This window comes from Camelina sativa, chromosome 2, assembly GCF_000633955.1.
Source record: "Camelina sativa cultivar DH55 chromosome 2, Cs, whole genome shotgun sequence".
NCBI classification, from domain to species: Eukaryota; Viridiplantae; Streptophyta; class Magnoliopsida; order Brassicales; family Brassicaceae; genus Camelina; species Camelina sativa.
In genome coordinates, this window is record NC_025686.1 from 4,036,584 (window position 1) to 4,103,394 (window position 66,811).

The following is a 66,811-nucleotide window of genomic DNA, read 5'->3' on the forward strand; positions in this document are numbered from 1 at the left end:
TTTTAGCGTTTTGATCGGACAATTTAACAAACCACTATATCACAAACCTAAAAAAAAAAAAATGTAAAACCATCTTTACTATTCGTTCTGTTTCAATATGTTTTAGAGATTTTTCTGTTTCACTCTATTGTTATTTTTTACAGGTTTTTATACAACAAATCAAATTTATTTAGATTTTGTGAACATTATTATTTTGTAGTATCTTTTACCTGGTTGAATTATTCAAATTTTATAATTGAGTTATGTTTTGAATATAGAAAAAGTAAAAAAAAAATTCTAATTTACTCTAATATTCTTAAATCCAAAAACACCTAATAATGAAAAAGGAGGGATCAATATATATAAGTCATGAACGGGAAAGAAAAAAAAAAAAAAAGTACCACAAATCTTTTTGCACCTGAAGTATTCCACACAGTTGTGTGATGGATTGACTTCTACAGTTTACATGTTTATATGGGATCTGATCAGACCTAGGACTCCGATCCATGAAAGTCAACTTTAATGACAACTTTGTCATTACGACCTTAGACCAATTATGGCTCCCGAGTTACTTAATTAATACATGATGATATACTTAATTAGACCAATTATAGTGAACTAATATTAAAATATTTGTAGTCTTGAACTAAATTTGATGTCGGGAATAGATTATATAGTAGCTAATTACAAGCATTGGCAAGAACACAAACGCTTCACTAAGATGGAAAAATGTATGATGCATACCAATTATTTTCATCTTATTATGTTCTTCATCCTGTCCATTTCGTTTGTGTCTATAACATGCGGCGAAACTCATCAAAAGGGTGAAGTAGATAAAGTTTCATCAATGTATGAAGACGTCCATATTGGACTGGTTGTGGACATGAGTTCAATGGAAGGAAAGTTTGTGAGAAATTCAATTTCCATGGCACTTTCTGATTTCTATCATGTCAATAATGGCTATAGAACAAGGGTCTCTGTCTTAACCAGAGACTCTCATGGTGACCCTCTCCAAGCTCTAGCGGCAGGTAAGTCAATACACCTTTGTGTTCTTTTCTGCATTTACCTTTGATGCATGCGTCTTAGATTATTTTCTTTGGAATAACAAGATCATATTAGCTAGTTAGTATCGGTGTGGAGATAGATAAGCCAATGCGGTATTAAAATGTTAAGACCATGATTTGAATCTTGCTAGTGAAAAATCAGTTGAAGTTGACACTGGGATGCCTTATATGGTAATGTAACATGTCCTTCAGACGCTTTGAAATTAGCTTTTTTCGAAGATTTATCTGATTTTCGGTTCAAGTTCACCCGGTTATATAAAAAATGTTAAAGGTTAATTAATTAGGTTGAACAAATGCTGTAAAAAAATTAAAAAATTGAAACAAACAAGATAAATTCAGATCATCAGATAAATTTGAAACAAGCAAACAAAAAGATTTGGCATAATAATATGGTATATAAACCTTAGTTTCAGTATTTGTGTTTTAGTACGACAAAAAATCAAGAAACTATGTGAAAGAGGGTTCTAAGTTGGCATAATAATATATGCCATGCATCAAAGTATATGGGAACTACCACCAAAAAAAAGGATCGAGAAATTTACTTTTCCTATAGAAAATATTAGTTTTATGGGATTTTCATCTCAAACAATTTACTCACGTTACTTATCTATACTAGTATTTTTGCAGCAGTTTTTGCTCAAAAATCTGTTTTGGAAAGTTTTTGCATTTAATGTCATTGAATGCTTATATTCATATCCAAACAAGTTTAGTTAATTTTTTCTACTATCCTTATAACAAAAAAAAAATATATATTTTGAATATCCATATATATAATATTCTATAATTAATATAGATATTTAGAATATTTATTTCATATTAAAAAATTTATTCTCCTATCATCTTTTATTTTTATTTTAAAATTTAAATGTAGTACATCATCATATAATACATAAATTTAATAAAAATGTATATTTTCTGCATATATTGTGATTTGAATTTTTTAAAACGAATATATATTACTCAATTAATATAAAAAGTGTGTGTTCAACATACATATATAATAAATTTACTGTATATAGTAGATTATAGAATTTTAAGAAAATTATAATTTATAACTGATGTATCTAAACTTGATAAAAAAACTTAGAATTATGAATATTTAAACATACTAAAATTTTAAAATAACACAAACGAGTTATATTAAATGACGGGTTATATGACATTACATAATAGAATTGATAATAGTAAAAAAAAATCATTAATATAATATTATAATACGGGTTAAATGTTTATTTTACTATTTTAACAACACCAATATAAAATATATTGAGTCAAACTGATTTAATTAAAATTGTATTAAACAAAAATTATTGTGCGTTATACTACAGAGTATAATCGAGTCATAATCTGAAATTGTTGTGCGGTATAGCACGAGTCATAATCTAAAATTAACAAAAGAGTACATTAACAAAATTAGTATTAAAATAATATCTTAAGAAAAATAGAAAAAAAATTTACTCTGCGGTATACGGCGGGTCATAATGTAGTATATATATATAAGACCAGTCTTAGACGATCTTAATTTAAAATTCTAATTCCCAACACAAAACATGTAATGACCATGAAATCTTGGACATACCATATATACCCTAATTAAGTTTCATATACCTTTAAATAATGTCATATATACGTCAGTTAAGATTTTCGAATATACCACAAAATTAATGGTTTTATAAGTTAAGTAAAACTTACTAAAATCATTTTTTTCTTAAACCTTGTGGTATTTAAACAAAAACAAAAAAGGATGTTGGTGACATTTTAGAAAACACACAAAACCTAATAGTGTTTCATTGCCAAGAGTAATTTTTAATGTGATGTTGCTTAATTGTATGAAATTTGCATCACCTGATGAAAGTGTTCAGTTTTCATTTTGCCTTACTGTTTGGACATGTAACTGTTAAAACAGCCATGGATCTCCTACAAACTGAACAAGTGGAAACACTTGTTGGTGGACAATCGTTGCTTGAAGCAAAAGTTTTGGCAGAACTTGGAGAGAAAGCTAAAGTTCCAGTGATATCTTTCCAAGTGCCTACCTCTTCAACCTTGACCAAATATAGTTACTTTATTCAAGCTACGCATGATACCGACTCTGAGGCAAAGGGCATTACAACATTATTCCGCAATTTTGATTGGGCAACTGTTGTTCTTATCTATGAGGATGATGATGACTGGAGAGAGAGTATGCAACCTTTGGTCGGACATTTCCAACAAAATGCTATTCACATCGAGTACAAGGCTGAAGTTTCTGTCTCATGCAATGAAGAATGTATCGTGAAGCACCTAAGAAAGATAAAGTCATTGGGGATAAGGATTTGCGTTGCGCATGTCTCTGAAAGCATTGCAAATATTATTTTCCCATGTGCTCGGAAATTAGGAATGATGGAAGAAGGGCATGCATGGATTCTTACAGCGAGAAGCATGGATAATTTTCAAGACACAAACTATCTAGCAAATGAGGCAATGGAAGGTGTGATTGGTTTTAAGTCTTATATTCCATTAACTAAGGAGCTTCACAATTTTACTTTGAGATGGAAGAGATCTTTGCTACCCGAAGAAGTTACGAGGATGAGCATTTGTAGCGTATGGGCTCACGATATAGCTTGGAGTCTTGCAAGAGCAGCAGAAGTAGCAAGGGTACATCTGCTTGAGGGAATCTTAGAAAGTACTACTAAACATAAAGGTTTGAGTGGTGACATCAAAATAATGGATAGAAAAATAATCTCATACAAATTTGAGATTATAAATATGATAGGACGAGGTGAAAGAAGTGTAGGATTTTGGAGTTCCGGTAGTTTCGTAACTAAGAATAGAAGAAAAAATTCGTCTTCTACCAATGTACTTGAGACAATAATCTGGCCTGGAGGGTCTACTAGAATTCCGGAAGCCCGTTTGAAGAAAGAGGAGAGCCATAGCAAAAAGAAGAAGCTGAGAGTTTTAGTACCAGCGGGAAACTTCAGACCACAATTATTGGAAGTGAAAACAGATTCAAAAACAGGAGTCACAGCAGCTAGAGGTTACTGCATAGAAGTTTTCGAAACGTCAATTCGACCTTTCAATTATGAACTGGAGTATATACCTTGGCCTGTTGCATTTAACTACCATCACTACAACGAGCTAGCGTATGCAATCTATGACCAGGTAATTAAGATTTATATGTTTGCATTTTCATTCCATCATTAGAGTTATATACATGTATATATATTAATCTTCATTATTTTATTTTTGTTTTGCTACTTCTCTTCCACAGAAACACAAGTATGATGTAGCTGTTGGAGATATCACAATTACTGATAACAGATCTACATATGTAGATTTTACATTACCATTCACTGATATTGGCCTCGCGGTTGTGGCTGCAAAAGACAAAAGCATGTGGATTATATTTAAGCCTATGACACTTAGTCTATGGCTAACAATTGTAGCTTTCTTTATCTTAACCGGGGCTGTAGTTTGGTTAATAGAGCGGCATGATAACACTGACTTCCAAGGCTCTTATGTCCACCAAATCGGAACAATGCTAAGCTTTGGGTTCTCGACCCTTGTCTTTGCTCATCGTAAGTATGAAAAATTAAAATCCGCTTTCTTGATTTTGCCTATTACAAAAACTCTCTAATGTACACTTTTTTTTTTTTTGTGGCATTGTTAATATTATGTAGGGGAGAGGCTAGAACATAGTCTGTCAAGATTTGTGGTCATTGTTTGGATATTTGCGGTGCTTATACTGACCTCAAACTACACTGCGACGTTGACATCAGTGATGACGGTTCAACAAATACAGTTGAAATCTCATGAAAACATCGGCTTCTTTTCTGACTCTATTGCAGCAAAACTGGTTTATGATAATCCTACATTCCAAGGACCGACTTACAAAGGGTTAAAGGCAGCTGATGATTATATAAATGCTTTAAAGAATGGAACAATCTTGTTCATCGTCGATGAAGTTCCATATGTAAAGCTACTTGTTACTAGATACCCCTCACAATTCTACATTGTCAAAACCGAAAGCCTCACCAACGGCTTTGGATTTGTAAAAATAATTTAACCTCCTTTCCTTACATTACATTATTTTGTATATAGCATCATCTCATCCATCTTTCTCTCTCAGGTTTTTCAAAAAGGTTCTCCTTTGGTTCAAAACGTGTCAAGAGAAATCGCAATGCTAAGGAGAACAGAGAAGCTAAAATCCATGGAGAACTGGTGGTTTCGTAGAGACTCTATGTCATCCACAGCGGATAACACGTGTGATCCTCTCTCGGTTTACACATTCCGCGGTTTGTTTATGATCACAGGAGTTTCTTTTGCGTTTGCTCTCGTCGTCTATCTAATCCCATGGAACAGAGAACAAAGGCAAGCAGTGATTAAACATTTCCAACGTTATGTTAATCATCGATTTGGAAGAGCGATTCGTCCTTCACCCACCACGACGGCCTTATGACGAACAAGAGAGAGAGAGAAGAAGAAAGAGAGAGTTTGTTAGGATTGGAAAATACTTTCTTCATTCAATTAATCTGTACATTTTACATGTGAGTTGTATTATATACAAATATCTATTCTGAGTTAACCAGCTAACCAACAAAGTTAACCAACTAATTAATCTAAACCAAGATTAAACCAAGAGCACTCTCAATAGGCCTAGCAAATAGCAATGCAATATAATATCTTGCAGAGCTTCTTCTTTTTTTTTGTGCACCAAAGATTTAATTTATAGAGGAATGATACAAGGAGTAATGAGCATATTCGGACAGAACCCGGATAACAAACTTGAAAGATAAAAACAAGAGCAGACATAAACCAAACATAGAGACACAAGCTTGTCGAAGCTTGATTGGGTACCAGGAGAGATGTCGAACCAGACTACCACGAGCAAGGCCAAGATAACAAGTACATTTGGACCTCTAACCTTTAGAGTTTAGTCTGTAAAAAATTACAAACAATGGTACAAGTTTCAGATTCTCTTATTTTTTACAAGTAGTAGATTATTGGTTGCTTAATACAGTGTATAAATACCAAAATCTATTCTTCTTCTTCTATTAACGATTCATCTACTTCTTGTAAAAGAGAGACACGAGTGAGAGACTCCATTGTTGTAAAAGCTTGATCTTGAGCTGATTCTTCTTCTTTGATAGTGATTTGCCTGGCCCATAGACTTTGTCACATCGACTTAGCTAAACTGGGTAATCATATCCATGTGGTCTTTGTTTTCTTTTCTTGTTTTAAGTTTCATCACAATCTTGTTGTTCATAGCCTCATAGGCGTGAGAGTTGTGAGGTTGAGAGCAAGTTATCATAAAGAACCGAACCCGGATTGTAACAGAGTCATATACCCAATTTCCGAGAAGAAGAAGAAGATGAAAATTGAGTCATACACCATAGTTTTTGGAAATCATTAACTCGCAACTATTTTTCTTGTAACTTGGTGGAGAAGGATTGTATCGTTTGTTTATGTTTTCATCAATGAGAAAGGAATCTTAATTTATTAATTAACCAGAAACACTAAAACAACTTTTTCAAAGATTTGCAAGCTTGAGAAAACAAAGGAAGTCATATCCCATGAAAATGATAATTAATAGTTGATGAAACAACAAAACTAAATAGTGGCTTTTCTATTCCATCAACAATAACAGTGAGCCCAAATAGTCTTCACTACCTCCACAGTAAGATTTGGATGATTAGCGACAAAAACCTTGAACTCACTAGAGGTGGAAATACTTTTCTTATGGTTTTTGATAACAGCCAAGGCAGCATCAGTGAGTGCTTTGTCAAAAGGGATTTGGGCGAGCTCAAGAACTTGAAGAGCATTCAAAGAGTCTATACGTGCTACAAGCTCGTCTCTGCATAAGTCACGTAGATGCGGAATCTCATATTTGTCGGCTGCACGATAGAGTGGCCTAACGTGTTGCTTCGCCTTCTGTGAAAGCTTAGAGCCGCCGTCGCTGTAGATGAACTCAACGAAAGCCTCTAACTCTTTTTGTTTCAGCTCTGAGAATGTGATTGTCTCAAGCATGGACGAAGACTTGCAGTTGTCTGATTCAAACATCTTCTTAAACACCTCAGATCTCGCAGACTATAAAAATTCCACATATATGTCAAGGAAAGAACATTAATACCAAAATCATTCCATGTAATAGCATTTATTGAAATTTTGAACTGAATCAGATAATGACGAAAGGTAAAAAAGGAGTAGTAGTAGAAGAAGAAGTCGCAACCAGAAAAAGCTTATGAGCAGAGATAGCTGCCTCCTCATCACTATCATCACATGCCTTTAGCCGTACATCGCATTGTTGTTCTTTGAAAATCTTCACAATTCCATCAAAGAAAAGCTCTTTGTTTGTTAGTGTCCCCATAGCTATAGCATGTAAACTTGGATTTGATCAGGCTAACGATTGTAGGTTTTAATATATAGAGAGAGCCTAGCTAGATGGTCAAAATTACTCATTACCTTTACTCATTTCGTTTTTTCCAAGACATTTTTTGGAAATGAAAGATACATTTATTGGTAATTTTATTACACAAAACACACCACTTAGAAATTAAGTGGAGTTGGACTCATTATCATCTTTTCATCTCAAAAAAGGTAAATTATCTCTATGTTAGCCGAAGCATTCAACTCGTCTGATTCAGTGATTCCAGCATCATTGACATTTAGAGACCTCTGATCTTGCCGCCTATTCCATTTGCGTTGAAGGAAATAACATTAACGAATAAAAGCATTGTACTCTCAAAAATTAACTTACTCTTACAATCTCTTCTAATTTCTTAGATCTTTATCTTGCCGTTGTATATTACCAACCTTACCTGGTTTAATGTGGTTAAAAAAATTACCATCTCAATCTCAGACCGATTTAATGCATGTAGTAAAAAATAATAATGGCAATAGACGAAGGAGATTTTATTATTCAAGTGTCATCATCATCAGTCATCACAATTCACGACCTACACGTTGACTACTTGTTGGTTTACTTGACTCACAGTAACTTTCTTTACTACAAAAATATTTTACAGCAAAGGCAATCAACAACAAAGTAAGTGAGCCAGTGAGTGAATCTCACATTACCAAAAATACTTTAGGCTTGAGCCCCAAGTTCCAGCATTAAGGTATGATTTCTCGCATCAGATCCCGGTCCCTTAAACTGAATCGGACCTGACAACAAGACAAAGAATGATAGTTAGTTAACCTGGAAAACCATCCAAAATAATGAAATTAATTAGTACTTGATGTATGTGAACAAACCAGGACTAATGTATCGATTCTTCAAAGCCCATTCTTCACGCTGCGACGCAAATTTCTTAAACGGTGCGCCTGAAATTTATCAGAAGCAATGAGTGATAGAGAGAACAAGCGGCCGTAGAGGAAAAAAAAAAAATTAGAGCGAAAGACTTTTACCTTCAAGTTCAACCATAGCTTTCTTGATAACCGGCTTGAATTTTCCTGCAACATAAAAACATATAATGTTGGAACTTATCAAAGATTTCACAATAGTATCGTAACATCGTCTACTCTTCACGGCTTTAATTATATTACCGTGTCTTCTCTCAACATCCATCAATGAAGTCAGTGCAGTACCACCAACTGTCCATTCTTCAACAGGTGCAGCCAAATTTCCAACCTGCAAAAAAAATACAAAGTTGATATAAATAATCTTGAAATAAAGAAACATTTTGTCATATTTTCAAGAAAAGGAAGAAAAATTCTAAACCGATGAGATTAATCCGGTCTTTCCGCTCTGGAGAAGTGATCCAGCACCGTAACCTAATGCGTAACAGTAAGTTGCATCGAAATTCGTAGGCAACCCGCATCTCCCTTCATACCTAAAAAAACACAATCAGAAATAAGATTATGTTGAGACTAGCTAATTAGTAACTAACATATATATACTTAGGCTAAAGTTGTTACCCAAAGAAGTGTGATTTCCCCATGAACTCGCGTTTATATGTACCCGCCTTCTTCTTTTTGTCTAGCTCGGTTTCAACCATTTGTATCAGCATTTTCTCTGTCTCTATTTTAGCCACCTTAAGAGATGCAAAGATAAACCGGTTTTCAGTTATTGGTTTGAATCAGTTATTGGTTAAACCGGGTGATGGTAATTAGAAAACAGACCTGGACATTTCCATGTGGATCTCTTTCAAGCATTAGTTGTTCTTGAATAGTTTGAGGAAGAAACTCAAAAATCTTTAAAGTCTCCTCTTTAAGATTCTTTTTCCATTGGCCTTCTTCATCAACGTTTCCTTCTGCTAAGACTTCGTTTAGTTCGGAAATCAGCTCTTGGACCTGCAAATAATGGATCATAGATGGAGTGAAGAAGCTCACTACACAAACATAGGGAAAAGAACTGGATTGACCATTATTTACCTCAGGGATAAAATCAATGAGACCTTCGGGAACAAGAACGACACCGTAGTTATAACCATTTTCTGCTCTTTTACAGATCACATCAACAATGTTATCCGTAACATTCTTCAACGTTAGCTTCTTCTCGAAAACCTACATATAAATGTTTGGTTATTTCCGGTTCTTAAACCGAAAACTAGGAATGAAGCTTGAGTAACACGAAAAGGTACCTCTTCTCCTATAATGGTAATGTTTGGATGGGTTTGCAAAGCGCATTCAAGTGTAATATGAGACGCAGCACGGCCCATAAGACGTACAACTATAGATAAAATGCAATCGTAAGCTTGTAACAAGATAATTCAATTTGCTAAGAGAAGGTATAAACTTACAGTGATAGTATTTTCCTGTGGAACGTGCATCGATCATAACATTTCCAATCATTTCTGAGTATATCTGCATGAATATAAAACAACCATTGATAAGGTCTTCTAGTAGAAGACATAAGTAAGTAAAAACCATTTTGAAGTTACTTACCTTACAAGCAGTATCAAACCCGAAACTAGTAGGGACTTCTTTGCTTTTCAAATCACCATCTATTGTCTTGGGGCACCCAATAACCCGAGTTTTCATGTTTTTACCTCTGCAAACCAAATGCCGCAAAAATACCAATCACTAAAATGCAATACAGAGAAAAATGAATCTCATTCATCTTTAACAATTTCCAAAAACGTACCTGAAGTGTTCAGCAAGGAGACAAGCATTAGTATTGGAGTCATCTCCACCAATAACCACTAGACCATCTAAGTCCATTTTTGTTACAGTCTCTTCAGCTTGCCGAAACTACAATGTGTACCAAACTGATACTAACTAAGTCCATCGATAAAAGAATCGGTTGAAAGCCACAACATTGACAAAACCTTTTTACCTGTTCTGGAGTTTCAATCTTGTCTCTTCCACTACATATCATATCAAATCCACCCTGCAAAAAATAAAGCACAACAGAAACTATCAAGAATAATTACAAAATGCAAATCTTTAAATACAAAGAGCTACTAGTCCCAACTCTTTATAATCAAAATTTGATTACTCAACAAACCATTCTTTAAAAGACCTTAACAAACTTCTTTCAGTAAACCTACAGTACTCTGTTAAATCAAACTCAATCAAGAGTATCTAAACCGGTAAAAATCAATCCGAACCAAACTAAAACCAAGTCGAAGAGAATCTAAACCGATTAAGATAAAAACCGAACCGAAAAGATAAAAAAAAAAAACAGACTAATAAATTAAACCAAATGATGGTCACTAATTCAGTTTTCTAAGTTTTCATTAACCTCCAAAAACAGAAACCGAAACCAAACAGAACATACAAACCGACAAAAACCTCAAAAGGCACAAAATAACCTGGTTTCTATAAGGGTACACAAACTCAGAAGTAAGCTCAATATATTTCCCCTTCATGATTCCAGCTGGACCGCCACGAAACCCAAACAGACTACTTCCTTTCACATATTCTTGCAAGTAATCTATCCAACCAACAACGAAATTACTTAACTCTCAAAATCTTTTAAAAACCTGAATAAATGAATAAAAAGTTACACAAAGTAACAATGTCTAACCAAAGATTCCACAGATAACATTGTGTCCGCCAGGTGCTTGTCCACCAGACAACACAACACCAATCTTAAGCTTTTGATCCGATTTAACTGCATCAGATTGGTTAGGAACCAATAAAGCTGATGGTTGTCCATATAGATTCGGGAATAATTTCTCAATCTCCTCTGCAACANAAAAAAAAAAAAAAAAAAAAAAATCAAAATTGACTTAAACCAACTAATTTTAACCGGTTTACTCTAGTGATTTCGATTTAGTAATCGAACCTGGGTGTCCGGCGGAGGAACTTAAAGGTCCATCGATGATCTTGAAAGGGTTTTTAAAGACGGAAGGAAGAGGAAGCGCGTGGTCGATACGACTGGCTTGGACTTCGCTGTATACAGAAGTCACACGGCTAGCCGCCCGAGGATTATTCGAGATTCCGGCGATGTAGTCTTTACCGATCAAATCGAGCTGTGATGCCATTTGTGAGTATTTTTTTGGACTCTTGTTCCTAAAAATTCTCTGAATGTCAGAAGTCAGAAGTGTGTGTGTCGGAAACTGTTTGGATAAGTTTCTAAAAGTGGGTGATGAAATTTAATGTACAATATTTCCGGATATTCCAATATGCCAAATTTATGGTTTAAACAAAAAAAAAATCTCGAATTTTATAAAAATATCAAGAACTGCATTTGATTCATTTTCGAAAAAAATTTCGTATCATGGGTTCAAACCGTTCAATGTGTTGTATTTTAGGGATTTAAACTTTAAAGTTTAAAGCATCAAATTCGAATTATATTGGAATTAATTGGTATAATTTTGATTGAAGTTGTGTAATAATTTAAACTTTATCAAAAAAAAAAGTTGTGTGATAATTAGAATAAATGAACAATTTTTCTAGTGTGTTTTGTGTTGAAGAACTGGAGTTGTGAGAAATTGAGACCAAAACATGATTATAATTTTCTTAGTTAATCAGTTTTAGTACTTTTTTTTTTCTTTCTAAAATTAGAGAGGAATGATCACTTTGATTATATTCGTTTTAGAGTCGGCAGGAGCATTGGTCTTTGTTATTGTTATTACTTGTTAGCGACTCGAAAATGAACATAACTTTTGTTTTTTTCTACTGTGTTTTCTGTTGAAGAAACAGAGTTGTGAGAGCTTGAGACAAAACATGATTATAATTATCCAATTAGTTAATAGAAGGAAACGAGTTTAGACCTAATGACAAAAATGGTGAGGGAGATAATCATGAACCCTAGAAAGTATGGACCATAATGGCAACATGTGGTTTAACTGTCAGCTTAACAAGTTGGTAAGGCACTTAGCCACTTACTGACTGTATTTAGATCAAGTAAGCAATTTTTAATTACTTCTCACGTTTTAAAAGTTCTCCCTTTTGAGTTTAACAACTTAATCAAAATGAAAAGTCATATGGATATTGTCACATGACAAAATCCCTAAAAGACCCAATTCTAAAACCTACAAAGACGTAAATCACCACAAAGTGATTCTATCCAGCTGTGTTAACATCTTTTGTGGTTAATCTCCAATTATTGCACACTCTTTTGTTGAATAACACGAGATAACTTATTGTTAAAGACATTAAAAGGCTCCAATCAATATATACAAAGTAACTAGGTAAAAGTAAACCTATGTCTTATCACCTCAAGTTCTAATGATTGTACATTCTTAAATGTGTGTCCGGGGATACCATAAGTGATATACCATTTTCTCGTGGTGGAAGTTTATTTACTCTCTAAGAGCCATTCCACAACGATTTCCATAATTAAAACGCTAAATGGTGGTACAACTTTTTTTTTTTGTACAAACGCAGTGTTTGAAACACTATCGGTTGAGTCCGAGTCCAATTTTTTCTTCTCTTTTTCGACAGCTTCAACTCCAAGACCAACTGTTCTCAATATCTATATAAAATGTTGAATTTTGTGTGTGTGTGTCTGGGTGTATGAAAATACGAAGAATATAAAACTCACCAATAAAAGAATGCTTGATTATAAAATTCCTAAAACATCAAAGCAGAAAATGAGGTATATATACAAGCCAGCAAAGATAAAGCATGTCTTGTCTCCAAGGCAACAACCATACGTTACCTCTTCAGTATTTCTCATGTATATATTTTGTGGAGTATACAAACCCTTTTAGCTAATCTTTACTATATATATACATTTCTCTTGCAAAATGACAACTCTGAACTATTGAAAATCTATCTAAGAATAAAACAAAGTGAAGTTAGAGTTCATCAGTAGCCATGTGAAAACCACAAATAGCTGCTCTTGATCTCTTGTTCTTCTTTGTGTCGTTTTTTTTCATGTTTTTTTAAAAAAATATTTTAATAACTATTAGCTATGTATATTAATTGTGTCAGATTATGTTAAGTATTACATATATCGATCACCTTTTCCACATTACCAAAAACTTTAGAAAATAAAGTTTAGATATACAGTATCATCTTCAACAACAACAAACTAAAGTGGACATGAAGATGGTCTACATCACCATCATAATCAAATTAATCACCCCTATATTCCTAAAACACGACACAAATACATGCATTTAGCTCCCCTTTCTTAATTTTTTTCAGTTATCCTCAATCATACCTAATCTTCTCTATTATTTCCAACTTTTTATTTCATATGAATATATATCTACTCTTCATATATCAATAAACTAAAAAATATTTTCATCAATCATTGTTTTATCAATTGGAAGTAATGAATCATATGTTATATTAATTTGAAATAATGAACCAATCTCACTAAACACACTCTTTTCTTTGATTTTGTATAAAATTTATAAATTCTACAAATAAGATTAAGGGAGGTGTATTCAACTTGATATTTTAGGTGATTTGTATAAAAGTTACAAATCCTATGTTATTCAATCATAGATTTTAAAAAGTATTCTGAAATCCACTGTTATTGAACTGATGATTTAAAAATCTACTTTAAAATCCACTGTTATTCAAAACAGTTTGTGGATTTAGATTTTAATAAGTTTTGGAGGTTCTGGAGGATTTGAGAGGATTCGTTTAGTTAAAAATACAGAAATCCAAATCTCATGGTTTTAGGTAGGATTTGAAAGAATTTTCCCATAAATCATATCAACTTCCCTAAAATCAATCAAAATTCCAAATTTCTTAAATCCCATGAAATCCTCCAAAATCATTGTTTCAATACACCCCCCTAAAATTCAATCGGAAATACCGGATCTTCCAAAGGAAATCTAAATCTTATATACCAAGTGTACAACATTAATTCCATTGCATTTTGAGTAATATAATCGTAGATATTGATTTTAGAGACTTATAAGGGCATCTCCAACCCAACTCTATATTTGCTTTTTAACTCTATTTTAGAGTAAAGTCTAATCCAACCCATCTCTATTTCTACCTCTATAATAGAGATCTCTATTTTTTCCTCTATATATAGAGGAACTCTATTTTTTCCTCTATAATAGAGTTGAACTTTTTTATTTATAAAATGGTCCTTGAACTTTTAACACTTTTATATTTATTATCAATATAAATAAAATATATATTTAAATAGTTTAATACTAATAATTTAATGAAGTGGAGGTTTTGTATTGAACAACACAATACTGAAAGTTTGTCGTAAGATTCAATTCTCATATCAGATATACTATGTTTATTATAGATTCAATAATACACTAATGTTGATGGTTAAGAAAATCTACTATGTTTTATTATTTTATATGATGCAATGTATTTCTTTTAATAAATGTGATATTTAAATAATATTTATGAATGTTAAAAAATTAATTAATATCATAATTTTATGAAAGTTTCACAAATACTAAAATAAATGGGTTAATTTGCAACTTTTATAAGTAAAAGGTATTATTAGTAAAATAGAAAAAGAATCTCTATGGAATATTCTTTTTTTAGAGGAAAAAATAGAGTTATCCATTGGAGCAAAAGTTACATCTATTATAGTTCTCCTATTTTAGAGGTAAAAATAGGGAAAACCATTGGAGATGATAAAAGTTAGTTTTACAAAAATGAATAATGTTGAAGACTTGTTGTTACTCTATAAAATTTTAAAAGAGCCTCTTTTATGGAGTTTTAAAATTGAATTAAGATCAAGACATAATCATGATGAACATGACCCACATTTTTCAATTTTCACATAAAATGATTAAATAATAACTCTCTTTCTTTATTTGGTTTCACAAACATCCCCCATCCTCAGAACCCCCGACTATAATGTGTGACTTAATCGTCAACATGAAAACCACAAACAGAACACAAGAAGAAACAGAGAAAGATAACAAGAAACAGAACAAACAATCACAACACCAAACAAGAGAAGCAAGAATCTGCAGCAAAGCTTTGTGTTGCAGCACCAAAGCAAGACTCAGCATTTCTTCTGCGTCTTCCTCCTCGGTGGAATCAGACAGAAGTTCTAGATTTTCAGACCAACACGGTTCGCTCTCAAGCCTAGCACACTACATGGTTCAGGAGAAGCTAGAGCAGATGATCAGAGAGACACAAGAAGCCACACAACATCAAGCAAAGATTAGGCAAGAAAAGGCGAGAAGAGCAAGAAGAAGAAGCGAGGGTAGCATCGGTAGCACTAAGTTCATTGTCATGATGGCGATGGAGAAGTTTTCTTATGATCCAAGAGAGGACTTCAGAGACTCCATGGTCGAGATGATAGTAGCAAACAAGATCAAAGAAGCAGATGAACTTAGAAGCCTCTTGGAGTACTATCTATCAATGAATCCTCGCGAATACAGGTCTGCCATTCTCGAGATCTTTTACGAAGTTTGTGCTGATTTGTTTCGTAGCTAAAAAGAGAACAAAGATCACTTGTTTCTTTCAAATGTGTGTGTAACATAATTGGTTTGTAACAAAACGGTTTTCTAAGTTAATAAAATAGACCGATTTGTATAACATTCATAAACCAAAAATAACTGAAACTAGAAACTTGAGATTACAGAAGAAAACAGAACTGTGATACAATTTTGCTTTCAATTTCAGTATACCAAAATCTGAACTGATGCTAAAGTGTTTGTTTAGCAAAGCGTTAACCGTACAGTTCAAGTATGTATCAATGTAAATAATATATTGTATTTCTTTAGAGTAACATCCATTATTATAACTCTCCAACAAGGTAATATAACAGTTACAGAACTATTAAACACAGACAAATGGTTCTATACTAGTATTATTATAAATGTTACTATGGATGTGATGTGAGAGTAATGATGATGATTTCAAGGGTTTAAGAGAGAGCTTCCTTCTTTGATGAGCACAAAGAGACTTCCACCATCGCCTCTCGAGATCCTAAGGTCTTTGTCGAGATAAGTTGTGAGCAGCCACGACTGAGTCTTGTCACTAGACAAAGAGAACTTCAATGGTGGTTGGCTTGAGATGGTTCTAGCCACAGACGAAGCCGTGTCTTGGACCGATGTAAGTAACCCTTTAATAGGGCTGAGGTCGATTTTCTGACCAAGAACCTCGACGAATTCAGGGATTTCAATCGAATCCGTTAGCTGAGGAGTTCCAATAACGCCTTGCTCGAACATAATCTACAACAAACAAAAATTACGTTGATGTAAAAAAAATTTGACATGTAAGGATTTAGGTGATGATTGATAGTTACCTGAACACGTTTGGGGCTTCGGATTTCGAACTTAGCGTTGGTGCTAACGGATGTTGTGGAAAACGGACCGGCGAACAGAACAGAGTTCTGAACAGTGAAGGTGTCGGAATCAATGGTTTGTGAGATCTCATCCACTTTAACCAAAGGCTCGATTCTTCGTGAAAGCAATGGGAACATACCCACGAACGATGTGTAGCTTCACGAAAGATAACAGAACAGAACACCATTAAAAGATAAGTTCTTGATTCATAACAAATTCTTGAACTACAAAAATAAGCAAAGACTCCACATTTCCCAAGAAAAAGTTCCAATCTTTAATACCAATCTTCAAAAAAATCATATAAGAATTGTGTACTTACGCGAGAATCCATTTGCCATTGAGGAGAAACAGAGCATCGGTAGGAGCTGGAGTAGGGTTCTTAGACTCGAGCTGGGTGATAAGCTCGCTGATCTCAGCTCTGGTATCGCTCGACGCGCTTAACCCACGATCTGTACCGTACAACGAATCAGCAAGCGATCTCTTAAGCTTCTCCGTCTCTTCCACGGATTCGATCGCTTCATCTGCTTCTTTCTCCGCCACGGATGATGAAGCCATTACTCTCTCCACCCCATCTTGACCCCATTTGTCATCAAAATCCGTAGCTCGGACTTTGAAATCCGGGCGGTGAACAGAGACTCCAAGTTTCGATCGTCGATTGATCGAAGGTATCTGGACTTGAATCGGAGATTTGGAATGGCGTTTAGCGTTTGATGAGTTTGGAACTAGGGTTTTGCAGGGGAGTTGGGTGAACAATGATGGTACAGTCGCCATTTTTTGTTTGTGTTTGCTTTTTCTTTCACAAGAACAAACTTAAACCTCACAAAATTAGGAAATTACAAAACGCGTTTTATAACCGTTGAGCTGGATTGTAAATGACGTATATACCCTTCTCTCATAATATCTTAGGGATGTATTCAAACCATGATGTTTGAGGAATTTTATGGAATTTAGGAAATTAGAGATTTTGAGAGGATTTAAGAGAGTTTTATGATATTTGGTTGAATTGTTAAATATTTTGTTTGTGTATTCAACTTGATATTTTTAGTGATTTATTTAAAATTTACAAATAAAATCTCATGAAATCCACTGTTATTGAACTGATGAAATCCACTATTATTCAAAACAGTTTGTGGATTTGGATTTTAATAAATTATGAATCATGAATTATGAATGATACAAACAAAGTCAAGACACAAGGGATATAATAGTAGGTATTTTGTTTAATAAAACAAGGATATTGACACGTGAATGGTTTAAGATCATCAATTGCGAATCGAACAGTTACTGATTTCAAAATTTGCGAACTTTATGAAAAAATGCATTAAAATCTGTGGAAGATTTTATTTTCTTAAATAATTATTAAATAACAAATTTGGATAATTTGTCCCACTATTCGTGTCGGGGAGAATTTGGTTTGGGTTATTTCTAGGTATAGAAACGCCATGCAAATGGCATGATGTGTCTAGAACCTTCGGACGTGTACTATACTTGTTTGGCCGCTTTTATGTGATCTTCGAGATCGCCAGTTTTGTGGACGGTCGAGATGGAGCTCCAATGCAAAAAAAATATCTAAGAACACCGTTTTCAGTCGCTGTCCTTACCGCGTTTACGGTTTCAAATTTAATGAGCGGTTGATCCAAAGCTAAATGGGCCTTCATTGTAAATTTGAATTTGGGGTTTGGTGAAAAACAGGCCCATAAGTCAATAAATAAAAAATAATACTCCAATTTCCAATAACCGTATTAAATTTCATATGTAGCACACACGTGAATCTCTAGGCAACACGAACATCAGTGAGGTGAGTCACGTGCAACGGGACAAATAGTATTATGAGCCGTAGGATACAATGAAATCAATAAATGTCGAGGATCTCGATGATCGGACGGTTACAAAGGGGACACGAACCTCGATTAAGCCACACCTCTCGAGAACACACTCTGCAAAAAGTGTGTCCACATGGGATTAACGCTGCTCCTTTCTTCCTTCCCATGCACACGCAGCACATTGAATCATTAACACCACCTCCTCCTCTAACCGTCGATGACGACGACGCCGTTTCATTCCCTTCGACGACGACTCTCTCCGCCGTTTCCTCTAACAATCTCATTAACGATACTCTTAACGGCGTCAAACTCCCTGATGATGACGCTACCGTTTCCTCCGTTCGGTAATTTCTCTCCGCTGCTAAAGCTGCTGCGAGATTCATACCTTGGTTTAACTGAACCGGTCCATGATTTGAACCGGAAACGACCCGGTTATCGAACGGTTCGTCGTCTTCGCGAGTGTTAGTAGTAGTACTGGTTGTTAACCGAAGACCCCAGGTTGGACCACAGCATCCGATTCGTTTGAATCCTAGCCGTTCCTTTAGTGTTCGGCTCCTTCTCCTGGTTCGATCGAGACCGTCCATCTGGAGCCGCAGCAAATCAAGAAATGTCGTTGACTGTAGCGTCTCGGGCTGGGACTGACTAGTTTCTACACCGAGTTGTTGGCTCATTATGGAATCAGATACAGAGGTTTTGCAAGAAGAATAGAAAAGAACTAAGAGAAAAATAACTAAGAATGGATTCTGAAGAACACATCCGCCATTCTTGAACACACCAATAGAACAAAAGAGAGAGAGAGAAGGAGAGAGTGTTGCAGCTGTTTCGGAAGTCGTGTCTCGCAGGGTTTTTTAAAGCTTTTTTACTTGTATCAATTACTTCCGAATTACGATTGCATTCATTACTATATTATTAGTATCTTTGAATTTGAAGTTAACACAAATTTGACCAATAACACAAAAAATTTGGTAAAACGTTTCCTTTTAAATTTTAAAACTTCCACTAACCACGTTAATTTGGCATGCTAATCTATTAACTTGGAATTTGCCAATTCAATAAACAAAAAGGTTCAAATTTTTAAGCTGAATACAAAAATTTATGACAAACTTGTTCGACATGATAGCATTGAAAAGGAGAAAACCCGTATAATTTTTATTTGCTTAATTTGGAATAAAAGGGTTTTTATTATGTATTTTATTGATACAAAGTCTAACTACTAAAAAGAACTACTACTACTTAAATTTTTTTTAATGGCATTTTCGACACATAACGTTGTTAGTAATCAATATGAGTATGCCTCTTGGAACATGAGAAGGAGAGTGGTGAATGCTTTAAATTGGAGATGTCAAAGAGTTCCATGAACCTCTGGTCTGAGATCCTTGCTTTAGCAGCTGCGAATCTCTGGTACTCATCGAAGATGGAGGACAGACACCATCTCTGAATCTTCCTCACACAACCTACTAGACACCCTGTCCGATGCTGCAACCGAGGGAGACAAGATATATAAGGATCTTTTCCATCATATCATGACTAGGGTTGTTAACCAGAGGAGAGATGTCTCAATTTACCTTGCCACTTTTACAATGAATCAAGACAGGATGATTCTCAGTATCTAGTTAAAAAGGCAAAAGAGGAACTTATATGATTAGATGATCAACACGTTAGGCTCAATGTAAAGATGTTTTAGAGAGACTATATACTAAAGAGGGTACCAACCTAGAAGGACTTGTAATGCTTCTCGGATTACCTCGTCAGGGATATTAACAAAGGGTTCCTGAAAGAAACACAGAGAGAGAACCATCAAAATCATCAGTTTCAAGCACACACGGAATATGTTACTCATCCATCATCTCTGCATAGCTATATCTCATCATAAACATGCTAAACAAGAAGACTAAACACAAGTTTAGAAGCAACAACCATAGATAGAATTAAGCATATTAAAGGATGAAACCTTAAGATTCTTAAGAACATACTATAAACCACAGACTATGCAACTAAGAACAGGGAGATTCAAAGCATCCTCACCTTGCATCTTTCAATACCAAATTGAAAGACTTGGATCCCATTTGATTTTGCGAATTCTATGTTCACCTCTGGGTATGCCTCAGGGCACAAATATCTAGAAAACAACAACAAAATCAAGAGAGATTAGAGACAAAAAACGAAGATGACAGACACAATTAAGCATCGAAAATCGAGTGAAATCAGAGGAAATTACATGATGGATCGGAGACGAAGAGACTGGAGAAAGCTGAAACTGACGGGTTCAGGGAAACCAGAACGGAAAATTCCATTATCGACCATAGCGAAATTAAGAGGCGGCACGAAAAGCTCACTACCGCCGCATCTATCCTCCGTCGAGTTCTCCGACTGTGGTACGGTGTGAACATCTCCGGCGTAGCTCTCCAACGTCATGATGATGAGCGGCATAAACGGAAACGAAGAGAGCAGAGCTTTTACGATGGAGAAAAGTCGAGAAGATTCACAAGTCTTTTTGGGGAATATTAAAAGGTATCCATAAAGAATATTCTTTAAAGCCAAAAGGCCCAAAACCTACTCTCACTCTCGGTACTGTAGTTTCGTGTATTGGAAAAGAGACTGAATAATCAAATCAAATTTATCAAAGGGTCGTCCAATTAGATCAAATTTAAACATAATTGATCTCGTGTATTGGAGTACATAATTAAATCAAATTTATTTATACTCTAGTTTTATATATTATTGGGAGGGTCAATATAGGAATTTCCATGCTCTTTGGTCATATACACCGAAGTAGTTAGAATTTCGATAAACGTATATATAACTCGATAGAGATGATGATTCTCTTATCAAAATTTGTTAATAATTCTGGAGGCTTGAAGCTTAATTGAGTCAATCGAAATAAGTGAAACAAGCAGCTTGGTTGTTCAAAGGCGTCTAAGCTTTTTTTTTTCCAATTCCCCTTACCATGTCTCTTCTCTCCCAACACATTCACACCACACACGTTCACTTCCTTTATGAAATTTTCTTGATCATGCGGATACATATTTATATCATGAAAAATAGGTTCTTGATTTCTGCTCATGAGGTACATGAGCGTTACTTAGTAGTAGTAGTAGTAGTAGTTTATGCTTTTTTTTTTTTACTCAAGTAGTAGTAGTTTATGCATTATCCACAAACCACAATAAAAACATGTTGGGACTTTTCTTTTAAGGAACTTATTAAATCATAACAAAATATATTTTCTTAATTATTAAAAATATATATTTTCTCGAGTTCTTCGGCATAATTAAGATGTATATTTTATTCAAGAACGTTAGATGTTGGCCAATATATTTTATGCAAGATAGAAAAACTAATATAGAAGACTAAGCTAAAATTTGCAGTGATATTCTTTTTCTTCAAAGTCAGATACTTCACTACCACGAATTTCAAAAAAATTATTAAATCATGAAAAAATCCCTTCAATGAGATTTAATGAGCCAGAGATATATTAAAAAGAAAAATATAATAATAGCAATCTGAATAAATGCAAAGAACAGTCGTATCTTTTCATTAAAAAAAATTTAGTTGCATCTTTTCATCGTAGCTTTCATTAAAAAATATTGACAGAAAAAAATATATGGTTCCATCTTTTTAGAAAGTTGCATCTGTTGAATGTAGAGTTGTGTCTCTTACAAACAGTTGTGACTTTTGTATATAATATTAGCAATATGAAGGAGATTAATGCACTACATCGAGACCATAAGGCAATGGCGAACATGATTCACTTCCATTCAGTTTACATGGCGTCCTCGAGAACAAAATGTTTGTGCAGATTTACTTGCAAAACAAGCAATAACCAGCTCTCAAATGTTTTCTTTATACCCATTCTGTCCATTTTTCTTACTTCATGCTGTAAAAAATGATTGTGATTCAAGTTTCTAATAAAGTAATCGGAAGGAAAAAAAAATATTAGCAATATGAATAAATGCGAAGATTTTTGTATATAATATTAGCAATATGAATAAATGCAAAGAACAGTTGCGTCTTTTCATCATGACTTTTTATTAAAAAGTTGTGACTTTTCATTAAAAAAAATTGAAATGCATCTTTTCATTAAAAAAATATTATTTAATTTTAATTATTTTTTTGACAAAAAAATAAATGGTTGCGACTCTTTAGAAAGTTGCATATGTTGAATGTAGAGTTGTGTCTCTTACTAACAATTGTAATTTTTGTATATAATATTAGCAATATGAATAAATGCAAAGAACAATTGAGTCTTTTCATTGTGACTTTTTATTAAAAAAAATGGTGACTTTTCATTAAAAAAATTCAGTTGCATCTTTTCATCATGACTTTCTATTAAAAAAATATTATTTAATTATTCTTCTAACAAAAATATTATATGGTTGCGTCTCTCTAGAAAGATGCATATGTTGAATGTAGAGTTGTATCTCTTACAAACAGTTGTGATTTGTGTATATAATTAGCAATATGAATAAATACGAAGAACTGTTGCATCTTTTCATCGTGATTTTTTATTAAAAAAAATTATTAAATTTTTTGTTTTGACAAAAAAATTATACGGTTGCGTCTCTTTAGAAAGTTGCGTCTGTTGAATGTAAAATTGTGTCTTTTACAAACAGTTGTGTTTTTACAAACAGTTGTATCTATTCAAATGTTCATATCTTTACCAATTCTGTCTATTCAAATATGAATTCATACTTTTAGTAATCTATATAATTTGTTCTTCTTTTGTAACAATTTCAAACTTTCCTTTTTGTTCAAATGTACATGTCTTTAGGATTATATATATTTGTTCTTCTTTTGGGAAATATTTAAACTTTCTTTTTAACATATGATAATAGTAATCTGAATAAATGCGAAGAAAAATTGCGTCTTTTCATTATGACTTTCATAAATAAAATTAATTTTTTTTTGACAAAAAAATTATATTGTTGCGTTCTTTTGAAAAATTGTACATGTAAGTTGACTGTAAAGTTGTGTCTCTTACGAAAAGTTGTAACTTTTCCGAATAGTTGTGTCTATTCAAATGTTCACATTTTTAACTGAGTATAATTCTTCATAAATTATTTATATTTATTAAAACATATTAAAAGAAATTATCCTAACCGTTTTATTGAAGCATTGAAACATTTGGTAAATTTAAAATTTAAGATCACATCACTCGGATAAACGCTACTTTCATTTACTAATCATGTAATTGCAATCCTATTTGTGTGTAAGTTACTTAGAAAACATTGTTTTCATTTATTTATATTAATATTTCAACTGTTCCAAGTTTTTAGTAATCAACCATTTGCAAGTATTTGTAAAAATTACTAAATATATATTATTATAAAAATGAATTTTTTGTAAGGATTATTGATTTAACTAAAGGTTTATGGATTTTTCTTAAAAATAAAGTTTTAAATTTTTAATGAAGTCATTTAGACTATAAATCTGTTTGTATTTTTTCACTCATAATTGTTTTACCTTTACAAAAAACTAGATACATAACCAACAACTTGTACGGAGAAAAATAAGTACTAAGTACATTTAATATTGGATTCAGTTTTTAATGTAAAAATAAAGTTTCAAATTTTTAATGAAGTCATTTAGATTTATAAACTGATAAATCTAATAAATCTATTAAAAAAACATAAGAGTTCAAAATTACCAAATAAATAATTTTACATTTCTTTCAAATTAACACTCTATATGGTGATGTCATATGTCAACATATAAGCATTTACAGATATAATTATGTTTAACTATATAACTATGTGGGAATAAATATAAGAATCTACTTATCTTCAAATGTATAATTGTAGGCAACAAATAATTATATAATATTAAAATAGAAAAAGAATTAAATAAAATATGGGGATTTAATTACATTAAAAATTATTTTAAAAATGCAACTACCTATCATATGTTTATAGCACTTATCATTATTTATTTAATCGTAAATATTTGTATCCCTCATTTGCATGTTTTAATTGTATTTTTTCTCAAAATAATTGAGTTAGATATGTGTAAGTTACATCAAGGGGCATTCTCAAAAATGCCCCTTTTTCCATACCCCTTTTTAAAAATACCCCTTCATGTTGACCATTTTTAAAACTACCCCTCTTTATATACAAAATGACCAAATTACTCTTTTTGAGTGACAGCAAGAATGTACAGTCATCAAAATCGAAAATATTTTCCCGCCAAAAAAATTTCCCGCCGAATTTTTTTTTCCCACCAAAATCGAAAATTTTTCCCAAAAATATTATTTTTTCCCGCCAAAAAAAAAATTTTCCCGCCAAAATCGAAAATTTTTCCCGCCAAAAATATTGAAATTTATACATTTTAAAAATATTGTAAACGCTTTTAAAAACCTTGTAAATGCTTTTAAACAGCTTGTAAATGCTTTTAAACAGCTTGTAAATGCTTTTAAACAGCTTGTAAATGCTTTTAAACAGCTTGTAAATGCTTTTAAACAGCTTGTAAATGCTTTTAAAAGGTTTTTAAACACCTTATAAACGCTTTTAAAATCATTTACAAGGTGTTTAAAAAACTTTTAAAAATCTTATAAAAACTTTTACAAGGTTTTTAAAATCATTGTAAAAGCGTTTACAAGGTGTTTAAAAACCTTTTAAAAATCTTTTTAAAAACTATTTGAAAACCTTTTAAAAACCTTTTAAAAACCTTTTAAAAATCTTGTAAAAGCGTTTACATGTTGTTTAAAAAACCTTTTAAAACTCTTTAAAAAATCTTGTAAAAGTCTTTACAAGGTGTTTATAAGGTAGAAACCTTATAAAACCTTTTAAAAACCTTGTAAATTTTTTTTGGCGGGAAAAATTTTAGGGGGAAATCTTTTTTGTCGAAATTTTTTAACAAAATTTTTTTGACAAAAAAAATTTTTGGCGGGAAAATTTTTTCGAAAAATTTTTGGCGGGAAAATATGTCGGAAATTTTTTGGTGGGAAAATTTTGTTTTTCTTTTTATTGAATAAAATAATTTTCATCTAAGGGTAAAATGGTCATTAAAAATTAAAAGAGAGCAAAAATTAAAATGGCCAGAAACGAGGGTATTTTTGAAAAGGGGTATATCAAAAGGGGCGTTTTTAACAAATTCTCTTACATCAATGGCAAAATCTGTAAATATTCTAGTCAGAGGGTAATCCACTAATTAAATAGACTTAAAAGTTCATTGCGAACGATACGTCAATATGAAATTTCTGTTAATCATATGTAAAAAATAAATTTATTTTTAAGAATATTTCTCAAAATACTTTTAAGAGTTGTATTTTTGGAATTTATTATTACATAATTTAATAAATATGTATTAAAGAAATTTTATAATAAATATTTTATTAAAATGAGTTCCCGGCGATAGGCTCAATACCTAGTTTGCATAACGTAAGAAAAGAAAAATGAAGAAAATCTCTTACAACCACATGATGAAAAAAATCTCAAATCTCAATGTGATATGATATAACAGTTAAGTCTTTCATACGATCATATCCAACTTTATCAAGTCGCCTAATATCGTCTTCTATAATTCCTCCATACATAACTTCTCTCATACTGTTTCTCTTCGGATCAACATACATAATACGAAACCATTCATATAAAACCCTATCCAAAATCGTAAGCTTAGAAGCTCTAGAAGATGTGTAAATAAATTCACCAGTCTCAGTAACACCCATCAACTTCCACTTTTCTTTGTTGAAATCATGAGGTGAAGGAAAATGTTTATATATCCATTGGTTATGATTCTTTCGATCCTCCAGAATCCATAATTCAACTCCAGAGGGAGTGGAACTTACCAAAGCTAATCTTCCCTCAAAAGATGCCCAAAATGTATTTTTGTCATATTTCTTGGGATGTTTAATCAAAATGAACGTCTCGGATTTGAGATCAAAACTCATTATCGCACGCACTGAGCTCACAGGACAACCAAAAGAACCTTCATAGTAGATAACTCCATCAATGCATCGCGCAAAACCTGTCACATAGTAATGACTAGGGAAACCTTTAGTTAGTATTCTCCATGATTCTTGAGCTCCCAATGTAAAAATCCCAATCTTGTTTTCTTCCATAAGAATGCATAGTACTTTGTGTCTACCGTTGATCGGATCATAACCCAAAAATCCTGCTAGGGGACTGCCTTGGTTGCAATCAAGTTTAGGTAATGTGAAGAAACTTTTCATGATAGGGTTTCTAATAAACATGACATGTCTAGAAGTTTCCAAGTAAATCAAGCCGTGGACGGATTCGTAGCGTCGAATATTATCATTATTGGGGATTGTAAATTGAAAACTCTCCACTTTAGGACCAGTGTGTAGCGGAGACGCAAAAAAGAACAGCTTGTCGTTTTTTCTGAAGATTAGCATAACACAATGCCGTGATGACAAATACTGTGTCACGACCGAGTTGATGAAACCTGGAGTGGTGGTTATTGAAGACCAGAGCCTGGAAACGGAGCTAAGTCTCACAATTGATTTAGCTGGCAGTCTTGAGAATATCTCAACGATTAAATCAAGGGGGATATGCTCTGAAGACTGTATTGTTCTCTGGATTTTCTCATCTTTGATCGCTCCACAGTTTGACCTTTTTCGAACCTTACCTTGTTCTGCAACAGTTTCCGTTTCCAATGAGTGCATCAAACGATAATACTACATAATTATGATCAATTATAAAATCTAGTGAGATAGCTAGAGAGACTCTTGAATATATACTTTTCAAATTGACTAAAAATTTTAAAAACCTATACTCATATTCAACAAAGATTTAGAGAGAAACATATTTTAGGGTTTTTGTTTTTGACACACACAGTTATTTCTTGCATAATAAGCAATTTTCGTGATTGTTAGAATTAACATTTTTCTGGCAATTTTGACGGTTCTGGTGGCTTTCCTGACACCTTCTCTGTCAAGAAACACCGTAAATATGGTCCAGATTTCTTATTAATGACCAGATTCTCTTCCAAAAACCCCCAACTTGAGCCTGGAATTTTATCTCAAACAACTTATTAACTTAAGACCTAAGTGATTTTTTATCAATCTCCAAAAACCCTTATTTGCCACTGTTTTTACTTCTTCATCACAAGAAAAACCAGTTTTTATCCCAAAAAATCCAACATATCAAAACTCGATCTTTCAGAAGGAGAAGATATAAATAAGTTAGGTATCCTTACCTAACAAACAAGTGATGACAAAAGATCGCCTCCGGTAAACAACGATAATGAGCGATGGCTCCGATGGTGACAAGCGGTGGCTACGGTGATCAACGGAGAAGACCAAAGGTGGGACTTTAGCACTAGTTCTTTTCCTTGCGGCAACGACGAGACACACACTCAAACAGTCAAACCCTTGTTGAGTTGGGACTTGGGACTTTACTCAACTTGGGCCTTAATGGGCTGGCTTTTCCTCTAATAGAACTAGAGCTCAGACCTGTGATGTTGCGGGAAAGTATTTTAGAAAAAAGATAGTTTAAAATTAAAATTAGAAAAAATATATTATGAAATTATTTGAATCTATATTAATAAAAAGTAGAAGCTATAAGTTTCTAAAGCTGTCCACCTATGATTTAAAACCTCCAATTGTAATAAGACATGTCACTTATTAACATTTTTTAAAATTCCCAAAATTTTATATATTAAGAATTCTTTTAAAACAACCTATCAGGATTTGACATGTCATTCATTAACATTTTTTTAAATTTCCAAAAATTTTTTAAAAAAAGAAAATTTTAAATCTATGGAAATAAAAGAACTATGCACAATATCCCACATCAGGTAGAAAAGTTTTAGACAATGGTTCAGAACCAGTATAAATAAGATTAATATGCTTCTAACAACGAATGAGCAGGAAAGCTTGATTTATCAAGCATCCAAGTTTAAAAATTATTCGGTTTGATCCGGTTTTTTATTTGATCAAATTAAAACTTTAAAAAGTTTCAAAAAAATATTATCATTTTTAAAATTCTTAAAAGTTTAAATATTATAAATATAGAAACTTTTAATAGTCCTTAGCTTTTAAAAAGTTTTTAAATATTATAATTTTTAAATTTTAATAGTTTAAAATATTATAAAAATTGAAACTTTTTAAAATGTTCAAATTTTATATTTCGAAACCTTTTAAAAGTTTAAAATACTATAAATATTGATGTAAAACATAAATTATCTTATTTATCTACGTTTGTGCTTTTTATTTTTTATGAGCTACAAAACATATTTTTGTGTATGATTTTATAGATGAGTTGATATTCTTTCATTAATTTTTTATTTTTGGGTCTAAGAAAGAAGGATTGACATCGCGAGACCTTGATTTGATGTTTGAGTCAAGTTTTGGAGTTTAAAGAAGAAAGATGGACAACAAATACACATGTTTTATTAGCTATACATAGGCATGACCAGAGTTACGGTTGTCACGGTTATAGTTTATTAACCATCGGTTATGGTTAAAAATACTTTTTAGCCTTAACTATAACCGTTTAATAAACGGTTAAACGGTTACGTTTAAATACGGTTCTGGTTCAAGCGGTTAAGGTTATATACGGTTATGGTTATTTGAGAATATGATACAGTTGATATTATTTGATGATATAACATAATTGATATTATTTATTTATAATTAATATGTTTTTATAGTGTACTCATATTTCTATATATCATATGATTCATATTAAATAAATTATTATTAGTATATTTTATTATGGTTTTAAAATATTATAAACCAAGTAAGGATTTTGGTTGGAGAAGATTCTAAACATGTGGATCTAAAACAAAATAAGTATATAGATAAAATTATCAATAATTGGATGCATGTGTTAACTATGCTGCTCTTCATGAATTTCACAAATTTTATAAGAAAAGAAATAATATTGTTCTTGGAGTTTGATGTGTTAACAAGTTGTGTGGTAGTCTAAAAAAAATGTTTTTTAGTGGAAGAATGTGAAGAAGTTGACGAGTAAGAAGAAGAAAAAAGTATAACGAAGAACCAGACGATAAAAGTAACAATGAAAACTACTACAAATTTTGACAATGAAAATGATAATACTAATTTAATTTTTTATCGTAATCAATCATATATAATTTTCATCAAAATATATCTAGTAAACCCACACGTAGCATGGGTTCAAAACCTAGTGTAATAGAATAGTTTGAGTACATAAACTGTTACTAAAAAACAATCATCAAAAATGAAAACTTATAACAAAAATATTATGTAGAATAGATGCAACTTTGCAAAACATATTGTTTAAAGTATTATAAATATAAGATATTTTTTGTGAAGAATTATGGTAAAGAGGTACAATTAAAAAAAAAATCATTATGACAAAATGATCCTTACTGAGAATATTGAACTAATGGTTATAATGAGTAATGTAATTTTCTATTAAATAACTATAATTATTTCTAAAATTTTAGTTAGATGATAGAATAACATTGAATATTAGATATTAATATTCAAATTATTTAGATTTAACATAAAATGAAAAATTTGTTTCAACGAACAATGATTTGTTAGTTATTGATGAAGAGATAAATATATAGAGAGTTCAAAAGATATGACTATTTAAATAAACACACCTATTCGAACGAAAAGTTGTGATGAAAAAATATAAATAAAATATAGTCAAAAGACACAACTATACAATGAACAGATACAACTGTTTGAGTTTTTTAAAAAAGAACACATAAAACCAATTTTTTACAAAAAAACACTACGAAAAGTTGCAACTGTTGTTCTCATTTATTCAGATTGTTATTATTATTTTTAAATATTTAAATTTTTTTTACGGAAAGTTAAGATAAATAGACACAACTGTAAATTCAATATTAAGTTTTATAAAATTTCTCTATTGCTATAATCATTTCTAAAATTTTAGCTAGATTATAGAATATATTCAATTATCTAGACTCAACATAAAATAAAAAAAAAATTCAACGAACGTGTTAGTTAGTGATGAAGAGACAAATATAAAGAGAGTTCAAAAGCATGACTATTTAAATAGACACATATATTAGAACAAAAATTTGTAATGAAAAAATATAAATAAAATATAGTGAAAAGAGACAACTCTACAATGAACAGATACAACCGTTTGCATTTTAAAAAAAAATAATTAAAAACAATTTTTTTACGAAAAGGTACTACAATAAATCTCAACTGTTGTGTCTGCACTTGATTATACCTACAAATTCATATAAACTGCTTTTAAATAGAAGACATCTTTATTACTATATTCAAAAGTCAAATCCAAAAGTTCATTATATAATCTATCTAACTCTTAAAAACAAAATTAATTAATTAAATTGATAATAGTATTGTATTAAAATATTAATAAAATCGATGTATGATCATAATTTTAAAGGGTTCACCGATGGTGATGGCTTTATAATTGAGATTCATAAGCGAGTCTAGTAATAGTTTAATCAGTTTATTGAAAAGCATTAATTTTATACGGGAAAAAACTTAAAAATACTCTATTTATTTTTTTATTTAGAAGTTTAATATTTGTCTCTTTTTATTGGAGAAAAAAATATTTATTTAAATATTATTGGTCTAAAAATACATCATTTTATTGATATATTCTTACCTGTGACTTACACCCGTTAACGGATGTTAACAACTATTTATATTCAACTTGGAAATACACGTATTAAATAGTCATGAGAGTAGAAATACGCGTATTTATAATTTAATACGTGTATAATTGTCTTGGTGTGGTGGTAACAAATAGGTTATTATCCCTTCGAAACCTGGGTTCGGACATAAATAAACCTGGGTTCGGACATAAATTCCGGTGATAACATAACTATGAAAGAAAAGGAAAAAAATACAACATTCTTTTAATTTAAAAAGTCATCAGAGCTACCGTAACACAATTCCATAATTCCATGTGCTGGTGGAAGTTTACTTAAAAGTGGAGACGTGTTTTGTCTGTCTATAATGAAACTCAAATGTCAACACAGTAAGTTAGATTCCTCAAAAATATATCATATGACACAATCAATCATTATATAAACCAGTTTCGACGATATGTGGCATTTTTGTTGTATTGTAACTATTTGATGTCTAAGGTTGAAGGACACATGGCGGAGAGGGTCAAACGTGAGATACATTAACAAAATTAAATCCAAATATTCTAATATCATTATAATGCGATTTTTAAAATATAAACATAGCTGCGATATCTTTAATTAATCTAGTGGTTGATCCCATCTGAGTTTATATATCCAATCTATATAACACATTTGTTGTACATATGTGTTCAGTCCAAAATCCAAATCATCCAAACAATTTACAAACTAACTAGTAATAGTATTGAATATTAACGGAATTTAAAGATATATTTTCCTTTTTTCTGGAAAAATTATTTGATGATAATAGTATAATACCAAAATTAAATTGTATCTCCCCACCACATATGCATTTCCATTCCATATATAATAATCCATCATCACCATAATTTAATATATAAACTCAATTTCACTATAGTTATTCAAACACTCTATGCAACAATAAATTTAAATATATTAAATTGAATTAAGTCTAAGAGGCACATGACGATATGTGGCATTTTTGTTGTATTGTACACACGTAAGCTTACAAAATACAAAGTGCCTTATTTATTTTAGCTTTCCCCTCCAAAGTCCCAAAACTCAGCAAAACTATCTCAAAATCCCGAATCAACCCCTCAAAGTCTCAAACCCGATGATGGAAGAATCATCATCAAAGCAGCAACGATCTGATCAATCCCACAACTCCTCAACCCGACCCGACCCGATCCTCCAAAAACCACCGGAATCATCACCAGCCACGAAATTCTCGTTCCCGAGACTCCTCCTCTGGTTCGATCAATCAAATCGCGTTAAAACTCTGCTCTCATGGTCCATCTTCTTCCTCCTCGCCGTCATCGTCCCAATGATCTCACACTTCTTGCTACGTTGCGCCGACTGCGATTTCAAACACCGCCGTCCTTACGACGGTTTGGTTCAGCTCTCGTTATCGATCTTCGCCGGAATCTCGTTCGTTAGTCTCTCGGATTGGTCCAAGAAGTATGGTATTCGAAGGTTCCTATTCTTCGATAAACTTAAAGATGTGAACGATAAAGTTAGGATCGGATACGAAGCTGAGATCCAGGTATAATTAAATCTTATCTGCTAATTATAGTAATTAGTATTTAATTTCATAATTAGAATCGTTAATTTTGGGATTAGATTGGTAAGCCCTTTTGGCTCAGTGGATGTCTAAGTCTTGACCCGGTCAAGTTGACCTTACTATCGCCCACTGCATCTTAGGCTCGAATCTCTAACTCTGAACCAAAGTGAACTTGAGGTTTTGGGCCACATTTCCGTTAATTTTGAATCAAACATTGGTTTGGTTATAGCTTTAATTTGGACTTTGGACCGAAAGGTTCGGTTTGGTTCGGGTAGTCGGTTTCGAGTAATTCGGTTAATTAGCAAGGCTACCGAATATAATCGAACAAAAATTTGGTTCGGATAGGTTTGGTTATCGGTTAATTTAATTCGGTTGTGTGTTTAAAATCCATACAAAAACTTGGTTCGGGCTTTGGATAGCGGTTAGGTTCGGTTAATTATGGTTACCGGTTTGGAAATCCGGATATTATTAGCATCTTACAAGTGTCCCTGCTCTGTTTCTTGTTGCAGAGATCAATGAAGCTACTAGCTATCTTCGTCCTTCCATCGGTAACGCTACAAGCTATCTATCGTATCTGGTGGTATGCTTCAGGCTTCAACCAAATACCTTACATCATTAACCCAATGCTGAGCCATGTTTTAGCCTGTACACTTCAGCTCTCGTCTTGGCTCTACCGTACATCACTCTTCATCATCGCTTGTATCCTCTACCAAAACATCTGCCACCTTCAAGTCCTCCGCCTCGATGAATTCGCCCGCTGCTTCGCCTCTGAGATCACTGATTTTAGTTCCATACTCGCTGAGCATCTCAAAATCAGGCGTGAACTGAAGGTTGTTAGTCACCGTTTCAGGCGGTTCATTGTTTTGTCATTGTTCTTCGTCACTGCCACTCAGTTCATGGCTTTGCTTACCACCATTAGAGCTAGTATTCCGTTTAATATCTATGAAGTTGGCGAGCTCGCGGTAAGATTTACTACGTATTATCTTCACTTTGATCGTCTTTGTTCTTGTCTTTCTAAAACATTATCTTGATCAATGTCTCTGCTTTGTACAGTTATGTTCCATAAGCTTGGTGTCAGGGCTATTCATATGCTTAAAAAGTGCAACACAGATGACTCACAAAGCTCAATCTGTTACGAGCATCGCCACAAAGTGGAACGTGTGCGCCTCTTTAGATTCATTTGATGTTCTTGACGACGGTGAGACTCCTAAATGTCCAACGACCGTACAACATTCTCAGATTTTATCGCGGCGTCGTAATGTTATTCAATCATCTGATGATGATGAAGAAGGAGAAGGAGATCACGATGATATTGAGATACATCCAATCTATGCCAGCGCCGTTTGTGCTCAGAAACGTCAAGCTCTAGGTAAAGAAAAAATCTTGAATTAGTTGATGATTGGAACAAATCTTTTCTACCACCGTTAAACTAAGATGTGATTTCTCTATTGTATATATATTTAGTGACCTATCTAGAGAACAACAGAGCTGGGATCACAGTTTACGGATTCTTGGTGGATAAAACATGGTTGCGTATGATCTTCAGCATCGAGCTTGCTCTTCTTCTATGGCTTCTCAAAAAGACAATCTGTAATCTCTAAATCCATATATTCATTTCATCGACTTTTTATCATGTTTAGACATAACCAAAAACGTTTTCTTCATGTGTTTTGGTTTTTGGCAGTGAACATAACATGAAAACGAAACGAGTGTTCTTGCTTTCTCTCATAACACACCACCACCAAATTTGAAACAGAGATGTTCTTTTTGTCACTAAGGCTGCCATATAACAGGTGTTTTTTGTCCCATGTATGTCTGCATAGAAATGTTTGATAATTTTATTTTTGCAGTTATATGTATATGTGTATTCAACTCATGTTTATTGATTGTGAAAAAAACAGGTTTAATAATATGTTTGGTCAAATTGACGATCGTAAGGTAAATGTATGAATATGGTTTATTATTCTAAATTTTGAAAATACATTTAAGTGAAAATGTCTTCTTCTTCTTAAACCTCAATCTCTATGCTTATTCCAATTTCTTCTTCTTCTTAACACTGCACATATAGTTTTTAACAATTAACAGAAATATTCTAACAATTAACAGTTTGTTTTAAGGAAATCTTTTATCACATGTTATTAAAAATTGAGGTTTTCTAGGTACAACATCAATATTACCGTTTTCAATATTAAGATTTACCTGCGACAATCAATCATTGGGCCAAAGGTTACAGGCAAAGTAACGCCACAAAGTTTAGGTACACTGATAAGTTTCTCGATATCAACTTTCATCGACTTAACATCATTTTCCAAACACTCACAGAAAACTTGACGATCTTGTGTTGTTGGAATTCCAAGATAAATTGTACGCAAGCTGCTAGAACAATCTAGTGTTGGATAAGAGTCTTGAACCGGTAATATATGTCATACATGACATCAAAGTATCCATCACATCAGGACATGTGATGCTATGCACCGTCGTGGCATTGAAAATCAATGATAGAATAGTAACTGAAACAACATATTGAAAGTTGATTTACTCGTTATGGGTTTGATTAATAGTGATTGGGAGAAAACAGAGTTTATTTTATTTGGTGCATGTTGTGAAAGTATTTATAGGAATGTGTATGAGTTTTATTCATGCATTATTGATATTTTACTAAATTTTGTGATATATATCTTACTATATTAATTGGGAAGTACAAATATGAAACTAAACTTAAAATATGTAAAAAATTACATTCAATTGTCATTAGAAAAAATTAATTAAGTTAGTTAATCAATTAATTAATTAATTAAATATAATTGATTAAAATAAAAAACGCTGACATATCAAATAGAAAAAAATCTAGAAAATAAAAATTATCTCTCTAATAAATTATGGACGAAAATTACTAAATATTTTTTAAAAAAATATAAACTAATCAGAATTTCAAAAACTAAGATTTTATATCCAAGTAGACAATATAATTATCTTTAATAACTAAATTTCATAGATTTTGTTAAGATTTCAAATTATAATTCTCCTATTATCTTTATTTTCTTTTATTTACAAATTGTTTAGAATTTTTATATAATACTTATGATTAATAAAATGCAGTATCTTTTTCTGCATATGTTGTGCTTTGAATTTTTAAAAACGAAAAATATATTACTCAATCTATGAAAAAAGTGTGTTTGAATTTTCACATTGGCGGGTTGGTAAAACTAAATTTATATAGATGATAAATTAATAATTTTTATTTGCTCACAATTATAATATTAAAATTACTACTTCATATTTCACAAAATAACAATGCAAATACAACAAAACAAACAATATAAAACTGTAATATACGTCAAAAATGAAATTCTATAATATTCTTAAATAATTAGTATTCAAAAAAAACTAATAGATTTACAGAAAATTTAAAAATAAATATTATCTCAAACAAAATAATTATTTTAAAAATTATAACAATAACTTTATTATTGTATTATAAATTATTTTAAAAATGTTAACCCGTGCTTTAAGTACGGGATATCTCCTAGTTATATTTTAATTGAGAATACAACATTGAAATATTATAGTTGTTTGTATTGTGTGTGTATTATCTTTTACTTAATTTCAAAATATTGTCTACTATATGATGCCTATGCATGCTTGATAATAACTAGGTAGTAATATCCAACCATGCTAGGATCATATGAGATCAATACATTTATTATTCCATATACAATCTATATTTAATTCATAAACTAAAAAGTTTAATTCTAACAATGTTTACTATCAGATTTACGCTTAGAATAATTAGAAAAATTAAATTTCACTATAAAATTAAAGGAAAAAATCCATACAACTAAAGTATGAAATAAAACGAGAGTAGGATGTTTGAAATGTTTTCTTGGTTAACATGAGCTGTTGAAGTTGAGTTAGAGTAAATATATATTATAATTTGTTGATTTATTCTTTGATTTGACATTTTTACAAAGGAGATGACTCAAAAACATAAGCAATGACTCAACAAAACTCTAAGTCAATTGTTTTAAAATAGAAATCATGATTGGTGTCATTTTTGAGTTATTTTGAGTTATGCGCATAACTGAGTCCTAACACATGGTTAGAACAAAAACACAATTTTTAATTTTTGTGGTATTTTTTGATTAAAAGTTTTATAATAGTTATTTTTGTAAGAAAAACCTAGTGATGGTATTTTTTGGAATAAAATCTTAGGGGATGTATTGAACTGAGGATTTTAAGAGATTTTGGGATATTCTTAAATCCTCTGTTATTTAATAGATGATTTTAAAAAGTCATCTGAAATCTTATGTTATTAAATGTGAAATTTATAAAAATTATTTACAATCTCTTGTTATTCGATCAATAATTTATAAATCTCACTTCAAATCTACTGTTATTAAAAAAATCACAATTGTTTTTAAAAATGCTACTGAATGTGATTCTAGGAGAGATTTTTCAATCATCTATATTAACATTTTTGAAGTACATTTTGTATTATGCCCTTTCATTTGTACTTATTTACAAAGTTAATCCCTAAAAAATTTCCAAAAATAACATTACTTCAGATTTTGTTTCTTAAATATTTTACATACCATCTCGATTCTGAACTAAAAAACAGCAGAATCAATATGGAAACCGAAACTATGATATATTTAACCACACTTTCTACTGTGTATTGAAGATATTATATCTTTGAATCCTTTGCAAACAAAGAAAACAACAATTTGATTCCTATTTTGTTTTCCAAAACCTGTGAGCTTTGATTCTTAATGTAAAAAGAACTTCGATTCACATTTATTTAAATATTATAATTAATATCTATAAACTTAATAAAATTTTAAAATATTACGAATATGTAAAATTAAAACTTTTAAAATACTATATAATATGGTTACATAGTAGATGGGTTATAAATAGGAGATGTTGAAATTAATAAAGTATCATTAAATTTGTGCTAACACGGGTTAAATCTTCATTTTATTATTTGTCAACACTATTAATATTAGAATATTTGACATATAAAAATTAAGTTGAATAAACTAAAATTGTGTAAAATAATTAAATCATTAGGAAAAATGTGATTTAATCATAATAAATGACTTACTATGTATTTAGATCTCTTATCTTTTGTTATAATAATTCAACATCAATCTCAAACACTAAACAAAATAAACTAAATATAACAAACAAATGGTCATGAAGTATATTGCGGGTTAAAAAAATAATATAAACATTCAGCCGCAAATGGTTGGATGGTCGGGAAATTTAGTGATGCTCTATTTGGAAAACATCTAATATTTAATAAACAAATAAAATATAAAAAATAAAAATTATATGCACGTGGTGTACCGCGAGTTAAAATCTAGTTTTTAGTTAAAACATATGACTTACAAAATCACACCAAGGTGAAACTTTGGAAAAAGAATTTCAAATAAAAGAGTTTGACACCTACTGCAATTTTTTTTTATAAAAGCAACTCTCTTTCTCACTCTTCTCTCTTCTCTCTTTTTGATCCTAAACTGATTGCTGGAAAAAAAAAAACTCTTTCTTGGATACACCCCCCTATGATCATGTGATGCGCGAAAGTGAGTCTCGTCGGAGCCGAAAGAATTGTCGGATCTGTCTCCACCGTCGCTCTCCATAAACTTCTCTCCAGGCTATAATAACCCCCTTTATCATCTCAAGATTTTAAATTTTGTGTTATGTGAAAAAATGGATGGACCCAGAAACACAAGAATTCCTCAAAACCCGGCACACCGAGTATCAACTTTATTAGAAATCTTTAAGATGATTACACTCTCTTAATTGGAGTTACACACAGCCTAAGAACACCCTCTTAGCTTGTGGCCAAACGATTTCTAACCTAACAAAAGAAGAGACAATAAACGATTTGTTTTCTACGCTATTTCTCTCTTTTTCTCACCGTAAAGAGTAACCTCGCACTCTCTCAAATAGAAGAACCTATGAACGAATTCTTCTCTCACAAAACGGCTAACCATCAGAAGCATCTCCTCAATCCCTTTTATATTTGAGGGCTAAGAGATCTCCTAGGTTTGCGTTGGCCGATAATATCGACTTTCCTTATTTGATCTTATCTTCTCAATCTTGTAGATCTTTGGTTGCACGAATCCTCTACAATAGCTATCAATATCTCCGTGAATATATTCAGTGAATCACACAGTCCATGTCATCAGTTAATGCTCCATCAATATTTCGTCTCACTAAAACGGCTTCGATCTTGTTCCAGCACTTCTGAAATCTCAACACTTTTGTTTATGTTCAGTCTCCACTGAAACATGCACTCACATTATGGAACCTCTAATTGAAAAGCTGGATTCAATTTTTTTACTTTCAGGAGCTCAGTGAAGCAGCATGATGAAAACCCAGTAACTAAAAGGTACTTTTGATTTTGCAATCAAGGAAACGAATACAATCATGAAAACCCAAAAAAAAAAAAAAACTGCAGATTTGTTTTCTCCTTAATTTGCTTATGATTGAAATTGAAGTTTGTTTTGAGGTGATGAGAATGCAAATTGGTTTTGTGTGGATGTAGATTACATTGGAAGCAACTCATTATGGACCAATAACTAACAAGCCAACAATGTTCTTGGAGATTGGTGAGAGCTCTCTGCTTTGTTCCTTTTGTCTGAATTGAAAAGTGCTATGCCTTCTTGAAAAGCTCTGATTATTCATTGCTTATTGTGTATATGTAAGTAATACAGAGGAATACTAGAGAGAGAAGACGCAACACAAGTCATGGCTCTTGTAAGTGTAAAAAGTTTGTTACAATGAGCTCTCTGATTTTACTATGTTCTCCATCATTTTTTCTTCATGAGCATACGTAATTTGTTTGAACTAAGGTCCTTGGTATTACGATACTAACTATGAGGAATCCCTTCTTCGTTCTTTACTAGTCTCGATCGGTGATGGAGAGAGAATGTAGCTGCAAGAAATAAGTCAAGTCCATGTGGGAGACGATTACGTCGAGGTGATGTGTGGCTGCACTAGCCACCGTCATGGAGACGCCATTGCGAGGCTTATTTCTCAGATGGAGCACTTCAAATCACCTGCCAATGCACTCCTGCTTTCCCCGAAGGTCTCTCTTCTCTCTCCGATTGACTTTTTCTTGTGTTTTTATCTAAATGGGTTTTCGTATTGTATTTGTGTATGTTTCATCGAGTGACATTATCTATGCAATGGTTTGCCAATATATATATAAGATTGGTTTGCCAATATCTATACATTATTAATATTGTTTTGCCAATATCTATAAGCTTTTTTTTAAGACGTTGAAAATTTTCAGAACTCTGTTTCTTTTGATTTTTTCTGTCGCTGACTCATTTTTTCTGTCGCTGCTCTGGACTCATTCTACTACTGCTGTTGCATTACATATCGTCAACAATCATATATTTCACGAGAGAATAAAACAGATCAACTGCCTCATTTTCTTGTGGATGTGCTAACCAAACCATCGTTGATTCATTTCCAACTACTTTAAACGCTCATTGGCAAGATGAGTTTCTCTTCGATCGTGTAGTCATCATGCTCATGAGGAATATTTATAGTGGTCAGGGTCATCATTGTAACTGGTTTAGCAGAACTGGGTAAGTGTTGACCATTATAAACCGAGGTCAAAACCTTTTAAGTTTGAGAGCTTCAGTTCTTCATATGATATTAATCTTTTTACGAACTTTCACTTTTTGGTTAACAGTAACAGCTCTTTATTTTTCCCAAAATGCATATCACCTTGGGCTTTTTAATTTGTACTGTAGTCACTCCACCAACGTTGCTCTTTTTTTTTTTTTCTTTTTAAATATCAAAATCACCTAAAATTTAATATTCAAATCTCAACAAATCTCAAAATCCAAATCTCACCAAATCCTAAAATCCCAAATTTATTAACCAAATCTCCTAAAATTGCACTCAAATATCTCAAAATTCTAAAATATTAAAATCCTATTAAATCTCCTAAAATATCAAGTTCAATACATTTATCTTTTTTTTATATTTTGATATTTAATTTCCTAATTCTTTTTTTTAAATGTAAATGTAATTTAATTAGGTATTATAAAAAGAGAGAGAGAAAGTGGATTTTTTCTCAAATTTTCAAGATAAAATTTAATTTCCTAATTCTTTTTTATAAATGTAAATGTAATTTAATTAGACATTATAAAAAGAGAGAGAGAAAGTGGTATTTCAGAGTATTTATCTTTTTATAATGTCTAATTAAATTACATTTACATTTATAAAAAAGAATGAGGAAATTAAATTTTATCTTGAAAATTTGAGAAAAAAATCCATAAAAGAAAAGTAAGAAACAAAATATAATTGGACATTTTTTTTTCTTTTTTGTTAATAGTCTTCCACTCTCCCTCTTAACTTCTTTTTTTTTATATATATTAAAAGGTTTATATAGTAAAGAATCTATGAGAAAGATTTACATGATTAAAATTTGAAGTCAATATTGACAAGCATGGTTCATTACTTCATTTTAAGATGCTAGGAGAATATAACATCTTTGTTAGCCATGTTTTTACCGTGTTGAGTTAGAGATCCAATCAGTAATTGTAATTGCGTGCAACAAAATCTGATCTTCATTAAACTGTCACCATCTCGCTAAATTAGCCGTTAAAGCAACTTCAACGTCGTTTTAGATTCCATGATACACACACAGTGTGTCGGGCCATTCAAAAGATTGAACAAAACCGACGTCGTAATAGTCTGCTCTTTGAGACTTTGACAAAGCTATAAAATCCAACTTCACGTCGTTTTCGATTTGAATAGACACACAGCGTGCCGGCAATTCAAAAGATAATACAAAACGGCGTCGTAAGTTACCAACCCTCGACAAGCGCCAAACCCGTTAAAATACCCTATTTGGAAAAATATCTTCTTCTACGCTCTCTCTCTTCTCTCTCTCTTCTCTCTCTCTCTCTCTCTCTCTCTCTTCAATTTCAAATTTCATAAACCATTTTCTGTCTCTCTCTCTATCTCTCTCTTCTTAATCTCAGTAATGGAGACGTCTTCGGCGATCTCGATCGGTTCTTGTTTGAAAGAGCATCAGAAGATCTACAAGGAATGGTTCAACATCGCCGATTCAGGTTATAGTGTTCTTCTTCTTCTTCTTCTTCTTCTTCTTCTTCTTCTTCTTTCTCTTTCCCCCTTTTTCAGTTTGATTTTACTAATCCGCCGTAACTATTCCGTTCTGATTTCGTTTTTCGTTCTCTGAAATATCAGATGGAGACGGTCATGTTTCCGGTAACGATGCTACTAAGTTCTTCGCGATGTCAAAGCTTTCTCGCCAGGAACTCAAACAGGTTTATTATTACTCATACGATTAGTTTTTTAAGATTTCATGAATCGATGAGACTTGTGGGAATAGGAATTGGATTTTGAAGTGTGTAATTATAGGGTTGATTGAGAGAATTAGTTGCGATTTTTGTATTTAAAGGTTTGGGCTGTTGCGGATTCGAAGCGACAGGGATTTCTCGGTTTGGCGGAGTTCATCATTGCGATGAAGGTATGATGATTGTGTGAGATTCATATATCTTACTGAGTCAATTTTGAAGTCTCCCGTTAAGTTTCTTACTTATATGACTATTTTGTTTGTTCAGCTTGTCTCATTGGCACAGGAAGGACATGAAATTACTTCAGATCTTCTCAAAGGCTCAAGTAAGTGTTCAGTTACATCTTGAAATTTTCTGAATAAAGAGGTTGTGATGGTTGAAGACAGTGTATTCTTATTAGATATAGCAATTAGGTTGGATTTTTAATGAGAAATTGTCTAATCTGATTCTTTTCTTTTTTTTTTGGTTCTAGTTGACATGAAGAGTGTGGAGTTTCCAGTGTTGGAAGGACTGGAAAACGTTGTATCTGTAAGACTGATCCTTCTTACCTGATTTTGTTTTTAAGATCTTTTCAGGATTTGCGTTTCCTAATCTAAGAATTTGTCTTAATTGTTTTGCTTACAGAAGCAGAAATCGTCAAAAACAAATGTGGATGTTGAAGACAATGGTTAATTAGCATTCTATGTTTTGTTTCATTCATTATGATATTTTTTTTTTTTTGTAAAAAATGTTGATTTGTTGGCTAAACTTGCAGTAGTTACTCAGCCACAAGTCACGGCAAAAGCTCCCTGGTACAAATCAAAATCTATTATCAAGGTGGGATAATACTTGCTTTTGTCACTGCAAATGTCCATCTTCTTGATTTTTGTCGTGTGATCTGATCTAACAAGTAATCTGCCATTTTGCATTACCAGCCACAAGTTAACGTGGTGACAATTGTCGATGGCTTGAAAAGATTGTACACTGAAAAGCTAAAGCCTTTGGAAGTCACATATCGTTTCAACGATTTTGCATCCCCTGTACTGGTGAGTGAACTTTATGCTATCCTTACCATTTCACAAGCAGTTGTGTTGTGGGGTTTTGTTTATTCCGTTACTGAAATTATATCCAATCTCACCGTGTAGATTGATTCTCAGTTTGTTCTCTTAATACTTTTTTTTTTTGTTGATTTGCAGACTAATAGCGATTTTGATGCCAAACCAATGGTAATGCTTTTGGGTCAATACTCCACCGGAAAAACAACATTTATAAAACACTTGCTTGGATGTGACTACCCCGGTAACTTGCTCCGTTTCCTTAAACTCGTACCAATACAATGAATCTTCAGTTACGTATCTGATTTCCACCACTGTGATCTTGTTATCAGGAGCTCACATTGGTCCAGAGCCAACAACAGATCGGTTTGTGGTTGCAATGGTATGTCAGTGTGTCTTGATTTGATCGTAGTCGAATGATTACTAGTTAGTTACTTGATGTATTCATTTAAGTTAACTCTTATAATTTGATTTTCTTATAGAGTGGACCAGATGAACGAACCATACCTGGAAATACCATGGCTGTTCAAGCTGACATGCCATTTAACGGGCTAACAAGTTTTGGAGGTGCTTTCCTCTCAAAGTTTGAGTGTTCACAAATGCCGCATCCCGTGAGTAATTAAGCATTATTCCATTCTTTTTGATTATTCACTCTGTTGGTTTACGTGAGCCTTGTCTTCCTGTTTGTGTTGTAGGTCTTGGACCAAATTACTCTTGTAGACACTCCTGGAGTTCTTTCTGGAGAGAAACAAAGGACGCAAAGGAGCTATGACTTCACTGGTGTCATCTCATGGTTTGCATCTAAATGTGATATGATTCTCCTTCTTTTTGATCCCCACAAGCTTGACATCAGCGATGAGTTCAAACGTGTGATAACATCTCTGCGTGGTAATGAAGACAAGATCCGTGTTGTCTTAAACAAAGCTGACCAAGTTGATACTCAACAAGTAATTATCCATTTCCTCCCCCATTCATAAGGTTCATTTTTACTTGTTTTTGAGCTGATCTAAATCCTTGTTTCCTAGCTAATGAGAGTGTATGGAGCATTGATGTGGTCGCTTGGTAAAGTCTTGAATACACCAGAGGTCGTACGTGTCTATATTGGGTATGCCTTTCAGTACGAGATGAACTGTGATTTTGATTTCATGAGTTGTTAAAAGGAATTTAAGCCATTAGTTTCATTTGGTTACACAATAGATTGATTTTGTTGTTGCTTTACTTGTGCAGGTCCTTCAATGACAAACCCATAAACGAAGCTGCAGTTGGACCGATTGGAAAAGAACTCTTTGAGAAAGAGCAAAATGATCTTTTAGCAGACTTAATGGACATACCTAAGAAAGCATGTGACAGAAAGGTATGATTTTGATGAGTCTCACTTAACCATGGTCCTTAAATTTCTCAGGATTTGTGAGGTTGAAAACTATACCACCCTTTGTCATTCCTTGCAGATTAACGAGTTTGTGAAGCGAGCTCGAGCTGCAAAGATCAATGCATACATAATGAGTCACCTTAAGAAGGAAATGCCAACAATGATGGGCAAATCCAAAGCTCAGCAACGTCTCATGGACAATCTCGAAGAAGAATTTGGAAAGGTTAGTAAATATCTCATTTGGGCTTCAAAACTTAAACTGATCGTATCATGTGTAGCCTGTTAGAGATTTAAAAAGAGTTTTAAACCAAAGTAGTTGACCTTAAGCCAAACTAGAATTTAGTTTACACGTACCTCTCTATTGATCAAGAAATAAGTAAAGGAATTGATTTTTATCTCATGTTTTCCAATTTGTTGTATTGATTGATTTCAGATTATTAAGAAAAAAACTTATTGTAATTCTTAAAAAAACCAGGTGCAGAGAGAGTTTCATCTTCCGGCTGGAGATTTCCCAAGTGTGGAGCATTTTAGAGAAGTATTGGGAGGCTATAACATTGACAAATTCGAGAAGCTGAAGCCTAAGATGGTTCAAGCAGTGGATGATATGCTGGGATACGATATTCCAGATCTATTGAAGAAATTCAGAAATCCTTATGATTAAAACAATAATGCTTGTACTTAGAAAAAAAAAAAACATTATATGATCAAGCTTCAGAGTTTATTACAATCAGTAGAACATGTTAAATATTTGGAAATTATGTTTTGTACTCTTCAGAATTAGTAATCAATCTCTGGTAATGTTGTTCTAACTCTGGCAAGAGACTCGTTGAAAAGAGACTCGTCTTCATAGTTCTTCCTTCAGGCTCCTTTAGATACATCTGGTCATCTAAGTAGGCTGTGATCTTGGCTATGATCATTTCCCCTTTCTTGAAGATTTGCTCTCCCTTTTCTGACCTCAATTTCTTCAAAATTTGCTCTCCCACATCGTTCACAACATTCACAAACTGAGATTTGTAGCGTTGATGAAGACCAAAGCCTGCTGTCTGTAGAAAGGCATTTAAGGCTATTGCGTTAGCTATGTTGTTGTTGTTGGTTGAGGTGTTGTTAACGAACTGGGTTAACCAAGTCCATCCATGTTCTATCCCATGCATGTTAGTAGCATTGCCACCGTGAATATCTTCCTGGACGAGCGCACCGTAGAGCTTCATAATAGAATCTAGGCGTTCATAAGAGTCAGGAGAATCCCACACTGACTGATCTGAGTTTGCGATATGATTTGGGGCAGTGTAAATGCAAGCTTTGTGGAACTCAGCAAGTAGGATATCCATAGCTTGTGGAAACATCGAGGTGACGTGAACGATGACGTAGCTGGATCCAAAAGGGACTCTTTCCCCATTGTAGACCATTCTCTTTGCAAAAGCTGCAATACTGATGGATAAGGGACAACGAGGGTCTTTGAATATTTTGACTATCTCATTGATCTTTGTATTTACATTATCCTTCACCGCAGTTATTTGCCTTATCGTCCTTGTAATACTCTTTTCGAAACTGCTAAAGTCCTCATTCAAACGTGATTTTAGCTCTTGGTTCGTTGCTTCTAACTCTTTCAGCTTCTTCAATCTCTGCTTCACCAACACCGAACCAATTTCTTCAGCTTGAGAACTCGATGTTGTAGCTGAACTACCAACAACACTAGTTCTCTCTAGCACAGCCTTCTCTTGTGCAAGTTCTCGTTCATCATCTCTACGGTACTGTTCGACCCCTGATTTTGCAGAGGGAGACGTTTCGATTCCCATTAGCATTATAGCAGAACAAGATGGTTTGTTGTGCAATAACTTCTCTGTAAGATTATTTTGGTTCTCTTTGTTATTATGATTTCAACCCTAACGCAAGAGTTTATTTATAGAGTTATGGATGTGAAATAAAAATACTAGTAAATTGATAAGTTTTCCATATTTTTCTTGTGATTTCCTTTTTCTTTCTTTTCCATTTTCATNTTTTTTTTTTTTTTTTTTTTTTTTTTTTTCTCTTTTCTTGAATTTTCCTTTTCGTTTTTTTTTTCTTTTTACATCCTAATTACATTTTCCTCTCTTTTTTTACGATATATTCCAACAAATTATTTTAATTTTAATTTCTTTTTGGTCGGATTTATTTTAATTTTTATTGTGTGTCACACTATTGTTAGGATTTAGAAATAGAAATACTATGGATTTTCTTACCACCATAAATCAAACGCGCTTGTTATTTAATCGTTTCAAACGCAATCTCACGAACAAACAATCATTTAAACGCTTTTAAAGAAACGAAATTTAAACGTTTCAAACGCCGGAAACTTCATCACTCATCGCTCACTTTAGAGATAGAGAGAGAGAGAGAGAGAGAGAGCACAATCATTGGAAGAAGCAAGAAAAGATTGAAAATGGATAAAACGAAGATACCGAGAAGATTGGAAGGTAAAGTAGCGATTGTGACGGCTTCGACGCAAGGGATTGGTTTCGGAATCATTGAGCGTTTTGGTCTCGAAGGCGCTTCCGTCGTCGTCTCTTCCCGCAAACAGGTTCCCACAATCTCTCTGTTTGATTTGAAGAGCTTGTCCATGTTCTTAGTGCCGGATCTTCGTACTTTGTACTTCAATTTAGTTTGCTTTTGTTTGCTAGGGATTTTGATTTTGCAATTTCCCAGAATTGTTTGAAAATTTTGTTTTGATCTGTTACAGAATCTAGTTTTCTCCATGTTACTGTGTACTGAATCATCTGAATTTTGACAGTGTTTTTGGGATTGTTGCTGCTGTGTTCTTTGAGTTGAAGTTGTTAAAGTCCGTGATTCTGATCAGAGAAGCAGATTTTGTGTGTGTTTTTTAGAAGCTGGTAGCTTTGTTTTAGCCAATTTTTGTTGATATTGATTATATATATGTGCAGGCAAATGTTGACGAGGCGGTTGAGAAACTCAAATCCAAAGGGATTGATGCTTATGGAATCGTTTGTCATGTTTCCAATGCTCAACATCGCCGTAATCTTGTCGAAAAGACTGTTCAGGTAAACTTAATCTATGAGCAAATTGATCATGCACAAGCTTTACATCGTTGATTGGTCTTGTTGCTTCAAAGCTCTCTCACTTTACCACACTTGTGAATCCTTTGTTTGCGCGTCTTTGATTTACATTAAGAAAGGTTATAATGTCTTTTTGTGTTTTAGTTACATTTTTATTGGATTTTGGTTTCAGAGTCTATGAACAAATTGATCATGCATAAACTATACATAACCAAAATGTTGTTTTGGTCTTGTTGATTGGTCTTGTTGCTTCAAGCTTCTCACTTTACCACACTTGTGAATCCTTTGTTTGCGTGTCTTTGATTTACTTAAGAGAGACTATGATGTCTTCTGTGTTTGAAGTTACGTTTTGATTGGTGTTTGGTTTCAGAAATATGGGAAGATAGATATCGTTGTCTGTAACGCTGCTGCCAATCCATCTACAGACCCGATCTTGTCTACCAAAGAAGGTGTTCTCGACAAGCTATGGGAAATCAATGTCAAATCCTCTATACTTCTCCTTCAGGTAAAAGCTTTTCCTTTTTGTAGTTTTCATTAGTTATACACAACAGTCACAATAATGCAAAACAAAGTAAAGTAGGATAAGATTGAAGGTAAGAACTCTTCTCTCTTATCTCTTCTCAATCCACAATACAATCTCAAACCCTAATTGATAAGCTTGGAGTTACAGTTCTCCAATCTCATCACCTAAGAACAGAGCCATACGCTCTAACAACACAAATGATCACGCAGGATACCCTCTCCACAGTCTCTCCTCTGTATTTATAGGCTAAACTCATTAATAAGACTGCTATGCACGTGCACAACTCTCTCTGATTACTCTCACATGTGCCTACTTATCAAAGTATTACCTTTGTCTTTCCATAGCTAAATAGATAAAAGTTTTGATACGATTTGACCTTGTTTGCGTTCATTTTTACCAGGACATGGCTCCTCACCTAGAGAAGGGTTCTTCGGTTATCTTCATAACTTCCATTGCTGGATTTCAACCACAAGGATCCATGGCTATGTATGGGGTCACTAAGACTGCTCTTCTCGGCCTTGTGAAGGTATGTATTAGCGTCTCCATCTCCTGACTGGATGATGATTATGATGATTTATTGCATTGGTTTGAACATCACGTCTCAGGCACTTGCTGCTGAGATGGGACCAGACACACGTGTGAACGCGGTTGCACCCGGTTTTGTTCCCACACACTTTGCTTCTTTCATTACTGGAAACTCCGAAGTGGTAGTGTTTTAAGATTAAAACTGTTAAGATTGAGATTATGCTTGTATCTCAAACAATGGAATTATAATAATAGTACACTTGTGGATTTTGCTCAGAGGGAAAGTATCGAAGAGAAGACTCTGCTTAACAGGTTGGGAACAACCGGAGACATGGCTGGTGCGGCGGCTTTCTTAGCATCAGATGATTCTTCTTACATCACCGGAGAAACTTTGGTCGTTGCTGGAGGAATGCCCTCAAGACTTTAAATCAATTAGAAACAGGGGAAAGAAAAAGGTATAGGATCTTTTAAAAAAGTTTAACGAAAATAAATTTTAAGAAAAAAAAGACGAGGAAGCTGTAATAAAAATATGAGGCCATTAACGGATTCCTTTGTTGGTCTTGTAAAATATAATTTCTTAATGTCATTATGAAAAACTCATTTGGTACACTCTTTGAAGAATTATTTCAGAGTTAGAACAATGAAGTTTGGGTTTTGTATGTATAGGTAAACCATTTAGGTTCTCATTGTTTGTTTAGGTCTACATTTGTGTGTATGTTCAGTAGTGAGTGCTTACGACTTTTTCCTCCCAAATTCTGTCGTCGTTATTGTATAACCTCCGCTTCTGATCTGGCTGTCTTAGTCGTGGGAACCGAAGTGACAAACTAGACTACGGTGTGCATTCGACAAAAGTGATCCTGCTTAGTTGCAATGAAGGTGAACAAGTTTCTCTATAACATACAGTTGCATGCAATATCTAACTATGTGTAGAGCATTCCGTAAAATGTTAGGCTCCTTGCCAGATTAGCATATCTCCCTGAGACTTTGCATTGGTAATTAAAGTAAACTCGTTTTTGGTTCTATATGAACTTCAAAAGCTTTCCCCGGGAACTGAAATGCATCTACTAGTATGTGAACATTCATCTTACATAGTTACGACATAATAGTACATTAATTACTTGTCTAGCAAGAAAGAGTTTCAAAATTTCAGTTCAACACTATTCATAGGTACCGAAGCCACAAAAAGAAGAAAAGACCATCCAGAGAGTAAAAGAGCTACCAGGCATTTCTTCTCTCTCTCCTGATTGAAAGAGACTGAAAACTCGAATACACATCAGACATGTCGACCTTTGGAAGAGCATTGTTCATGGCATCTCTTAAATTCTTCTCTTCAACAGCATTATAGAAACATCCACGTATCTTCGAGTCCCTTACTAGCTTTGTCCAAATCGAACCACTACGCAATAGAGTTCTCTCGTTCCCAATCACCCATAAACAATGCCTTGCACGAGTCAGTGCTACGTTGGCTCTTTGACGGTTAGAGAGAAACCCTATGTTTCCGTTGCCGTTGCTTCTAACGGTAGATATGATAATAACGTCTTCTTCTCCTCCTTGAAATCCATCAACCGACCGAACATTCAAAGTGAAAAGGTTATCTGATACGGAACTGTACTTATTACCGATCCTCTCTTGGATTGCCCTAATTTGACATTTATAAGGTGAAATAACCCCAACACTCAACTTCATCTTTGTCTCACTTGACACTGTTTCAAATATTAGGCAAATTTTAAATTGTATATATGAAAAAAAATATAAAATAAATCGACAAAGATCAATATAGATCACCTTTGAAAAGATTGGATAAGATCTCAGCAATGACAGAAACCTCAACCATGTTTTTAGGACTATGTCCATCACCAAACTCTTCTTTCCCAAGTCCCACGTTGATAAACGAGAAAGAACCATACATGTTTCCTTGAAGAAACCGCTTTTGGTAGTTCTTCTCTTTAACAATGTCAGCATCAGAGATCTTACCATCATAGAACTCTAGGTTGGGGAAACGACTTATAGATGGATGCATACGGTATTGGATATTAAGCAAATGTTTCTTGTGGCCAATCAAAACCAATCTCTCAAACAAGCTTCTTCCAAACTTGGCCTTCTGACATACCTACTCATACAAGAACCAATTTTCAAAACGCCATTCCTACGTTTAAAATGCCCAAAACACAAATAATAGATCAATAAGACAAAAGAGTAATACCTCGCTTTGCACCATTGCTGGTAGCTGGAGCTCATCTCCTATGAGAACAGCATGGCGTAAGCCCTCAAGTTGCAACGCAGCAACTGATTCACATTCTTTAAGTTGAGCCGCCTCGTCAACTACAAGCAGTTCTACAGATCCTGTCCGTTCGGCTGTCATCTCTGCAGCACCCGAGGCAGTGCAGAAGATGACGTGTGCATTTTGTAGGCAGAATCTCCTTACATCCTCGTTTACCAACAAGCCTAGAGTCTCAAAACGTTTTGATAGAAAACGTAGAGTCTGAAGGCAATCAACACCGATGAGTTTGTTAAAACTATCGAATGTAAAGCTTTCTTGATTCTCCTGCAAGAAAGATCTGGCTCGGCGAATAGCTTGACGAGCTGCATGCATTTTCTTCACATCGTTAGATGATATAAAAGACTTAGGCAGATGTGTGTACAACTCCACCATATCCTTCTGGACCTTCTCCATTGTTTCACTTAACCCATCAAACTTTTGCTTTACAAACTCCCCAAATGTAAGAATCTTTTCTTTGTTTTTAGCTTCTTTCTTCTCCATTCCTTCATTTGAGCCAAGAAACATTTTCTTTAGGAACTCACCAAATGTTGTAAGAATACTCTTACCTTCTCGCTTCTCCCTTCTTTCAATTAGGAACATATAATTCCTATAATTAGACTCCGTATACTCAAAAAAATCTGTGACTGACTCCAAATCCCATCTGGTCGATGGCGAAAACAGTTTACGCAGTTTACTGATGCGATGATCAAGAAACACGTTGAGGAGATCATCATTGCCCCTCTCGTCTATCCCCATTCGAACTCGGTTTCCGACTAAAACAATATTCCCGAGCCCGTAAGTAGAATGTTCTGATGAAGAAGTTTCCTTAAATAACGCCAAAAGCCTAGATGCAACTCCTACAACAGCCGTGTTTGTAGGAGCACACACTACTGTTCTGCTACCTAAGTTGAGAAGAGCAAAAAGAAGCGTAGCCACCGTCTTTGTCTTGCCAGTACCAGGTGGCCCCCAAATCAGTTTCACGCTAGTCTTGTAATGGATTTGTCTTGTCTCTAGGCAAGCTAAGATTGCAGATTCTTGGGAAGAGTTCAAGTTGGCTGAACGCATAATATCCATTACATCATTACCAAAATTCCTAGAAGAAACAGGTTGCTCTGTATCCTGAAACATATACAAGAACAAAACCACAATTAATCCACAGCATACACATATATCAGACGTTAAAGCAAGATCATAACATGTTACTTACCGCGGTGTTTGCCTGAAGGACACTTTTGATGAGACTCAAGTTGGCCTCTCCGTTATGCAAAGCCTTCCAGATACGTGTGTTTGTGGTTAAATTCATCAGAAACACACCGGAACGAAACGAAAACCTCTCATCAATGGATATGGTTTTGGAGGAATGAACGGTGAAGTGTTGCTCATTTTCAACAGAGAACACATATGCAAGAACCAGTGGGTTTAAGTCATCGACGCCTTTTGGCCTTTTTGCTTTTGTGAGAGCAATGAGGTCTCCATGTTTTGGCTCGTAATTAGTACTGTTTCCTTGCGCCGCCATACTCATCTGTACTGATATGTTGAGCTTGTTTGATGTTCTACTCGGCGGTTTAATCCCCGTAGCTTCCACGGAACGTGTGTAAAAGACAGGAGCTTTGTACAAAGAGTTCAAGCTGGAGAACAACTCTGAACGTGTTTCCTCTAGGAGAAGAGGAACAAAGCAGTTACGGTATTCATCAACGGACCCAAACATGTCTGGTATCGACCTAATCTCTTCCTTGTGGATATCTTTGTTGAGAATATAATTGACGGGCCAAGAGAAGATTTGAGTAACCAGACTTTTCTTCTCGTTCCTCTCCATGTCACAGAATCTTTTCTGAAACATAATATATAAAGAGTTAAAGTACCTACTTCATAGCAACATAGAAATGAAACATGGTTTATAAGGCAAACTAACATATATAGTATGATAAGAACAAAGTGGGAAGCAGCTCTATACAAGCACCTGAAACAGGAAAATCAACAAAGCTAAACGAAGACAACAAATCAATTCTGGCTAAGATCAGTTTCGTATACTTAAAGGGAGGAGGAAGAGGAGGAAGAAGGCGAAAGCCGAAAGGTCCACACTATACTGGGAAGGAAAATGTAATTTCAAGTTTTCAACAAGTTCCAAGAAAACATTGTTAATAGTTTTAGAGTTCTTTTTAATGTATATAAAAAATATACTCCCTCCGTTTCAAAATATAGGATGTTTTAGTGAAAACACGTATATTAAGAAATAGTTACTTTTAAAAAGTTTAACCAATCACAAACAAGTCTGCATAATATAAAATATAAATTTAATCTAAAAGTTGCATAAAAAGTTGAAAACATCCTATATTATGAAACAAAAATATTTCTCTAAACATCCTATATTATGAAACGGAGGAAGTATTATTTAGATTTTAGAAATACATATTGAGCGAAAACAGCACTTTGCATACATAACTAAAAATTTAGGCAATTACACTAATCATTCTTTAAATTTGGAAAATTATTTTGTATATTTTTGGTTTACCCGAGAAATTACTTCAGTTAAACAGAGAAGAAAGGTCAAAAACTTAAGAACGAAGGATTTACGGTGGACAGGACAACATTTGCCTGCTCTTTTTATTAGTCGTCAACTCGTCATAATCATCATGATTATCTGACATTAGTCACATCAGTAAGTTTATTTTCTATTTCGCAATAAACATTCTTGAAATACCACATAAACAGATCTTTTATAGTAAAATGGAGCAAAAGAATTTAAGTAGAAATACAAATTTACATTTGCAGCTTTGAATGTACACAAAACATATTAGTATCAATGGTTGTAGTGGTCAGGGCGGACAAATTCATAGCGAACTAGATCGCTTTTACTATTAATCAAATATATTCCGCAGCAGTGCGGTCTAAGGATAATAGAAATAAAGTCGCTGTGGACCAACTGTAAATCATTTTTGTGTACAAATAGAGTTGGTACGCAGCGGTCTACTGACCGTCCTATTTTTGAGGCAAATTGCTGACGGATTTGGCCGTACTGACCACAGTCACTATTCAGACTTATAGTATATAACCCCATTGTATAAGAGGCAAAAAGGACTGATACGAAGACGCTGGTTTTTTTTTGTTAAGAAAAAAAAAATGGTTTTGCTTTCTCATCCCTCTCTTTCTTTCACTATACCTTAGATACAATCTACCTCATGTGTATTCTGATAGTGATTCTCGTCACAAGTGATTTAAGTATTTGATGCTTAATAGATTGATTTTGTTGTCAATCTTATATTAATTGGTTGCAACAAAAATGAAAACCAAGCAAATTTGGAATCTTAATATATTGTTTGGTATACGACCTACCTCATGACTCATGAGTATATATTAGTAAATGAATCTTGTAAATCGATTGGCTTTTTTACGTCTACTTTTACAATTTTCAGTTTAGGAAACGAGACCACTTGGATTTAATCTTTACTTTAAATATGACAATCAGTTTACTTATCTTCTCTTTTGAGTGATAATCAAGTAATACATAGGGTTTATATATATTTTGTATTTATGGGTGATTTGTATAGAAACTATAGATGAATAAAATCAAGGTTTAGAGAAGTACAAGTTTCCTAATACACGTTTCCCATTTATTTTGTAGGGACGATTAATCATCAAACACGACGTCGTACTCAACAGCAGCCAACCACACACACGATAAAAATAAGAACGAATCACTAGTTTTTTTTTTTTTTTTTTAATGGTTTATTTGTTTGACTGGCATTGTTACATAGAGAATATTTCTTCAGAGAAACTTGAGCAAACTTACAGAGAAAAAATCAGATGGCAACTTCGAAGCTTCAAGCTCTATGGAATCATCCTGCTGGACCTAAAACAAGTGAGTCAACTTCTAATTTGTTTTTTTTTGGCTCTTTGAGACTTGATGATCATCGAATTTTTTTTATTATTGACCAAACTATACCAGTAGAGAATTAATTTCATCTTTTGTTGCTCAATTCGATTTCAGTTTCTGTTTTGACTCAGTTGATTTTGTCTTGTAACCCAGTCTATGCCATGATTATCTATTTGCATCAATTCAAACTTTTGAATCTGAGAATGTATGGATAGCTACAAATGACATGCTGAACTTTGACTCTAGGAATTTTGATTGAATATAAGCTTAACCGAATGGTTTATGCATAGAAACTTCTTACTCGGTTCAGATCGGTTTTGGTTTGATTGGTTCGGTTTAGACCGGTTTGGTACACCAGTGGATTCAAACTTTAATTAAATAAGTGCATTTTTAATTGGTAGCTTGAGCAAGCTTCATACAGAACCTGACTTGTAAAGTCAATTTTGTATTTCTTCAGTTCATTTTTGGGCGCCGACGTTCAAATGGGGTATAAGCATTGCCAACATTGCAGATTTTCAGAAACCTCCAGAGACACTTTCATACCCTCAACAAATTGGTATTGATACTCTTGACAAATCTCCTAATATAAATGCTTCATATCGTTTTCATTGTGTCGCCATGTCTCAGTCTTTTTACAGTATTTTTTGTTTGCTATATCTATTGTTATCAGTGATCACAGGAACTGGACTTATTTGGTCACGTTACAGTACTGTAATCACTCCGGTATGTTTACTGCAACTCATGTTCATGTCATTGGCTACTGGGATTACTGGTTTATTATTATGATTTTGTTGTAACTTATGTTTACAGAAAAACTGGAATCTCTTTAGTGTTAGTCTTGGTATGGCGGCTACAGGCATATACCAACTTACTCGTAAAATAAAGTAAGATCTACAGATCGTAAAATATACCAACTTACTTGTAACTTACTCGTTGAAGTGCTTTTGCTTTGATTGCCAAATGGCAATGGAAAAAGAACACCCTCTTTCTTTTAATGAACATAGTTTAGTAATAAAATCATGGTTTCAAACTTCGCTATAGATATTTGTCTCTGTTTTGACATTGATATATGTGTTGTTGGCAGGCATGATTATGCATCTGAAGCAGATCCTATGTTGCAAAAGAATGATGAAGAGTAACCATCTATCTTGTGCAGATTCATTCCAAGATAACCAAATCTGTTTGGGGGTTATAGATTTGTTTATTGCATTTAGAAACTGAAATGTTAGTGTGACAACTATGGTTGTAATACTATTCCACATTTCTCAACCTAAATGGTAAAATTTAGAGGAATGCTTTATCCCACTAACTTTGTTAAGTGTACAACCATTTGCACACAAAGCATAGTTGCTAATTAGGTCCATCTCGAAAAATGTATGCTTATAGCTGGACCGGCAAAGGTTTTATTCATACTTTTGCAGTCTGAACCACTGTAACTTCAAATTTACACAAACTAGAGCGTCTTGGAGAGTCAAAGAGTGATTTCAAGTGATCATCAGGCTCTTGTTTCTCTCCGCAAGACAGATTCAAACGTAGAACGAGCTTCTTGAGTGAGGTCGCGTTGTCGAGAAAGTATCTGACCAGTTTCTTCTCTGTTTCTTTCTCCGTGATCGGGCTTTCCATTTCAACAGACTCAAGGGACGATACCAAACAAAAAGACAGCACAGTCGAAAGCTTGGTTTCCCATCTAGAATCATCTTTAACTTCCTGCAAACACCTTTGTTAGGTAAGAACTTGTAAAGTGTAAACTAAAGCAAGTCATTACCAAGGTCAAATGTTTAAGATTGGGGCAGCTCTCAAGAACGATTGGCAATAATACCATAGAGGTGTCTAAGAACATTGAAGCACGCAGACGGATCAAGTCACGAAATTTGGGTAGTGGGTTAATGTCGTTTCGGAAAAAATAGATCAACTGTGACAAAAGAGAAGAAGTCATACAACATTGGAAGTTATATAAAAACATTTGAAGTAATGGAAAAGTTTAGAGTTTATTATCATCAGCTTTGTTCTACGTACCTGAAGAGTCTTCCGTGAGATGGTCATACCTTTAACGGCTGTAAAATTGCTAAGAAGTTTATAGATAAGATTTATTTCCGATAATATGTAATCCACTAGGTCGCGGCGGTCGACATCGATATCAACCTTGACAGAATCACTCATACTGATAATCTTGAAGAATCTTTTGAAGTTGTAATCTATGAGAGTCAAATACTCAAGCCTCGGAGTATCAATCTCAACAACTACATTCCTAGGCAATTTAACACCTTTCAAGTACATGATCTTGAGACAGGGTAAGGAAAGAGACTCAAACTCAGTCAGCCTTGTAAAATAGAGCTTTAAGCATACCAAATTCTCACAAACAGATTGGTTTAATGGAATCTTCATGCTCTGAAGTGCGAACTGATTATCAACTTGGAAGTGTTGGATCTTGCGCTTCAGCACTCTAACGAGACAGGGCTCGTAAATAGAGACACATTCAGTGACTAGCTTGAATTCACGCAAGTAGAATTCGCTCTGGAAACTCAGAAACTTGTTGATGAAATCCACACATGCTTCGTGATTTGGGAAATCAAAGCTGTCAACGTCTAAAACCGGAACCCATTTCCAGGGATTTCTCCACCTAGAGGACAAAACACTTGTCCAAACAGCTTCCTCAGTTGTAAGAAAGCTAAGTATATGACATAACAAGGGTTCAGGCAATAAGCTTATCCTATCTTCCCCTCTGCTATCACATACTACTCTCTCTCCATGTGACTCTTGAAGATGAAGTAACCTAAGTGTGGATTTCACCCTGAAATTATTTAATAAAAAAACTGATACAATTATTACAAAATTATGCACAAGATTGAGAAAGTTTAAAACTGGAAAAGATCAATAGAGAGAGAACTTAATTACGTCCTCATCGAATCCGACAATCTCATCAGATCATTATCCATTTAACTTATCTCAAGTTCTTCGTGTTATATAGAGTAATCAATCTGCCTCCCTTTAGGGTTAAGTTTTTAAGAGTGCGACACAAGTTATTAGGTTTTCGCTATGACGATGTCTCAAGAACAACAACAAGAGCAAAGCTTACATATAAAAACCCTATAGTTTTAGTTACAGAAGATACGATATGCTTAAGGTCCACTAAGAATAGGCCCAATACAAACTTTCAGGTTTTGATCATTGTTGTAAAATCAAGAAGGTTATAATTGGCTTAATTGCACCGCTTATATCACACCGTTTTTTGAGTAGCATTTTTTTTTTTGTTGATATCTATGTTTACTGAAACAAGACATAAATGGACCAATAGATGTAGATACAACAGAGAAACTCGGACTAAAATCTCATATCCCCTTTTCATCAAAACAATTTCTCAAAACCCCTCAATGATAAAAATATAATATTACCTTTAATGAAGGTTGTTTTCGGCTGTTTTAGGTTAAATATAATTAAACCAGTAAGTGTTTAATGAAAAACACAGTAGCTCAGTCGTTGCGAGCTCCATGTGCATGCGTGCGCCCAGGGTTCGAATCCCGTACAACTAAGATGTTCAATTTTAATTTGCAAAAGGGGCTAGAGAGATTTAAATCCGAGAAACTCCGAGAAGAAGAAGACGAGAAAAAAGTTGGAATCACCCCGGCAGGACCTAAGACAAGTGAGAATCAGCTCAGTTTCAGGTCACACATTGTTTCATGATTGATTAATTTACTTTTATTATATTTTATATGGGTTAGTTAAGTGAGTTTACATATATGATTCTAAGACTAAACTGATGCGTTACTTTTGGAAAAAATGTATGATTGTTTTGATGTCTAGCAACCTATCACGTCAAATTCTCTAATGGATTCGTTTGTTGTTGTTGTTGTTGTTGTTGTCGTCGTCGTCGTCGTCAAATTCTCTAATTGTTCAGAATGAGGTGAAAACCGAGCATGTACCCGATGGTGTGATTGTGCAAGAAGAATAATCTGAATCTTAACCCGATCAAGAGGATCTGAGTGCAAGAAGAACAACCCGAAGCCTAACCCGAGGAGGTACCCGACCCTAGCCTCGTGTAGACCTTCGGACAGAGCTGGGCGGCTAGGTCAAAGGGGTTTCCATATATAAACCCCTTCCTATTTTCTCACCCTATGCAGCCTTAGACACTCACGAACCAGAGAGCAAGAGCTACTGAAAGAGAGAGATAACGATTTTATACTTTACAAGTCTTGTTAGGATTTCTACAATCTACTGTTTTTGCGATTCATACACTTCGATTCTGCACTACGTTTTTATTCATTTTTCAATATATCATCTACTTTTATTTTATGAAGTTCTTATTTGGAGCAATGGAGACAATGGGTTTCTTCTGTTTTTTTGGATCCGGTGAGCTTGATTAGCTTTTCAATTTGGAGAATGATGATTTGAGTACCCACGAATTGACTAGTACTATGTATAGTGAGATTCATAGATTTATAGCTTTGAAATCAGAGAAATGTGTGTGAACAATGATTGGATCTTATAATATTTGTTTTAGTCTCAATGATTTGGTTCTTTCTCTGCTTCAAGGTAGTTAGATACTACTGTATCTTATAAGCTCATCCTCAAAGTTAATATGTGTTTCATGACGCAATCAGTGTTGTGATTTAGGTGGTACTGACTAGCTGTGTTGTGATTTTGTTGCAGTTGGGAGTTTTCAACAATGGCAGCTCTCTTCTGGAGATAAGTTGTGTTTGTTGAGCTTTCATTATGGACTTTGATGGATCTGTGAACCTTATACGGTGCACCATGTGCAAAGGAACATGGAATTTTCATTACCATATCAAAGATTACAATTTGAGAAGATGGGACTGTCTCTTGTTAAACCAAATTATAATCAGTCCACCGTTATTTTGATGAGTCTCCTTGAGTATTTATTTCTAAAATGATGGATGTTAATGCTTAAGTTATCCAAGTGATATTGACATATTGTAACTTACAGATTTCTCCTTTCTGTCTTTTTGTAGTGGAGAGAAACCAACAGTTGATTCTGTTGCAAATGCCACAGTTGACTATCGAGTGACTTGGTTTATCTTCCCCTCCTCCATCAACCTTAGTGCACCATTGCCTTTAAAAAGTCTGCCCAACTTGTGATGGAACAGTAAGCTTATCACGCTGCTGCTGTCTCCCAGCTTTAGCATGATGTTTTAACATTACAATGGCTCTGATTTGTGATTGTTGTGCAATGAGAGGATGTTTGAGAGCTAGATAGAAAATGATTTTGGTTTGTTTGGTTGTTTCTTGTTAAACAAAAACAAAAATTGGCTTAGAAACTTAGTTAGAACTTTACCATTTGAGGGACAAATTTTACTTAATCTTACAAAAGTTTTCAACTGAAAAAGTTGTACTTTTTATAGTTAAAATATTGTTTAGAAATTTGCTAACATATTTACCATTGGATATGATGCCCTAGAACGTATGGTATCATCAGTGCCGGCTTAGATAGGAGGACAAGGGGTGACTGTCCTGAGTTCAAGATAAAGGGGCACAAAAAGAAATAATGCAAGATAAAGGGACACAAAAAAATAATGTAAAATAAAAGAGGCAAAAACAAAATTTGTAACACAAAAATAGTTCATTAAAATATATTTTAACGATTTATGTTTACGACGAGTCAATAACTAAAAAGACTCATTATCTTTCATAATTATCTCAACTCCAACGTAGACGAAAATAAAATTTTATATTCTTATCAAGTGTTTATATATTATCAAAATGAAACCCAGATTTATTTTAACATATAACAGAGGTTCAAAAAAAAAATTTGGTCTTTTATTCAAAAAAACAAATTTACCCAGGGACCAAAAAATCTTGAGGCACTGGGTATCATCAAAGGATGTCCCTGGATAGTATAGACATTTGCAGCCTCAGCCACTGTAGTAATAACTTCGAATTTACACAAACTAGAGCGTCTTGGAGAGTCAAAGAGTGATTTAAAGTGATCATCAGACTTGTGTTTCTCTCCCTGAGACAGATTCAAACGTAGAACGAGCTTCTTGAGTGATGTCGCATTGTCTAGAAAGTATCTAACCAGTTTCTTCTCTGTTTCTTTCTCCGTTATTGGGCTTTCCATTTCAACAGACTCAAGGGACGATACCAAACAAAAAGACAGCACAGTCGAAAGCTTGGTTTCCCTTCTTAAATCATCTTTAACTAATTCCTACAAACACCAATCAAGAAAAATGAGCAGATGACAAAAAAAGAAAACCGTTGTTAGGTAAGAACTTGTAAAGTGTAAACTAAAGCAAGTCAATACCAAGGTCAAGTGTTTAAGATTCGGGCAGACGGATCAAGTCACGAAATTTGGGTAGTGGTTTAATGTCGTCTTGGAGATAATAGATCAACTGCGACCAAAGAGAAGAAGTCATACAACATTGGAAGTTATATAAAAACATTTGAAGTAATGGAAAAGTTTAGAGTTTATTATCATCAGCTTTGTTCTACGTACCTGAAGAGTCTTCCGTGAGATGGTCATAACTTTAACGGCCGTAAAATTGCTAAGAAGATTGTAGATAACATTTATTTCTGATAATATATAACCCGCTATGTCGCGGCGGTCGACATCGATATCAATGTCAACCTTGACAGAATCACTCATACTGATAATCTTGAAGAATCTTTTGAAGTTGTAATCTATGAGAGTCAGATACTTAAGCCTCGGAGTATCAATCTCAACAACTACATTCCTAGGCAATTTAACATCTTTCAAGTACATGATCTTGAGACAGGGTAAGGAAAGAGACTCAAACTCAGTCAGCCTTGTAGAATAGAGCTTTAAGCATACCAAATTCTCACAAACAGATTGGTTTAATGGAATCTTCATGCTCTGAAGTGCGAACTGATTATCAACTTGGAAGTGTTGGATCTTGCGCTTCAGCACTCTAACGAGACAGGGCTCGTAAATAGAGACACATTCAGTGACTAGCTTGAATTCACGCAAGTAGAATTCGCTCTGGAAACTCAGAAACTTGTTGATGAAATCCACACATGCTTCGTGATTTGGGAAATCAAAGCTGTCTACATCTAAAACCGGAACCCATTTCCAGGGATTTCTCCACCTAGAGGACAAAACACTTGTCCAAACAGCTTCCTCAGTTGTAAGAAAGCTAAGTATATGAGATAACAAGGGTTCAGGTAATAAGCTTATCCTATCTTCCCCTCTGCTATCACATACTACTCTCTCTCCACGTGCCTCCTCAAGTAACCTAAAATTATGGATTTCACCCTGAAATTAGTTAAGTTTAAAAAAAAAACTGATACAATTTTACAAATTCACGAATACAAAAGATTGAGAAAGTAAAAAAGAAAAAAAACTGGAAAAGATCAATAGAGAGAGAGAACTTAATTACGTCCTTATAGATGTTTTCAACCCCGACAAGCTCATGAGATCATTATCCATTTAAGTTATCTCAAGTTCTTCGTGCTATATCGAGTAATCAATCTGCCTCCGTTTAGGGTTAAGTTGTAAAGAGTGCAACACACGTTATTAGGTTTTCGCTATGAATGTATCAAGAACAACAACAAGAGCAAAGCTTATATATACAGTAAAAACCCTATAGTTTTAGTTACAGAAGATATGATATGCTAAAGGTCCAGTAACAATAGGCCCAATACAAACTTTGAGGCTTGATCATTGTTGTAAAATCAAGAAGGTTACTATTGGCTTTATTGCACCGCTTAAACGACACCATTTTTGAATAGCAATTTTCTTTTCGTTGATATCTATATTCACTGAAACAAGACATAAATTGACCAATAGATGTAGATAGAACAGAGAAATTCTACGAAGAAGAAGACGAAAAAAAGTTGATGGTGACATCAAAGCTTCATGCTCAATGGAATCACCCGGCAGGATCTAAGACAAGTGAGACTCAACTCAGTTCACACATTGTTTCATGATTAAATTTACTCTTATTATCTTTTATTTGGTTTTATACATAGATGAATCTACTATGACTGTACTGAAACGTTACTATTGGATAAATGTATGAATTTTCTGATGTTATAGCAACTCATCACTTCGAATTCTCTAATGGATTCGTTTGTTTTTCTTGTTGTTATTGTTAAGGATACACCTTGATACGCAAGCGATATGTTCTTTATTACTCAATATTCCGTATCATGCTGTATATAGAATATTCTGTTTATACTCTTTAGTCTAGAATGTTCTTTCTGTACAACTATATATATCTTTGTAAAGCTATCGTTTATGAATAAGACTCATCTTCTACATGGTATCAGAACAGTAAAAAGATTTCTGAATTTTTTTTTCCATCTCCCCGAGTCCTTCTTTCTTCTTCTCTCTCTCTGTTTCTACTTTTCTCTCTTTCTCTCTGTTTTGCGTTTTCTCCTCCCTTGTCTCCATGTCTAACACCGCTGAAGTCATTGATTCCACCCAAAGCTTTCTTAACATCAACATGAGTAATGTTATTAAGCTTACCTCCCTTAACTACATCACTTGGAGCCTACAGATCCACTCTCTGCTTGATGGGTATGACTTAGCCGGATATGTTGATGGTTCCACTGCTTCTCCGGCTCCGACAATTGTCTCCAATGATGCCACCATTCCGAATCCTGATTTTCTCAAGTGGAAGAGACAGGACAAGTTGATCTACAGTGGTCTTCTCCGCACTCTTCTCGGCAACCTCTTGTTACAACCACCAAAACTGCTGCTGAGATGTGGAGAACCGTTGCTGACATTTTTGCTAAACCCAGCAAGGGTCACATTCAACAGTTACGCCTTCAACTGCAACAATTCTCCAAAGGTGATAAAACGATCGATGAGTATATGCAAGGATTAACCACTCGTTTTGACAAGTTGGCTCTCCTCGGTAAGCCATTTGATCTCGATGAGCAAATAGAGGCAGTTCTCCGTGGTCTTCCTGAAGACTACTGCTCTGTTGTTGATCAGGTTGAAGGTCGTGAGGTCTCTCCCAAACTCACCAAAGTTCATGAAAAACTTCTCCACAAAGAAGCTCAGTTGTTGACCGCTGCTACTGTCGCACCTACCTCTATTCCTCTCACTGCCAATCTCGCCACCTCTCGCTCTCGTACTCATCCACACAAGTCCAATCAGCGTAATCATCAACAATGGAACAATAGGTCATCCAATACCTATTCCTCGCCGCGTCAAGACAATCGCTCTGCTGGTGGTTATCAAGGCAAGTGTCAGCTGTGTGGTATCTTCGGTCATAGTGCCAAACGCTGCCCTCAGCTTCATCAAGTCGCGTCGTCCACGGGTCTTCTTCCCACGCCCTCTCGTCCATGGCAACCTCGTGCCAATCTCGCACTCACTGCTCCACCCTCAACCAATCCATGGCTCCTGGACAGTGGTGCGTCTCATCACATGACTAGTGATGTCCATCACCTTGCGACTCACCAGCCGTATCATGGTGATGACTCTATTCTTATTGGTGATGGTTCCGGTCTCCAGATCTCTCACACTGGTTCACTATCTCTACCCTCTCTATCTCCCTCTCAAAAGCTACTGTTAAATCGAGTTCTTTGTGTTCCTCATATCCACAAAAACTTAATCTCTGTTTATTGGCTATGCAATGATAATAAAGTGTCTGTGGCATTCTTTCCTGCTTCCTTTCAGGTGAAGGATCTGAGCTCGGGGGCCCTGTTACTCCAAGGCAAAACTAGAGACGAGGTTTACGAGTGGCCGGCTTCACCAACAACTCTCTCCGCTTTCTTTGCTTCAACATCCTCAAAACCATCCTTAGTGGACTGGCACCATCGCTTAGGCCACCCTGCTTCACCTATTCTCAAATCTCTAGTCTCTAAATTCTCATTACCTTACTCTGAAACTTCTTCTCAACATTTGTTTTGTTCTGATTGCTCTATTAATAAAAGCCACAAGCTTCCTTTCTCAACCACTTCTATCACATCCACTCGACCCCTTGAGTATATTTTTTCCGATGTCTGGACTTCTCCTATTGTGTCAATAGACAACTACAAATATTATCTAATTCTAATCGATCACTACACTCGCTATACCTGGTTATATCCTCTTAAAACCAAATCCCAAGTTCGTGAAACATTCATCCCCTTCAAAGCCCTCGTGGAAAACAAGTTTGGAACAAGGATTGGCACCTTATATTCAGACAATGGTGGGGAGTTTGTGGCCCTCAAACAGTTTCTGTCAAGCTCGGGTATCTCTCATTTCACCTCACCACCGCACACGCCGGAGCACAATGGACTTTCTGAAAGAAAGCACCGTCACGTGGTTGAAACTGGCCTCTCGCTTCTCACACATGGTGGTCTTCCCAACACTTATTGGCCGTATGCTTTTTCCGCCGCCATCTATCTCATTAATCAGCTTCCAACACCGGTCATTGCCATGGAGTCTCCGTTCCAGCGGTTGTTGGTTCATCTCCGAACTATTCCAAGCTGAGAGTGTTTGGCTGTCTCTGCTTCCCCTGGTTACGACCATACACATCTCATAAGCTTGAGCACAGATCAACTCCATGTGTGTTCTTGGGTTACTCTCTCACCCAGAGTGCCTACCTCTGTCTTCAACCTAGCACTGGCCGTGTTTATGTATCTCGTCACGTTAAATTTGAAGAAACCCGGTTCCCGTTCAAATCAACTCGTGTCTCCTCCCCTGAATCGCCTCTTTCCTCCTCCTCTCCAGCTCCACCTTCTGTTGACGTCATTCCGTTCTCCCTGCCGCCACTCGTCTCGCCGCCGGAGTCTACACCTGGACCGTCGAGCTCCGCTCCTCACCGGAATACATCGCTGGAAATCGATTCCACAGCCACGGTAAGTTCTCCTAACTCACCTAGTGTCATTGCAGAATCCGATAACATCAGGCCCAGCTCATCACGAACTCCAGGCCCAAATCCTAACCCTATTTCACCCCTAGAGCCCAATAACATTTCACCTACTCACTCTGTTCGTAGTCCATCTCCATCATCTCCTTCCTCGACATCTCCTACTCCATCGACCTCTCAATCTCCCTCCCCTGAACCTAATCCAATTATCGTTCCTCCACCACCGATTCAAAATAACCATCCTATGCAGACCAGACGTAAAAACAACATTGTTAAACCAAAATCCAAACTCAACCTTTCCGCTGCATTATCCTCTCCCTATCCCACCGAGCCTCTAACCGTGAACCATGCGATGAAAGACAAGATTTGGAGGGAAGCTATGTCTGGCGAGATTGACGCCTTTGCCCGCAATCAAACCATGTCTCTAGTTCCGCGACCACCAAACCACAATGTAGTCGGCTGTAAGTGGGTTTATAAGAATAAATTTTTACCAACTGGGAAACTTGGCAGGTGCAAAGCTTGGCTTGTTGCCAAGGGATACAACCAACAATACGGTCGTGACTACACCGAGACCTTCAGTCCTGTGATAAAGGCAACAACTCTCCGTTTGGTTCTTGATGTCAATGTGAGCTCTTCCTGGCCGATTCTTCAATTAGATGTCAATAACGCATTTTTACAGGGGACTCTCAATGAGGAAGTCTACATGGAACAACCGCCGGGTTTCGTTGACAGCGACCACCCGTCCTATGTGTGTCACCTTCACAAAGCAATCTATGGACTCAAGCAAGCTCCGCGTGCCTGGTACACAGAATTACGGTCCTGTCTTCTTAGTGATGGGTTTCAAAATTCTCTGGCCNTGAGGGGGCATGTTAAGGATACACCTTGATACGCAAGCGATATGCTCTTTATTACTCAATATTCCGTATCATGTTGTATATAGAATGTTANTCCGACGCGGCAAGACGTTTGTCTATCTCTTAGTATACGTCGACGATATACTCATCACTATTAATGACAATTCCTCCATTCAACGAGTTCTTCACTCCCTTGCTGATCGATTCTCCGCCAAGGATCCAGAGAAGCTTAATTACTTTCTCGGCATTGAAGCTCATCGCACTGCTAAAGGCTTGCATCTTTGTCAGCGCAAGTATATCATCGACTTACTTCAGCGTTACAACATGCTCTATGCCAAACCCGTTGCAACTCCGATGGCCTCTTCTCCGAAGCTTACTCTCAAGTCCGGTTCTCCTCTTCCCGATGGAACTGACTATCGCAGTCTTGTTGGCAGCTTACAATATCTTTCATTTACAAAGCTCGATATCAGCTATGCCGTCAACCGCTTGTCTCAATTTATGCACCGCCCAACTCAAGAACACTGGCAAGCTGCAAAACGGGTACTTCGTTATCTAGCGGGAACAACAACTCATGGTCTTTTCTTTGCTGCCAAGAATAACCTTGCTC

The 66,811-nt window shown here is 34.3% G+C and overlaps 15 protein-coding genes and 1 pseudogene across 18 annotated transcripts; 7 read left to right on the forward strand and 9 right to left on the reverse strand.

Moving 5' to 3' along the window:
- On the forward strand, positions 701-5,478 carry LOC104748180 (glutamate receptor 1.4-like). Its single transcript, XM_010469861.1, has 5 exons — positions 701-1,007; positions 2,950-4,181; positions 4,291-4,597; positions 4,700-5,070; positions 5,149-5,478. Exons 1-5 carry the CDS (start codon positions 701-703, stop codon positions 5,476-5,478), a joined length of 2,547 nt encoding a protein of 848 aa, XP_010468163.1.
- On the reverse strand, positions 6,654-7,386 carry LOC104748190 (putative BTB/POZ domain-containing protein At2g40440). The gene is made up of 2 exons (XM_010469869.1): positions 7,249-7,386; positions 6,654-7,106 (listed from the first exon to the last, which is right to left on the reverse strand). Exons 1-2 carry the CDS (start codon positions 7,384-7,386, stop codon positions 6,654-6,656), a joined length of 591 nt encoding a protein of 196 aa, XP_010468171.1.
- On the reverse strand, positions 7,917-11,568 carry LOC104717213 (pyrophosphate--fructose 6-phosphate 1-phosphotransferase subunit beta 2). Its single transcript, XM_010434757.2, has 16 exons — positions 11,251-11,568; positions 10,990-11,151; positions 10,775-10,896; positions 10,297-10,350; positions 10,105-10,211; positions 9,906-10,011; positions 9,761-9,824; positions 9,602-9,690; positions 9,393-9,524; positions 9,141-9,311; positions 8,937-9,052; positions 8,740-8,851; positions 8,565-8,649; positions 8,427-8,471; positions 8,274-8,342; positions 7,917-8,183 (listed from the first exon to the last, which is right to left on the reverse strand). Exons 1-16 carry the CDS (start codon positions 11,447-11,449, stop codon positions 8,107-8,109), a joined length of 1,710 nt encoding a protein of 569 aa, XP_010433059.1. The 5' UTR covers positions 11,450-11,568; the 3' UTR covers positions 7,917-8,106.
- Positions 15,199-15,884, forward strand: LOC104748199 (probable transcription repressor OFP9). Its single transcript, XM_010469877.2, has one exon. It carries the CDS (start codon positions 15,204-15,206, stop codon positions 15,789-15,791), a length of 588 nt encoding a protein of 195 aa, XP_010468179.1. The 5' UTR covers positions 15,199-15,203; the 3' UTR covers positions 15,792-15,884.
- On the reverse strand, positions 16,045-17,470 carry LOC104717222 (probable plastid-lipid-associated protein 1, chloroplastic). The gene is made up of 3 exons (XM_010434769.2): positions 16,965-17,470; positions 16,606-16,801; positions 16,045-16,531 (listed from the first exon to the last, which is right to left on the reverse strand). Exons 1-3 carry the CDS (start codon positions 17,414-17,416, stop codon positions 16,217-16,219), a joined length of 963 nt encoding a protein of 320 aa, XP_010433071.1. The 5' UTR covers positions 17,417-17,470; the 3' UTR covers positions 16,045-16,216.
- LOC104717233 lies at positions 18,375-19,406 on the reverse strand. The gene has a single exon (XM_010434780.2). The coding sequence runs from the start codon at positions 19,137-19,139 to the stop codon at positions 18,498-18,500; it is 642 nt and encodes a 213-aa protein (XP_010433082.1). The 5' UTR covers positions 19,140-19,406; the 3' UTR covers positions 18,375-18,497.
- LOC104717244 (probable tyrosine-protein phosphatase At1g05000) lies at positions 19,591-21,007 on the reverse strand. The gene is made up of 5 exons (XM_010434790.2): positions 20,687-21,007; positions 20,494-20,587; positions 20,182-20,239; positions 20,034-20,077; positions 19,591-19,944 (listed from the first exon to the last, which is right to left on the reverse strand). Exons 1-5 carry the CDS (start codon positions 20,896-20,898, stop codon positions 19,741-19,743), a joined length of 612 nt encoding a protein of 203 aa, XP_010433092.1. The 5' UTR covers positions 20,899-21,007; the 3' UTR covers positions 19,591-19,740.
- LOC104748206 (putative F-box protein At4g09190) lies at positions 25,895-27,088 on the reverse strand. The gene has a single exon (XM_010469885.1). The coding sequence runs from the start codon at positions 27,086-27,088 to the stop codon at positions 25,895-25,897; it is 1,194 nt and encodes a 397-aa protein (XP_010468187.1).
- LOC104717254 lies at positions 32,043-34,548 on the forward strand. Its single transcript, XM_010434801.2, has 5 exons — positions 32,043-32,575; positions 33,103-33,555; positions 33,647-33,962; positions 34,058-34,183; positions 34,278-34,548. Exons 1-5 carry the CDS (start codon positions 32,147-32,149, stop codon positions 34,289-34,291), a joined length of 1,338 nt encoding a protein of 445 aa, XP_010433103.1. The 5' UTR covers positions 32,043-32,146; the 3' UTR covers positions 34,292-34,548.
- LOC104717266 (EH domain-containing protein 2-like) lies at positions 41,510-45,152 on the forward strand. 3 transcript variants are annotated; one of them, XM_010434811.2, is made up of 16 exons: positions 41,510-41,694; positions 41,831-41,910; positions 42,045-42,113; positions 42,208-42,265; positions 42,413-42,468; positions 42,565-42,607; positions 42,695-42,756; positions 42,855-42,965; positions 43,116-43,218; positions 43,307-43,356; positions 43,457-43,585; positions 43,670-43,921; positions 44,000-44,079; positions 44,202-44,328; positions 44,423-44,566; positions 44,819-45,152. In XM_010434811.2, the coding sequence occupies exons 1-16, from the start codon at positions 41,607-41,609 to the stop codon at positions 45,002-45,004; spliced, it is 1,638 nt and encodes a 545-aa protein (XP_010433113.1). In that variant the 5' UTR covers positions 41,510-41,606; the 3' UTR covers positions 45,005-45,152. The 3 variants fall into 3 exon arrangements, with proteins under 3 accessions (XP_010433113.1, XP_010433120.1, XP_019089481.1); XM_010434818.2 differs by having other exon boundaries at positions 42,698-42,756; XM_019233936.1 differs by having other exon boundaries at positions 41,511-41,694; positions 42,069-42,113.
- Positions 45,099-46,145, reverse strand: LOC104748215 (protein GLE1-like). Its single transcript, XM_010469894.1, has one exon. The coding sequence runs from the start codon at positions 46,143-46,145 to the stop codon at positions 45,099-45,101; it is 1,047 nt and encodes a 348-aa protein (XP_010468196.1).
- Positions 46,653-49,053, forward strand: LOC104717281 (short-chain dehydrogenase/reductase SDRA-like). The gene is made up of 6 exons (XM_010434830.2): positions 46,653-46,900; positions 47,262-47,378; positions 47,764-47,898; positions 48,317-48,442; positions 48,522-48,623; positions 48,719-49,053. The coding sequence occupies exons 1-6, from the start codon at positions 46,763-46,765 to the stop codon at positions 48,866-48,868; spliced, it is 768 nt and encodes a 255-aa protein (XP_010433132.1). The 5' UTR covers positions 46,653-46,762; the 3' UTR covers positions 48,869-49,053.
- On the reverse strand, positions 49,657-52,517 carry LOC104748224 (uncharacterized ATP-dependent helicase C29A10.10c-like). The gene is made up of 5 exons (XM_010469903.1): positions 52,199-52,517; positions 51,909-52,135; positions 50,645-51,820; positions 50,227-50,551; positions 49,657-50,144 (listed from the first exon to the last, which is right to left on the reverse strand). Exons 1-5 carry the CDS (start codon positions 52,515-52,517, stop codon positions 49,657-49,659), a joined length of 2,535 nt encoding a protein of 844 aa, XP_010468205.1.
- LOC104717291 (mitochondrial pyruvate carrier 3-like) lies at positions 54,421-55,957 on the forward strand. Of its 2 annotated transcripts, XM_010434849.2 has the most exons (5): positions 54,421-54,560; positions 55,033-55,131; positions 55,246-55,298; positions 55,386-55,459; positions 55,660-55,948. In XM_010434849.2, the coding sequence occupies exons 1-5, from the start codon at positions 54,506-54,508 to the stop codon at positions 55,712-55,714; spliced, it is 336 nt and encodes a 111-aa protein (XP_010433151.1). In that variant the 5' UTR covers positions 54,421-54,505; the 3' UTR covers positions 55,715-55,948. The 2 variants fall into 2 exon arrangements, with proteins under 2 accessions (XP_010433151.1, XP_010433143.1); XM_010434841.2 differs by having other exon boundaries at positions 55,033-55,298; positions 55,660-55,957.
- On the reverse strand, positions 55,983-61,974 carry LOC104748233 (F-box/FBD/LRR-repeat protein At5g18770-like). Its single transcript, XM_010469910.1, has 6 exons — positions 61,925-61,974; positions 61,024-61,633; positions 60,527-60,735; positions 56,592-57,195; positions 56,293-56,487; positions 55,983-56,249 (listed from the first exon to the last, which is right to left on the reverse strand). Exons 1-6 carry the CDS (start codon positions 61,972-61,974, stop codon positions 55,983-55,985), a joined length of 1,935 nt encoding a protein of 644 aa, XP_010468212.1.
- The window catches only part of LOC104717309, an 8,108-nt pseudogene continuing 3,681 nt past the window's right edge, over positions 62,385-66,811 (forward strand).

What these genes read in the sequence shown, in the direction of transcription:
- LOC104717254 (XM_010434801.2), top strand. Translation starts at nt 32,147, where the DNA reads ATGATGGAAGAATCATCATCAAAGCAGCAACGATCTGATCAATCCCAC. An exon ending in GATACGAAGCTGAGATCCAG is followed by an intron (nt 32,576 to 33,102) that starts GTATAATTAAAT and finishes TTCTTGTTGCAG; the next exon opens with AGATCAATGAAGCTACTAGC. An exon ending in TCAGAAACGTCAAGCTCTAG is followed by an intron (nt 33,963 to 34,057) that starts GTAAAGAAAAAA and finishes ATATATATTTAG; the next exon opens with TGACCTATCTAGAGAACAAC.
- LOC104717266 (XM_010434811.2), top strand. Translation starts at nt 41,607, where the DNA reads ATGGAGACGTCTTCGGCGATCTCGATCGGTTCTTGTTTGAAAGAGCAT. An exon ending in ATTTTGCATCCCCTGTACTG is followed by an intron (nt 42,966 to 43,115) that starts GTGAGTGAACTT and finishes GTTGATTTGCAG; the next exon opens with ACTAATAGCGATTTTGATGC. An exon ending in GTCGTACGTGTCTATATTGG is followed by an intron (nt 44,080 to 44,201) that starts GTATGCCTTTCA and finishes TTACTTGTGCAG; the next exon opens with GTCCTTCAATGACAAACCCA.
- LOC104717244 (XM_010434790.2), bottom strand. Translation starts at nt 20,898, where the DNA reads ATGCCGCTCATCATCATGACGTTGGAGAGCTACGCCGGAGATGTTCAC. An exon ending in CTTCGTCTCCGATCCATCAT is followed by an intron (nt 20,588 to 20,686) that starts GTAATTTCCTCT and finishes GTTGTTTTCTAG; the next exon opens with ATATTTGTGCCCTGAGGCAT. An exon ending in TTGGTATTGAAAGATGCAAG is followed by an intron (nt 20,240 to 20,493) that starts GTGAGGATGCTT and finishes TGTTTCTTTCAG; the next exon opens with GAACCCTTTGTTAATATCCC.
- LOC104717291 (XM_010434841.2), top strand. Translation starts at nt 54,506, where the DNA reads ATGGCAACTTCGAAGCTTCAAGCTCTATGGAATCATCCTGCTGGACCT. An exon ending in TCCTGCTGGACCTAAAACAA is followed by an intron (nt 54,561 to 55,032) that starts GTGAGTCAACTT and finishes GTATTTCTTCAG; the next exon opens with TTCATTTTTGGGCGCCGACG. An exon ending in CAACTTACTCGTAAAATAAA is followed by an intron (nt 55,460 to 55,659) that starts GTAAGATCTACA and finishes TGTTGTTGGCAG; the next exon opens with GCATGATTATGCATCTGAAG.
- LOC104717222 (XM_010434769.2), bottom strand. Translation starts at nt 17,416, where the DNA reads ATGGCGACTGTACCATCATTGTTCACCCAACTCCCCTGCAAAACCCTA. An exon ending in AATGGCAAATGGATTCTCGC is followed by an intron (nt 16,802 to 16,964) that starts GTAAGTACACAA and finishes TCTTTCGTGAAG; the next exon opens with CTACACATCGTTCGTGGGTA. An exon ending in GAAGCCCCAAACGTGTTCAG is followed by an intron (nt 16,532 to 16,605) that starts GTAACTATCAAT and finishes TGTTTGTTGTAG; the next exon opens with ATTATGTTCGAGCAAGGCGT.
- LOC104748206 (XM_010469885.1), bottom strand. Translation starts at nt 27,088, where the DNA reads ATGCACTCATTGGAAACGGAAACTGTTGCAGAACAAGGTAAGGTTCGA.
- LOC104748224 (XM_010469903.1), bottom strand. Translation starts at nt 52,517, where the DNA reads ATGGAGAGGAACGAGAAGAAAAGTCTGGTTACTCAAATCTTCTCTTGG. An exon ending in CAGCAATGGTGCAAAGCGAG is followed by an intron (nt 50,552 to 50,644) that starts GTATTACTCTTT and finishes TTGTATGAGTAG; the next exon opens with GTATGTCAGAAGGCCAAGTT. An exon ending in CTTATCCAATCTTTTCAAAG is followed by an intron (nt 50,145 to 50,226) that starts GTGATCTATATT and finishes TATTTGAAACAG; the next exon opens with TGTCAAGTGAGACAAAGATG.
- LOC104717213 (XM_010434757.2), bottom strand. Translation starts at nt 11,449, where the DNA reads ATGGCATCACAGCTCGATTTGATCGGTAAAGACTACATCGCCGGAATC. An exon ending in AGATTGAAACTCCAGAACAG is followed by an intron (nt 10,212 to 10,296) that starts GTAAAAAGGTTT and finishes TACACATTGTAG; the next exon opens with TTTCGGCAAGCTGAAGAGAC. An exon ending in CACAGGAAAATACTATCACT is followed by an intron (nt 9,691 to 9,760) that starts GTAAGTTTATAC and finishes TTTTATCTATAG; the next exon opens with TTGTACGTCTTATGGGCCGT.
- LOC104717233 (XM_010434780.2), bottom strand. Translation starts at nt 19,139, where the DNA reads ATGAGCCAACAACTCGGTGTAGAAACTAGTCAGTCCCAGCCCGAGACG.
- LOC104748199 (XM_010469877.2), top strand. Translation starts at nt 15,204, where the DNA reads ATGTGTGACTTAATCGTCAACATGAAAACCACAAACAGAACACAAGAA.
- LOC104748215 (XM_010469894.1), bottom strand. Translation starts at nt 46,145, where the DNA reads ATGCTAATGGGAATCGAAACGTCTCCCTCTGCAAAATCAGGGGTCGAA.
- LOC104748233 (XM_010469910.1), bottom strand. Translation starts at nt 61,974, where the DNA reads ATGGATAATGATCTCATGAGCTTGTCGGGGTTGAAAACATCTATAAGG. An exon ending in TTGAAAACATCTATAAGGAC is followed by an intron (nt 61,634 to 61,924) that starts GTAATTAAGTTC and finishes TTTGTCCTCTAG; the next exon opens with GTGGAGAAATCCCTGGAAAT. An exon ending in TCTCAGGGAGAGAAACACAA is followed by an intron (nt 57,196 to 60,526) that starts GTCTGATGATCA and finishes TTTGTCCTCTAG; the next exon opens with GTGGAGAAATCCCTGGAAAT.
- LOC104717281 (XM_010434830.2), top strand. Translation starts at nt 46,763, where the DNA reads ATGGATAAAACGAAGATACCGAGAAGATTGGAAGGTAAAGTAGCGATT. An exon ending in TTGTCGAAAAGACTGTTCAG is followed by an intron (nt 47,379 to 47,763) that starts GTAAACTTAATC and finishes GTTTGGTTTCAG; the next exon opens with AAATATGGGAAGATAGATAT. An exon ending in CTCTTCTCGGCCTTGTGAAG is followed by an intron (nt 48,443 to 48,521) that starts GTATGTATTAGC and finishes ATCACGTCTCAG; the next exon opens with GCACTTGCTGCTGAGATGGG.
- LOC104748190 (XM_010469869.1), bottom strand. Translation starts at nt 7,386, where the DNA reads ATGGGGACACTAACAAACAAAGAGCTTTTCTTTGATGGAATTGTGAAG. An exon ending in CTGCTCATAAGCTTTTTCTG is followed by an intron (nt 7,107 to 7,248) that starts GTTGCGACTTCT and finishes GAATTTTTATAG; the next exon opens with TCTGCGAGATCTGAGGTGTT.
- LOC104748180 (XM_010469861.1), top strand. Translation starts at nt 701, where the DNA reads ATGGAAAAATGTATGATGCATACCAATTATTTTCATCTTATTATGTTC. An exon ending in CGTATGCAATCTATGACCAG is followed by an intron (nt 4,182 to 4,290) that starts GTAATTAAGATT and finishes TCTCTTCCACAG; the next exon opens with AAACACAAGTATGATGTAGC. An exon ending in GACCCTTGTCTTTGCTCATC is followed by an intron (nt 4,598 to 4,699) that starts GTAAGTATGAAA and finishes AATATTATGTAG; the next exon opens with GGGAGAGGCTAGAACATAGT.